A 72,089-nucleotide genomic window follows, 5' to 3' on the forward strand; every position below is an offset into this window, starting at 1 on the left:
TAGCCGAGTATAGGCTAAAGGTGTGTACGGCATCTATCCGAGAATGACTTTTTCTTGATTTCCGAGGCACGTTTTTTCCTTAGACTTTATTCATCTTATACGAAATTACATATGTCTTTACTAGAGGTAAATAAATTCAGTAACAGTCAAGTATATAAGCGTATTAAGACTTGACGACCGGTCTGGCCTAGTGGGTTAGGTGGGAATTTATTTATTTATTATTTATTAAAACTAAACCCAGTTATCAATATTGCAGTTCATCGAAAATAAGGGTTGGCAAAGATACATACCGTCAACCGGGGTGAATAGGGATGCCTGGGGTGTATATATTATGTTACTGTAAAAGCCCGAAGTACAGCAAAACCTAGGTCTTACCGGTAAATTCTAGTTTTTACCGATGCTGATCGGTAAAAGCCCGAAATGTTAAATCTTACTAGTTTACTTCGGGCTTTTACCAACACCGATATGGTAAATCCTAGGTCTTACCACGGCGACCGGTAAAGTTTGAATCATGCACTGATTTTTGAGATTATTAGATGATAATTTAAAAAAGAATAACTGACTTCTAGGGGGCCCGATGAAAGATTATGGTAGATGGTGCACTATGTAGGAAAGGAGGTAAAAACCACCCACTTTTCTAGTAGCATTTCGTTTCTGTAAGGCTCGCAGTTCTAACCTAACCTAACCTAACCCACTTTTGTTCGGTTCTGTGAGGATCGCAGTTCAAACCTAACCTAACCCTCTTAACGGCGCATGCGGTGCGGTGTACGGGGGTTTGAGCGGGAAGGGTTGAGAATCAGTGCATGATTCAAACTTTACCGGTCGCCGTGGTAAGACTAAGACCTAGGATTTACCATATCGGTGTTGGTAAAAGCCCGAAGTAAACTAGTAAGATTTAAAATTTCGGGCTTTTACCGATCGGCATCGGTAAAACCTAGGTTTTACCGGTAAATCCTAGGTTTTGCCGTACTTCGGGCTTTTACAGTGACATATACACAAACGGACAAAACTTTAAATGTCACTTACCTGACAATTTCTTAATAACCCACACAAATTGTTTCATACAAAATCTACTATTATTTTCAATCGAATGATACATATTTGAGAGTAGTTATTAAGAAATTGTAAGGTAAATCACATTTGAAGTTTTGTCCTTATTCACCCCAGCTAGTTGCAAAAAAACATTCCCACTTTTAATGTAGGGGAGCTATCATAAAAAAATCTAGTTTTTATTTTACGAGTTTGTGAGATTTTTAAATTCATGCCAAATTTCAGCTTTCTAGTACTAAATAACGATCACGGAGCAAAGCCGTGGACGGACAGACAGACGGACATGGCGAAACTATTAGGGTTCTAAGTCTACATAACTCTAAAAACTGGTCAAGTGCGAGTTCGGACTCGCGTTTCAAGGGTTCCGTACATCTCACAATTTTCAACAATTTTTTTTTGTACATTAAACGTGACGTGAGTGAAACGTCTTGAAAAACCCGAATGGGTCAATCAAAAACCAGATGTAACATGAAGTTTTCTGGCGTGGTGGCTTATATTATCTCTGCAACTATGCAAAATAGCTTAGATAGGAATATTAAATGCCGAACAGTAGTACAAGGTGTCCAAATGCGAAGACTGAAGACCGCTCCGCCTAGGGATGATAGCTCGGAGCGTCCGACGAGTCACGCTTCCTACAACTTCCGCAAGTGTTTTAAAAGGCCGAAGAGAGATAATACCTAGAGACTGGCCAAAAAATAAGTGCATTCCCGTAGCCGGGGAGGTTTTTGGATTATACTGAGCTTTACAACTTTTACTATGGGACCCCAACCCCGAAATCGCGAAAAAAAATGTATCCTCCCGTAGAAAACGGACCAGCCAAAATGTATGAAACAGCCAAATTTTTCCTCGCAATTTTGGGGTTGCACGTTGGCAACGGGAATACACTTAGTTAATTTTTGGCCACCCTGTTTAAAACACGTGCTTTTTAAAACACGTAACAATAGTAACCTAATCAATCAGTACTACACTTGTACCAATGCGGCTGTGTGCCATACAGCCTATAGTCACACCAATAAAAGTCTGCAGCGGATATGATAGCCCACGCAGTGTAAGTGTTATTAATACGTCATAATTTCATAGAAGTTTGACGTTTAATACGACACTTGCACTGCGTGGGCTATCAAAATCGCTGCAGACTTTTTAGGGTCTAACTATAGTCGCATTTTTTGTCGTCATTCCGACTCATGCTTGAAGTTAGCTTCAAGCGTGAGTCGGAATGGCACGCCTCTTCGAGACGCTTCGGGCCTTCGGCCTTATGCGGATATCGGCCTAGGCTTCGCAAATAGCTGTCTACATCACGTTTCACTTAAACCATTGCGGCTGTGTCCCTAAAAAACCTAAACCGCATTTTTGTTCTTAAATCCGACTCACGCTTGACTGCAGATTTCTAACAGGTTTTCCTGTCATCGTTAGGTAAAGGACTATTATGAGTAATTCTTTCAGAATTTTAAACCCTGTAGTTTCGGAGATAGAGGGCGGGGAATGGTCATTTTTTGTCTTATTTCTTGAATAACTTCTAAATATTTTATTGTTAATTTATAAAAAAAAATATATTTGAGATTCTCACAATGAGCTCTTTCGTTTGATATGTATCACGACATAGTTTGCAAAACTTTGTTTTTAAATTTTATCTTTTACCCCCCAAAAGTAGCCCTTATGTTTAAAATTCATTTGTTGATGTTACATATTCGTCTTTGGGTCACAGACTTACATATGTGTACCAAATTTGAACTTAATTGGTCTAGTAGTTTCGGAGCAAATTGGCTGTGACAGACGGACGGACAGATAGACGCACGAGTGATCCTATAAGGGTTCCGTTTTTTCCTTTTGAGGTACGGAACCCTAAAAATGATGGATGTTTTTATTTTACTTACTTAAAACTATTTTTACGCAGCCTTTTTTATTATTAGATCTATGGATATATATTTCTTAGAAATAACATGTTCATTTGTTTAGTGAAGGTAGCATGAGTCTCAAAATACATTGCTTTATTTTTCTTCTTAGATCAAAGACATGAATGACCTACCTTTGAACCATAAAGAACAGAATATATTATTTAAAATAAAATAGGCACTAAAGCCCTTTCAATGAGTTATTTGATACCGAACGGGACAAAACAGATTAGGGCCCAAAAATAATCTCTCTATGAAGACATTTCTATTGTGTTAATTTTATGAAAAGGTAGACAGACAGATAGAGTTACTTTCGCATGTATATGTTCTTCTTATTATTAGTACAGATATCGGTCCATATTCGTTTTTAAAGGTCACAAATTTAGTATCATAGTTATAAATATATTTTGTACTTAATTTGTCGGAAAAAATCTCAGGTATACTTACATTTTATATTTTCAGTAGGAAACAAAATGATATCATCAGACAACTAAAGTTCATAGTCAATACGATACAAATGTAATTGGCTTACTTTAGGTACCCCACTAGTTTTTGAATTGAAATTTATGAAATTGGTGTAATTTTACCATTCTATGATTGTTATTAAGTAAATATTTATACATATACCAACAATTTTAATTAAATTCCGTTTATTTAATTTTCACAGCAATACATTTATTTTCACCACACCAGCTCGGAAAGAATTACTTTGCACTTCAAAAACGAATAGCAAAGTTGCATTTTATCCACATGTGAGGCAAAGTAATCAAATGCAAATTTTGAGTTGTTTTCTTATGTTTGCTGGTAGAATTGACTTTTAAATGATGATTTTGGATGATAAATATTTAATAACATTCATTTGGATTTGATTTTGTTTGATATTTTACATTTAATATTTGCTTCGGGTTGGTGTGGTGAAAAATTTTGTGTTTCACTCGGGGGCAAATTTTGTTTAACCCTCGTGCTTTGAAACCCTCGCAACGCTCAAGATTCCATTTTTCGAACAATTTCAACAACAACTACTTTGCCCCCTTGTAAAACAAATAAGTATTTTAGGGTTCCGTACCTCAAAAGGAAAAAACGGAACCCTTATAGGATCACTCGTGCGTCTGTCTGTCTGTCCGTCTGTCACAGCCGATTTTCTCCGGAACTACTGGACCAATTAAGTTGAAATTTGGTACACTACACATCTGTAAGTTTGTGACCCAAATACGAATATGTAACGTAAACAAATTAATTTTAAACATGGGGGCCACTTTTGGGGGGTAAATGAGCAAAATTAAAAAAAAAATTTTTTTCAAACTATATCATGTTACATATGAAATGAAAGAGCTTATTGTAAGGATCTCAAATATATTATTTGTATAGTTCTCGAATAAACAGTTTAGAAGTAATTCAAGAGAATATGCAAAAAATTACCACCCCACCCCCCCCCTTTATCTCCGAAACTACTGGGTCTAAGATTTTGAAAAAAATATATCAAATAGGTCTATACCTATAGATGTCAGGAAAACCTATTAGAAATGTACAGTCAAGCGTGAGTCGGACTAAATTACTTAGTTTTTGATCTGACCCCTACGGATTTTTAATGAGATTTCACTCACGTTTTACATAAAAAAATACATTTTTAAAAATTGTGTAACGTACGGAACCCTTGGAACGCGAGTCCGACTCGCACTTGGCCGGTTCTTTCTTAGCCTGTTAGTGTGTCCCACTGCTGAGCAAAGGCCTCCCCTCTTTCCCGCCACTTGTCTCTGTCTAATGCATACTCCCGCCACTCCACACAGAATGTAGTAGTAGTAGTAGTAGTAAACTCTTTATTGTACAAAAAGACATATTAAAAATAACATACAATTAGCAAGAAGTACAAAGGCGAACTTATCCCTTTGAGGGATCTCTTCCAGTTAACCTTTGAGTAGATGAGAGGAGAGAGTGAAAAGAGGGTGACAAATGCAGCAAAATGTACAACAAGGTACCAGAAAGATAAAGGATATAAATACATACAAAATTTATAGGATAAACATACATATATTACACAAAAAGGAAAGGGGAAAATACACAAAAAATTGGAAAGAATTAGAACGATATAAGTAAATCAACTATACAATAGAAATATAGACAAATTAATCAGTCAAATCAGATAACCATAGCTTCTTTAACCTCTCCTTGAACGACGCAACCGATTGTGCCTGCCTGAGCGACACAGGCAGCTCATTCCACAGCTTCACTGGACGCACTGCGAAGGACTTGTTGTATCCTCGAGATTTGTGAGGAGGGATGGCAAGTGATAAATTCGCGCTCGAACGCAGACGGTGGCCACTGCCTTCAGCCAGAAATTGAAATTTTTGAGAGAGGTATAGAGGAGAAGAAGGTGTAAAAAGAACATTAAAGAGAAATGTATCGAGGTTGTCCCGCCATCTCCATATGGGTCTTACTCTGCCCCGAGATCCAGTCCGTGGATAATTTGGCCCAGCGTTCTGGGTGCATTCGGCAGCTGTGCCCCACCCAGTCCCATTTCAGCCTCCCATATTATATATTACTGTGAAAATTAACATCATGACCACTCACCCGCATTTGTCTGCTCATTAAATTAATGTACCTACCTACGCTTTAGATAAATCTGTTGTTTTAATTTAATATTTACTCTTCAGATAAAATATTATAATCTGAAACCACAGCTCTTTTTAAATCATTTATGCTACTCCAAAAAAGTGAAGCGCTATAGTAACGGATTTCCGTCATCAATATTAAATTTTATCCAATATACAACGTAATACTAGAACCACTTTGGCTTTTATAGAGATTAAAAACGAGTAATTAATGTAGTCCAGGGTGAAAGCTCTGTCAAGTATACAAATGAAAAGCAAATCTTTATTGGCACTGTTCGTACAAGGGCTTAAAATATGAACCATTTAATACGTAGGTAACATCAAAATGGTGAAACATATTTTACCATATTTTTTGTAGGCTTGTCACTACAAAGAGCGCTCCGCTCTCGGTCAATCGGTCAAAAGAACTAGTTCGGTCTTTTAGTTCCTTTAGTTCAGTTCGGTCTTTGAGAGCTGGGAATGTATGAATCGATTTTACAGTAGTTTTTTTTTTAATCTTTGGCAACTGAATTACGATTCAAGTTATATGATACTATATGACGATTAAACATCAAAAAGTTAGACACAATAAAATAAAATAAAAAATATGGAAAAAATATTTGATTTTTCTTCATACTTTTCAGGTGTATGACTGTTTGTCACTCTTTTATCTCGTTCGCACTCGTGCCAGTGTCATTGTGAACCATTTCGTTCAGTCTATTTTCTGTTTCACTCATGTCAAGCGCTCACTAATCCCACTGAACTAAAGGACCTAAAGACCGATTAAGAGCGTGCAAAAAGATTTAGTTCCTTTCGGTCCTTGATGGGATTTCATTCTTAACAGTTCTTAGTTCATGACCGACACAAGCCTAATTTTTTGAGCTGTGTAGGACTGTAGGTAGTAGCTTTCCAGAGACTTGTACGTACAATAATTGTAACAAAACAGGTAAGTAATTACCTAATTACTTACAGGCAGGCACTAATAACGGGTAGGTACTCAGTGCATCACCTACTCACTTTACTTGTTTTTTCTTGCCGTGTCTCCACTAGTTACCCTAAGATTGTCTGGAAGAGATCGCTCCTTAGCGGTAAGACCGTCTGTTGTCTACCATAATATAAGTTATGCTTAATTTGTATATCATGTTCTTTTTCATATTAGTGAGGAATAAAGAATATTTGTATTGTATTGTAATTCAGTGGGGATGAAATAAAATTAGCACCTTGTCACTGGAATGTTTAATGGATTACAAAATCAAGTCAAATAGCAACCTTTTTATACGGCTACATATTGTCCAAATGGTCCTTTTAATCCAAAGCGGCGGAGCTGTGCGCAAACAAACGAAAATCAGTCATGCTCCCCAATATCCAAGGTGGAATTTTTGCCCCGACGTATTTTACAGTGATATATGAAAAGTCATTTGCGCAGCGGGCCCCGTGATGTATTGTGAGCTACTGATGCACCTGTGATCCGTCAGGCACGGGGCAAAATGAAAATGTCAAAACTATGCCCCGCCGTGTTTTATCTCGAAGGCGGTTACGCCACTTTGCATAGTAGCGGTTTTAGAAAGGTAGATTTTTGGCGGATTTGTACAGTTCTTGTTTGAGTGCAGGTGACTCTTTGAACGGAGTTTAGCAAGAAAGAACGAAACCGTATAACGTGCCGTTTGAATTTAAACCTTCTCGCCCTAAATAAAAAGTCATAGTTTCAATGGTGATATTTGTGATTTTGATTATTTTTGATTTTAAGGTTACTAAATGAGACTTTTCTGTTTCATTGCCAGTATTTTTAGTTAGGTACGTATGTTTTACAGACAGACGTATGAAATCGTTTGACATCCAGTGTTGTTGAATTTTGTATTCTTACAGCAATGAACGATGTCCTTGCGCAATATAGACAGCATCAATAGCAGGTAATGATAATGAAACTACGCGTCCAAACTAACTCTCTACCATTACCTATTACAAAGAGTGTACAACAGTTTAACGGATGGGTAATTTAATTTACTTCTGAATACGTATTTAAGCAAAGAAAAGCAAACAAAAGCACTTTTCAGAGTTAACAAAGATCGCCGGCTAGCGCTACTGGCACAGGGGTGAAGCGGCGTGTAAGTACATCGCCCAATCGATCATGCTTTCCTTTCGAATAGAAAATATATAACACTGCAACATAAATTTATGGACCTATACTGGCCGACTGGCATGCAATCAATACATCTTGTATGATATCAATGTCATCAATACATATTGTACAGATTTACAGCAGAATAAAATCGGATTCGCTGCTTCGCTGAATGTTGTCCACATTCATGTTTATACTGCGTACAAATTTAAAGGCGAGTCTGAAGTCTTATTGCGTTATCGTCGGGACTTTCGGGATCGGTCAGAATTATCGTCGGGACCAAATTCGTCTTGTAGTTATAATATAATGAGGCGTTTACCCTTACCTTAATAGAGATCCTGTTGATGATAATCAAAAGTAAAAGGTAGATAGGTTCCCATATATTTCTCTATTATTTTATAACGTCTACGTCTAACTGATCATCACTAATACAGTACTTAAACTTTTAAAACATCTCGAACTATGCAACTCTTGCCTCGACTATCGTCAAAGATTATGTACGTAGCGCCGCGATGATGAAAAGCGGTAATGCCGCCACCGATCTAAAAGATAATTCACAAAGTTTTATTATTATTGTTTTAGCTTAAACCAGTATATATTTCACATCCAATCACGAAAACTGTTATGAATCATAAGGGGCCTACTGATTACCAGTCCGCCTGCAGTCTCTGGCCTTATCGGGCGGCCTGCCGTCCTTGGCCAATAACGTCCACACACATAAGCGATTATTGGCTGCCGGCAATGCAGCAATGGCCTGCTGCCACCTAATATGCGACTACAGACTAGCAGTTGAGAGTCGTTAGTTTTCAGCCGTACTGCCGCCCGCCGGCAAACAGTCTTATACAATAAATTTAACAGGGCCTTATAAATTGACAGTTCGTCGAACGATATCAGCCTGTCAGTTAAGTGCAACAGGTCACACATTATTAACAGTTATATTTCAGACCACACGGACTGTCCCGCCGATATTGATCGGCGCTGACCGGAATCGTCAAGCGGCCTGCCTGACACTATCGGTTCGTTTTAGCCGTCAGGCCAAAACCTGAACGATAACTGTTAATGTAACCTTTTGCGAATAACTGACAGGCTGATATCGTCTGGCGGACTGGTAGTTGGTGGTACCGGTTCTTTCGCTACGCTAACGGTCAGTTGGTGTTTTGTGAATAGCCACGTTGCATCGATCATGCTCCCTTCAGATTAACGCGATATAATATCGCGCCTCGATAGAAACCGATGAAACGACTTATGTTGTTTCTCATTTTGATACTCTAGTAAGTCTATGATGTATTTATTAATATGGATACTTATAAGAAAACGGGACTCATCATCATCATTTCAACCTTTATACGTCCCACTGCTGAGCACAGGCCTCCTCTCATGCGCTAGAGCGAAAACGGGACTCAACCACTTATAATTAGGTTTTAAAACTAATCTTTGTTAGTCTCAGTATTCTCCGAGATCTCGGAGACAATGCCGTGAATTAAATTATGTAAGTATGTGATGCAGTCCCGTTTTCTTAAATAATAACGTGTAAAAAAATCGTGACAGTTTAGATCGTCCCACTCTAGTCGTTGCCGTTTTAGCAATTTGTTTCCACTTTATAATTGCCTACGTCAGGGTTGTACTACAAGTATTTAATTATTAAATAAAAAATGACAGCAATAATATTTATTTTATTAATTTTTTTTCTGACTTCTGTAAATAAATACGAGATTAGAAATCCCTTGTAAGGGACATTTTTTTAATACCATGCCGGTTGCATTCAAGCCTACACGGCCCGCCTTATGGTAAGCAGTCAGCGTAGCCTATGGATGCCTGCAACTCCAGAGGTGTTACATGGGATTATTGTTGCAAAAAAATGGTTTCGTATAATTTTATATTTTTAGAATGTAAATTACGTAGAAACCTTTTCACTTAAACCCGATTGTTCGAAAAATTTAATCTAACCTAATGGATTCTATAAAAAGGACCTTTTAAAACATTAATCTATTGCAGACTATATAGTGTTATGATTTTATAATACCACGTGTGCCTTTTTTCTAATACTACGTCCGTGGCTAACAAGCTTACGGAACGTCGAATGGTAAGCGGTCACCTTAGCCTATGCACGCAAATGGCGTGTTACATGCGTTGCCGACCCTTTTAAAACCTGCAGGCGTATTATGGTACGCGTTATCCACATTTATCCCCGTGATAAAATAACTGTCACTTTCTAACACCGCAGGATAGAAAGTGACGGACACCGTTTTATCACACTGTTACAGACAAAACGACCATCATATCCTTACTGTACTCTTTTTTTAAAGAACCCCACTAGAGTTAGACCAAGAAAAGTCTGCAGCGATTTTGATAGCATACGCAGTGCAAGCGTTATTTATAGGTAGATAAGTCATAATTTCATTGAAGTTTGACGTTTAAAATAACACTCACACTGCGTGGGCTATCAAAGTCTCTGCAGACTTTTCTTGGTCTAACTCAAGTGGGGTTCTAGTGGGACTCTATAATTTGCGCAAGCATGATTAACATTAGGTAAATAAATTGGAATCTTATTTAAAAAAATGTAAATACGCCTCCACGTGCCGATATTATAATAAACGGTGAATAATCGTTTATTGCGTTATTTACGCCACTTCCCAAGTTGTTGTGGCTAATGACGCGGTGATTTGGGCGAAGAAACGAATATTTACGGCCGTCTACCCCAGCTGGTGCTAATTTGACCGTGATGAATAGTACTAATTTGCCTGTCCTGCCTGTCCGCCTCCTTCCGAAATGTGATGTGTCGTAACGCCAGTCATGCGTTTGCTACAATGCGATATTGCTTTTGGAAATGTTACAAGAATATACGTATATGGATAGTAACATTGGGAAGTAAAAGTATAAGTTGTAGTTAGCATTTTAGATTTGCTGTTTTATTTATGTAAACGAAATATTTTTTATTTTATTTTATTTTCACACTTACAACTATTTTTACAGGTAAACCTAAGACAATAGTGTAACTATTCATAAAAATCTAAAGTATGTAATTTCGTCTATAACATAATATATACAATGCTGATATTGTGAATTTATTCAAAGAACATGAGAATATGTCAATATTTTCCGCTATTATATTGAGGATCCGCACAGTGCGCGTCATATTATTGCAACGACCATAATATGTTGACACGTTGTACCTAAGGACTGTATCGTTTATTATAAATACAACTTTACTTAGCCGTTTTTTCTGGTATTATATTTTTATTAAAAAATTACACATATAGTTTAATTAGTGCTTTAATAATAAGTAACATTTCGTCCTGGGAGATCACGTAAAGCATATGGTTTGGACAATATTCACCCAATCCTCCCGAGTAACTACAACGATTTTGGACAAATACTACAAGAAAATTTACGGTTTGCGAACAAGACGAGATATTACACAAAAAAATTCGTACTATGTAAACAGCAATTACATATGATTCGTAAAGCGAAACATCTGGGCATAGTCTAATCATTTCTTTTAGTTGGAAAAAAAGGTTTGGATCTGGACTGGTCATATTTTTCATCAAAACGATTTCGACTGGCAAAGCATATTACTTTTTGGCAACCGGGTTTTTTAACCTAATTAGACCCCGCTGAATCCGAATTTGCCGGTTGCTCGATCGGAATCTTGACCGGAAGTGAGATATTTGACATTAAAGGTCCCTTTTTTTAGTTTTTCGTAAATAACTCTTAAACGGAGGCGCATAGCAAAAAATCTTTTATTACATAAGTAATCTGCATAAAATTACCTACAAGAAATATTCAGTACAATTTTTCGCTAGGATCAATATTCAAAGAGATATTAACGCGGAAAATTTAATTATAATCACTTCTAAGGTCCCTTTTTTTAGTTTTTCGTAAATAACTCATAAACGGTGGCCAATATCAAAAAATGTTGTTCAACGATAATAATTTACACAAAATTTTGAACAAAACAGATTCAGTACACTTTTCGCAGGGATCAATATTTAAAAAGATAATAAAGAGGGAAAGTTCTAGTATAATGAATTCTAAGTTTCCTTGTTTTTATTTATTCGTTAATAATTTGAAAAGTATGACTCATAGCAAACAAAATCTTACACCTAAATAATAAACATAAAATTTCCTACAAGAAACATGTAGAACACTTTTCGCTAGGATCAATATTTAAAAAGACAAAACAGCGGGTAAGTTAATTATAAATGATTTTAAAGTCCCTTTTTAGTTATTTGTAAATAACTCGTAAACGGTGTCCCATAACAAAATAGGTTTTTAAAAATAAATTATCTACATAAAATTCCCTCCAAAAAACATCTAGAACACTTTTCTCTAGGATCAATATTTAAAGCGATATTAATGGAAGAAAGTTAATTACAATCAGTTCACAGGTCACTTTTTATTAGTTTTTCGTAAATAACTCGTAAACGGTGGCCCTTTGCAAAATAATATTCTACATAAATATTAAACATAAAATTGTACACAAAAAAGGTTCTGTACACTTTTTCGCTACGATCAATATTTAAAGAGGTATTAAAGGGGGTAAGTTCAATAATCAATAATAATGAATTTACAAGTCCCTATTTTCTGATTTTCGTAAATGACTCGTAAACGGATAAAGGGGGGGGGGGGGATGGTCATTGTTTGGCTATGGGGGGGGGGGGGGCTTTATCTCCGAAACTACTGGGTTTACGTATAGATGACAGGAAAACCTATTAGAAATATGCAGTCAAGCGCGAGTCGCACATTACTTAGTTTTTGAACCGACCCCTACGGGTTTTTTAATGGCAGTTCACTCGCGTTTCACATATAAAAAATACGTTGTTGAAATTTGGGTAATGTACGGAACCCTTGCAACGCGAGTCCGACTCGCGCTTGGCCGGTTTTTTCCTTTTGAGGTACGGAACCCTAAAAACTAAAAAGAAGTGACCTGTGAATTGATCGTAATCAACTTTCTTTCTTTAATATCGTTTCAAATATTTATCCCACAGGAAAGTGTTCATTATGTTTTCGTAGAAAATTTTATGCCGATTTTTTATTTACAAGAACTTTAAGGACTTATTTTGCTATGAGCCTTATTTTACGAGTCATTTACGAAAACCTAAAAATATGGACCTGGAAATTGATTATAATTAACTTACACCCTTTAATACCTCTTTAAATATTGAACGTAGCAAAAAAGTGTACAGAACCTTTTTTGTGGACAATTTTATGTTCAATATTTATGTAGAATATTATTTTGCAAAGGGCCACCGTTTACGAGTTATTTACGAAAAACTAATGAAAAGTGACCAGTGAACTGATTGTAATTAACTTTCTTCCATTAATGTCGCATTAAATATTGATCCTAGAGAAAAGTGTTCCAGATGTTTTTTGGAGAAAAATTTATGTAGATAATTTATTTTTAAAAACCTATTTTGTTATGGGACACAGTTTACGAGTTATTTACAAATAACTAAAAAGGAACTTTAAAATTATTTATAATTAACTTACCCGCTGCTTTGTCTTTTTAAATATTGATCCTAGCGAAAAGTGTTCTACATGTTTTTTGTAGGAAATTTTATGTTTATTATTTTAGGTATAAGATCTTTTTTGCTATGAGTCATATTTTTCAAATTATTAACGAATAAATAAAAACAAGGAAACTTAGAATTCATTATACTAGAACTTTCTTTCTTTATTATCTTTTTAAATATTGATCTCTGCGAAGAGTGTACTGAATTTGTTTTGTTCAAAATTTTGTGTAAATTATTATCGTTGAACAACATTTTTTGATATTGGCCACCGTGTATGAGTTATTTACGAAAAACTAAAAAAAGGTACCTTAGAAGTGATTATAATGAAATTTCCCGCGTTAATATCTCTTTGAATATTGATCCTAGCGAAAAATTGTACTGAATCTTTCTTGTAGGCAATTTTATGCAGATTACTTATGTAATAGAACATTTTTTGCTATGCGCCTCCGTTTAAGAGTTATTTACGAAAAACTAAAAAAAGGGACTTTTAATGTCAAATATCTCACTTCCGGTCATGATTTCGATCAAGCAACCGGCAAATTCGGATTCAGCGGGGTCTAATTAGGTTAAAAAACCCGGTTGCCAAAAAGTAATATGATTTGCCAGTCGAATCAAGAAGGAGAGCGATTTTGAATTTTTATGTCTAGTCTATTGGTGGACTTTTAGAGAATATGGCATGTTACTTACGACAACCCCGACTTTGGTATACAATATAACCATCATGGAGCGTTTCTATCGACCTGTTCTAGCCATGGTTCAACGCCATGAATGTCCGTTAGGCTTTGGATTTCGGTAGATTCTTTTAGCTGTTTCCCTCATTTCGCTGGCGTCAGAAATTGACGGGAATCCAAAATGTTGCATAAAAAGTCGTTTTCATGTAAAGATAAAAAATCACCACATTAATTCTGTGGATGTTCAATTGAGCAATCATGAAAAGGACACTTAGATGGCATATTTTGGCAGCATATTAACCTTTTGTTTCTTTAAATCGTACCAAGGAATCGGTGAAATAGTCTCAAATTAAGCTCGATAGGCTTGTCCAAATTACAATTGCTAGACGGTATTAAAATCATCATAAAGTTCCTAAAATAAAATAAATGTAAAACCTTCTTATATCAGATATGGCTTAAAAATACCCCCTGATTATACCTTAAGAACATAGTAATACAAAATAATACACACGTCAACAGTTAGACCAGGTTTTATTTGTATTTATAATAAACGATACAATCCTTATGCTGATTTTCTTTCAATTATATGCGATTTTTGTCGTTTTTATACCTCTTTCAAGATTTATACGTTAAGATTTTTCAAAATTTCCTTCGTTTATTTATAACTATTAGTCGTACAAAAGTAGGAAATCTTGCTACGGTCTACGGCGTAGTGCGCGTAGGGCGCGTAGCATTTGTTAACCCCAAATAGTATTACTGAAAGCAGTATTAAAAAATTTTAAATCTATTTTTGGTGTTTACTTTAACTTATTAAAGGATGACTCATGTTAGACCGGGCCGTGTCCGGGCCGGAGCTTCAGACGCTTCGTTTTCTACGGAAGCATCACGTGATCACGGTCATCTGTCATATAAAAGTAAGCTCCGGAACACGGCCCGGGGCCCGATTTGGATTTTGAAATAGACATCTATTAGATATCTTTTAGACATCACCAAGATACGATAACGATATGCTTAAGATCTAACCTGTCAAATTTGTCATTTGCGCGTTTCTGGAAATACTCTTGAACGATTTCCACAGAATATGACTTAGAGATCCAATTCACATCTAATAGATATCTTACTCTATCTAACGTAAAAGTGACATTGGTTGGCCGAATTGCGCTGCAAAAGAGAACTAGTTGATATCTAAACTATAACGTATCTAGAATATATCTAGAACGTGTCGTCTCTTGTGAATATCTTGAAGTTCGAATACGGCAGCCGGTCTAACGTGAGTCATCCTTAACAGTACTTGCAAGAGAAGCACGCAGTGTCTTTCGAATTTTGTTTTTACTTATACTATAAGCCTAATATGTTAATTAAAGAGAAACGAGTAATCTATCTTGCCGCGAGATACTGTCGCGCCAATCATGTGCTAACCCAGCTGGTGCGAGCCAGATGCGCTGATAATAATTGATATCAAAGACAGATTTTTCAAGTGCGAGTACCGCTCCAGAGGCCTACTCTCTATCGCTCTTGCATATTATGCGAGCGATAGAGAGGCAGGTAAAGAAGTTACGTTTTCGTTATTTGCGGTTAGCCCTTCGATTTCATGTTCTGAGCACGTATTCTAATTTGAAATACAAGTGATAATTTATTTATCCCAAGACCACTTTGTCAAACAATTACACAGTGTAGAGCGTTCTTTGTATTAGTTGCTCGACTTGCTCGTTTAATTATAGAAACAATTCTCACACAATTTACTTTAGACATGCTTTAGACGCCCAAATTACCTTGAATAAAATTGTTTACAGACAAAGGAAAGAACAATGAAGTATCTTGTACTTTTTACTATTATTAATTTTATAGGCACCTACTTGAGTAGGAACGAAATATTACCTAATCTGGCGAAATGTTTACTTCTCTTTGAGCTTTAGTATCAATTAAAAAATGAATTCTTACTAATACTACCTAGGAGTCCCTTCTGTCTTGTCTATTCAAATAGTTATTAATCAAAAACCGGCTAAGTGCGAGTCGGACTCGCGCACGAAGGGTTCCGTACCAATATGCAAAAAACGGCAAAAAAATCACGTTTGATGTATGGGAGCCCCACTAAAAAAATATTTTATTCTGTTTTTAGTATTTGTTATTAAAGCAGCAACAGAAGTACATCATCTGTGAAAATTTCAACTGCCCAGTTATCACGGTTCATGAGATACAGCCTGGTGACAGACAGACAGTCAGATGGACTTGACTTAAAATAAAACACGCTAGCCCTGTAAGTAGTACCGAGCTACCAACATTGGCGATGTATGCAGCTCGGGTGCGCGTGAGCCACCCCTCGGCCCTCGCACCCCGCACGATTGCCCTGTCTAGACGGCTTCGTTGATTGACTGTATTGTTTTACAGACTGTGCCACTAATAATATTATGGCTGAACGTATGTACTGCTATTGATTTCAAACTGGCCCCGCTCTGTTTGGAGTTCGATACAAGATAATTTAATTTGGTTGTTAGCTGAACTAGCTGCTTGATTGTTCATACAATTATCTTGTTTACGCGCGACATACCTGGCCTCTATGAAAATCAGAAAAAATATATATTACATCATATTTTAAATTCAGGGATAAATACAAAAGTAGATACAGATACCGATTTCATCGTGATTTTTTTGTGGCATCAAGTGTTCCTCTTATCAACGAAAATTTCACTTTAACACATTCACGGCCAGAGCGAGCTCTGATTGTAGCCGATAACACGCCTTTCCCGGCTTGTAGTAAATGTCTATGAACTGAGAATCCGCCTAGCGAGTCGCTGGCAGTGAATGAGTTATAAAGCATAAAATGTCGCAAACGTGTCCATGGATCGAAAAAAGGCGCCCGAAGACATGGTGAGCGTCAGGATGGCGGGTGGACTTAACCGATTTCAACGAAATATTTATAAGCATATAGTACCTTCTGAGTACCTCAGTGTACCTTTAAAAGAACACGGGTTGTTCTACTCCCTAAAACGAAATATTTAAGACAGTGATAGTGAGCCCCGCCCGCACGCCCCGCACTGTAGAGTTGAAACGAAACTGGATTATAACCCTCTTTAGCCACAACAATTGTAAATCATTTGACATGCAAACAACAGTGAACAACGCAGAATATATCCACTGATTGCTACAAAATAGATGCTCGCCGCCGGTAAACTAAATTTAAAGTTAAAACTTCATTCACGCGGCACTTTACCAAACTTGCGGCCGGTGGCGGACTTAAATCGAATAAACGTCAAATGCGGTGCCGGCCGGCCGGAATACCAGGCCGCGCGGGTACGCCAAGGAACACTAAATTGTACCCACTGTTTGTTCTAGCACTTGCACTTGTACCACAGCTATTATGGTGAACAAGTTTAGTGTTCATGGTGTTTATGCTTTTTCATAATGAGGTAATACAAAATTCGAGTGGAAAAGATAAAGCGATTTTTTCTGCGTAAGGTTGTATAATTGTATATGACACCGTAAGATTATGAACCCGTCAGTTTACAATCTAACGTTGGTTAGGTTAGGTTAGATTGTAATCTCCCTGCCGTCAGTTTATAATTTAACTAGCGAGATTATAAAACTAACGAGTGTTTATAATTTTACGGTGACAGATATAATGGGTTGGCAGCTGTCAAAGGTTTGCATAGATGGCGCCATCATAGCTTGCCCCTTTTTCTAGAGTCAGACCGTAAAAAGTCTGCAGCGATTTTGATAGCCGCCGCAGTGCAAGTGTCATTTTAAACGTCAAACTTCTATGAAATTATGACGTATATTATAAATAACACTTACGCTGCGTGGGCTATCAAATCCGCTGCAGACTTTTATTGGTGCGACTATATGAGATTTGTCTCAAAGGGCAGGCATCCAGGGCATAAACTTACATTAAAAAAACTGGCCAAGTGCGAGTTCGGACTCGCGTTTCAAGGGTTCCGTACATCACACAATTTTCAACAATTTTTTTTTGTACATCAAACGTGACGTGAGTGAAACGTCTTGAAAAACCCGAATGGGTCAATCAAAAACCAGATGTAACATGAAGTTTTCTGGCGTGGTGGCTTATATTATCTCTGCAACTATGCAAAGTAGCTTAGATAGGAAGATTAAATGCCGAACAGTAGTACAAGATGTCCAAATGCGAAGACTGAAGACCGAGCTCCGCCTAGGGCTGATAGCTCGGAGCGTCCGACGAGTCACGCTTCCTACAACTTCCGCAAGTGTTTTAAAAGGCCGAAGAGAGATAATACCTACAGGGTGGCCAAAAAATAAGTGCATTCCCGTAGCCGGGGAGGTTTTCGGATTATACTGAGCTTTACAACTTTTACTATGGGACCCCAACCCCGAAATCGCGAAAAAAAATGTATCCTCCCGTAGAAAACGGACCAGCCAAAATGTATGAAACAGCCAAATTTTTCCTCGCAATTTCGGGGTTGCACGTTGGCAACGGGAATACACTTAGTTAATTTCTGGCCACCCTGTTTAGTGCTTTTTAAAACACATAACAATAGTAACCTAATCAATCAGTACTACACTTGTACCAATACGGCTGTGTGCCAGATACAGCCTATAGTCACACCAATAAAAGTCTGCAGCGGATATGATAGCCCACGCAGTGTAAGTGTTATTAATACGTCATAATTTCATAGAAGTTTGACGTTTAATATGACACTTGCACTGCGTGGGCTATCAAAATCGCTGCAGACTTTTTACGGTCTAACTATAGTCGCATTTTTTGTCGTCATTCCGACTCATGCTTGAAGTTAGCTTCAAGCGTGAGTCGGAATGGCACGCCTCTTCAGGACGCTTCGGGCCTTCAGCCTTATGCGGATATCGGTCTAGGGCCTTCGCAAATAGCTGTCTACATCACGTTTCACTTAAACCATTGCGGCTGTGTCCCTAAAAAACCTAAACCGCATTTTTGTTCTTAAATCCGACTCACGCTTGACTGTAGATTTCTAACAGGTTTTCCTGTCATCGTTAGGTAAAGGACTATAATGAGTAATTTTTTCAGAATTTTAGACCCTGTAGTTTCGGAGATAGAGGGGGGGGAATGGTAATTTTTTGTCTTTTTTCTTGAATAACTTCTAAATTTTTTATTGTTAATTTATAAAAAAAATTATTTGAGATTCTCACAATGAGCTCTTTCGTTTGATATGTAACACGACATATTTTGCAAAACTTTGTTTTTAAATTTTATCTTTTACCCCCCAAAAGTAGCCCTTATGTTTAAAATTCATTTGTTGACGTTACATATTCGTCTTTGGGTCACAGACTTACATATGTGTACCAAATTTCAACTTAATTGGTCCAGTAGTTTCGGAGCAAATTGGCTGTGACAGACGGACGGACAGACAGACGCACGAGTGATCCTATAAGGGTTCCGTTTTTTCCTTTTGAGGTACGGAACCCTAAAAAACAAAAATTTGACACAATTCTAGGGATTGACGGGGTAAGCTAATGCAGGCGCTATCTGCTAAATACTTCGGCAGGCCAACCCTATTGGCTATTACTATAGGTACTTGGCGCGGTCTGTAGCACAATTGATACTTAGGTATTTTTTGTCAAATTTGGACATATAACAAACAATCTGTAACAAAATTAGATTTGAGATAAGTCTTTCTAATTAGGGGGCCTATCGATCGCCTGCTTTTAAATTGTTTTGAATAGACATACCTCAATTAAAACTTGTTATAAAAAGTTCAAATTTTATTCAAACAAGAAATACATGTAATAAAAACAATTATAAACTAAAATTAAAACTACATAAAGCTACAACTAAAATAACTACTAAACTAAAATAACCTATAAATAAAAAACTGGCTCCAGTTCAGTGCCTTGGGGCAGGGTGCCAAGAAGGCTGGCGGCATTGCCGCGCTGGACGGCAATACCAATGCGTTGCGCAAGGTATGAGCCAGCCCTCTTGTCACCCGTCGCCTCCACGAGGCGCTTCGCCAGCTCGGCGAATATGCCGTGGGCGCCAGAGCCCCACGGCCCTAGGGTTTCCACCCCAAACGGCTCAAACATGCAGCCAGAATCAATGGCTGCATATTTGCGCCTGCACCAGCTCTGTTAGATGTTCCTGGAAGATGGGACTGCGCAAGGGTGTCCACGCATGTGGCATCCCAAACCAAAGGCCGTCCCATCTTCCAGGGAACGAGGGTCATGCCGTCCGGTCTTTTCCCGTCATCGCGGGCCAAACCAGACGGTTCCAGAACCGCCGGCACCCCAGCCGTGACAAGAGCTCGGCGGAGGATGTCGTTTAGGCTGGCGTGTCGTGAAAGACGGCCGACACTTCTCGCACAAGATAGACCTTGGACACCAAAACACGTCACGTTTGCACCGCACTGGCACAGATGAGGAGCCACACAAGCCACCCCCAAGCGCAAACACAAAGAAATCCTGAAGGTGTTCGTAGAGAGAAGTGTGCCCAGGTTCTTTGATGGCAGGGCCTGCAACCATGAGCCTGATTCCCATTTCGTCGCAGCAAGGAGACGAGCGCGCTCTGTGGTGCTGGTTGACGTTTCGTTCAGATTACCCCGTACCAGCAGACAGAGCGGCTCGTCCCATTGGTGTTGCGAATGGCGAGTGATGGGCAAGTCCGCGTTAGGGCAGGCCGTTTTCCAGCTGTCGATAGCCTCCGGCAGGAAAGGGACGTCCAAATTTATAAGAGGATCAGTTTTTAGGATTTTTCGGAACAGTTTTTCAATGTTATGCGCTGATGAAAGAAAAGCAGGAAGAGCGACAGCAGAAGTTTGTCGTATCCCAACACCACCGTGCCTAATGGGCAGGGAGGCTTGGGACCACTGAGAGTTGTCAAAGGTAATGTTAAAAATGGACGATACTGTAAGTTTTATTTCTTGGTCTAATATTTCCAAAAGGTTGGGATATTTCCAAAAATGACTACAACGCAGGACATAAGTAAATTTGGGGACAAACAAACAAAACTTAATTATTGTGTAGGCCATGTGAGGGTTAATTGTGAGCAAACGGTCCGAATAGTTTTTAAAATTTTGAAGCTGATTATTAATGTAATTCGGGAAGGCTTCGTCCAGGATCGGTGAACCTAGGAGGTAAAGTGAACTTTCATCCAAAACTTTGATGCCAGGAGCCAAGGTGCTAAATTTTGAAAGCGCTTCATCTTTATTAAACTTGTTATTAAATTCACTTCAATAATTAAATATTTCCAACAATATTGTCTGAACTGGCTGTAATGAAAACTCATTATTATGATGTTCACAATTTGCTTGTAATGAAAAAATAATCGGAAAACTCGTCAGCGCAATTTTATGATTTTCAATCAACGTTCCGAAAATTACGAAATTAACTTTATCGAAGTTTGTTCCAACTGAAATCCATTGTAATTGCTGCGATGAAAATAAATTGCGAAAGTAAATCGTTATCATAATGGAACCCGGCAATCAATAAGATTAATATGAGTCTGATTAAATTTACGTGACTGGAAAATAAGGCAACATGACTAAGTTCCTTCTAAAATTGTGTAATATGTACAGTCGCCATCAGATATATCGGAGTTGCTAAGGCGCTCACAAATATCTGAACACGCCTCTATTGTCAAGGCGTTAGAGTGCGTGTTCAGATATTGTGAACACCTTGGCCGTTCCGATATATCTGATGGCGACTGTACCTACTTTTTTTTTGTTACTAGGGGCCGTAGCCAAGCTGACAGTAAAATTGTTTATCAACAAACGTATAAATAAACATTTCATGAGTGCAAAAAACACTGACTAAACATGAAAAAAACGTCACTACTTTTGAACTTCATAGCGGCCGATAACGGCCACTTGAATGTACCAAAACGTAAGCTATATGCAGGAGACACGGTCGGTTGTATCTTGGATCATTCTGTTACAAAAGCAAAGAATTATTTCTAAGATATTCAATATCATTCCAATTTTGGTTGCCAACTTTTGATATTTGACAGGCAATCTTGTACTTTGTGACAAACAGGGAGGTGTGAGTGTGACCCCAGGGTGGCAAAAGTGACAACCATTCATAGAAAACGTCAATCAAAACTTATTAAAGCATAAAATGATGAGGTGACTTTTCGTCGCATTTGTCATCCCGACAGCTTAACTTTTCGATTAGCGTTTGAATAAATAGTATTGTCAGCTTGACTAGGCCCTCGGCAACAGAAGTGTTTAAAGAAAAACACCTTTAACAATATGGTATTTCAGTAATAAAATAAATTATTAGTAATTCTATTTTAAGTAGAAAAATGGCACATGAATCTGACATACGGCGCGATTTGGGAAATGAATTAGAGATTAACTAGATACGATTTAGTAAAGATATGTGACGTCCCATGGATAAAGGTACCTTATGGCGGTTGGCGCTTACGCTATCAGTAACGCCGCTCCAATATTATTACGGCGCTATGCGACGTAAGCGCCGGCCACCATACGGTACCTTTTTCCGCGGAACTTCACATATCTTCACTATTTCATATCTAGTGAATCTCTAATTAATTTCCCGAATCGCGGCGCCAGCCGCCATGAGGTACCTTTTGCAGTGGAACTTCACATATCTTTACTATTTCATATCTAGTGAGTCTCTAATTCATTTCCCGAATCGAGCCGATAGACACTTTTCTTTTTTTGCATGAATATTTTAGCTATACTCGGCCCGATTTACTTTAAGATAGGTACGTCAATTATTAAGTACGTCTAGATACGTTATACGACGTTTTAGTTTGAAGAAAGGGCACTTTTGACACTGACATATCTAATCCAAATAATTATATCGTTAGATTTTTCTTCTTCTTTAAACAAATATTCAAATGTTTTCCATTTTATTCGCCATTTTTCTACTGATATAATGATTAATTAGTAGAGCAAACCATTGAAAGCCAAACAAAAACCAAACCAAACGTCCTAGGTCACCTACCGAATCGCGACAATACTTAGCTCCTTTATCTTTTTATATATAAAACATACGGGGTGACACGGGCCAGTAAGTTCGGGACATTAGCACAGAAGGGAGAGCTAAACCGTAAATACCGTAACTAACCTATTACGGCCCCGACACTATCATGAATACTGACATTACTTTGAAGGAATGACGTTTTCAGTGATAGTGTAGGGATTGTCATGAAGGAATGACGGCAAGTAATGAAATTTATTTTAATAATTCCCGTCAGTATTGGAGTTATGTCAAAGTAATGATACTAGAAATGACGATAAAATTATAAGTAAACCAATACGCAATGGCAACCGTTATGAGACGAAACACTTTTATATGGATAAAGTCGAATTGAAGTCGGATGTTTCCATGAAGGTGTCATTACAAAGTGCCAAGCAAAAGGTTTTCTTAATAAGTATATTCATATAAATTTATTGTCATTCAAACTTCTTCCTTATTTCAATTACTTAATTGAAAGCAATCTATCAAAGTTATTCTCTAACTGAGCCCAACCTAACTATAATGACGAAGTCACAAGGATTTATGTAAGTAAGTAGTTAGTACGTATTAGTTCTCACACACATCTATTAATTTCTCTCCGACCTCCAGTGCAGGACAAGTTTGCGCCAACTTAGACTTTACACGGTAAGTGTGAACTGCTGATAATATTTATTAGTTTGATAAGGCAGTAAGTTGTCAGCTTGGGAATAAGTTAGTTATGGATCTGAATATTTTATGCTATACATGCAGATCTTTATTGGTAAAATGAGTACATTTTACAAGTCATCATCATCATCATCTCAGCCATAAGACGTCCACTCCTGAACATAGGCCTCCGCCTTGGACCTCCATTCGTACCGGTTGGAAGCGACCCGCATCCAGCGTCTTCCGGCGGCCTTTACAAGGTCGTCCGTCCATCTTGTGGGTGGACGTCCTACGCTGCGCTTGCTAGTCCGTGGTCTCCACTCGAGCGCTTTTCGACAAAGTCAAGTCAAGTTTTACAAGTCATTCAGTTCTTATATTTAAAAATATTATTAACAATTATTAATGAATAAAGATAATAATTAATATACCTAATGTTACAAATCAATGATCGTTTCGCATAGACTCCGTGAATTAGTCAATTAAGTAGTAAGCTTTTTCTACGAGTACCTAACAATTTTAGCTTTGTGTAAAATATTGTGTCTTTATATCAGCTGTCAAACACATGGTCGTATTTTTGGCCTAATAATCGCGTTGCATTTAATTCATAGTATCGCAAACGAAAAAAAAAACATTGTGGTAGCGATGCAGCATTTTTGCGCTAGTGTCTACATACTTTGACGGTGGTGTAATGTTGGCACACACTGTATATTATATATTTGTTGGTATATACATTTATTTATTTCGAACATCAGTTCATAAAGTGTAATTCTATTGAGCTTGCTAAATATGTAAACAAAAGTCACTAGTAAATTAATCAATCAGAGACGATTTCAATATGGCGGTTTATTTACATAGTTAACAACTTCCATATACAATATACAACAATAGATACAATCAGCTAAATTAAACTAAATCTACGACTTAAATAACTGAATTAGCCCAACCTGTACCTCTATTGTCCATGTGAATGGCGTTCCATTTAACAACTACTGCATGGACAATCTAAACTGTCAATAACTGAATTCAGAAGGCTGTTGGGGCTGTGTCTAACCCATGACCTGATTCACATGATTGTATGACCTGTGAAATATACAAATAGGTACCTTATCGTCTGTCCCGGAATCCAGGACAATTACTACTTCGATAGCTAAAATTTGGGAGCAAACGAAAAAGCTGGGCTTTCAAACAGCATTTAATGACAACTAGTGTAAAAAACAAAAGGTAAAACAAAATACCATAAAACATAGACAAAATATATAAAAAGTAAATAACATATAAAACCTTATATCAGTCCTCGACATCGTCCACGATCATTTTGTCACAAAAATCAAGCCAGTTAGAAAAGCCCTTCTGTATGTATTAATAATGTGACGCCTTACATGTCGTTAGCTCACGCTATTGTGTCGTCCTTTTACGACAACATCAGCGGACTCATTACGCAGTAATAAAAAGAAATAATGAACAAAAATGTCACCAACGCGTATAGTAATAGATGGATATATTCTGTTGATTGTTCACCTGTTAACAGATAAAATGAGTATTTGTCTGTTAGCAGACTTCTTCAAATCTTCTTCATGCGATTCTAAAGTACTGAATATTTGATGAGCTTGCGAAGTCTTAACGAGTTCATATCTTATCTATATTGCTTTTTCGTCATGGTAACATAAGATAATTTCAGCTCAACTGGATACCGGATACATTTTAAAACGGGCAATTTGTATTTTGTACCTTACAATGCAAGTTAAATGAAAGCTTGTAAAAATAGTAAGTACCTAATTCATTGTTATTGTCGTCACTACACTGCCGTCGTCGTTACCTTCCTCGTCATTTATACACCCACTGGTCAGTTTAAAGAAAACAGACACACAGAACCATTGAGTTTAAAAATGCAGCGCCGCATCCAGATTCGCGCGCAGACTGTAAACGCGCTCGAATATAAATGACGTCCTCCGTGCCACGTTCTCTAATATAAAAGGAATAGATGACCTTACGTCGTTCGATAAAATGGGAAAAGAAAATGGTGTGTAATATGTAAGAGTTTAAAATGAGCAGTGTGATATTGTATTTTAGCAATTTACACAGGATGATTATCATATCGGCCACAAAACGTTCACTGTTCACTGTGTGCGGGGGAACAGACGATTTAACTTATTTTACCTAATTTTCCCTAAGTACATATATTGAGTAAAAATCACAACGATTAAACTAAATACTAAAAGATAGACTCAGTCATGGAATACAATAATAATGTACTCATTCCTGTAGAATCAGCTACTTAAAATAATATTTGAATATCATGTTACCTTAAAAAGAGAGCCATTCGTTCTATACCTATATAATTTAAGGGTGCGTGAATCATTAAGAGAACTTTTTAAAGAAATTAATATTTTAACTGTAGCTTCCCAATACATATATGATAGTATTATTTATGTTGTTAAGAATCTAGACTCCTTCACTAAGAATTCTGATGTCCATAACTATAATACTAGAAATAAAAATAAGCTTGCTATCAGAAAGTTTCGTGTTCGTAAAGTACAGAAGTCATTCGTTGGGCAATGCATTCATTTTTATAACAAGTTACCTGAGGATGCTTTAAGATTACTCTTTCCAGCTCTTAAGAATTACTTAAAAAAGTCATTGATGTTGAAGGCTTATTACAGAGTCGAGGACTACTTGACAGACAAACATGCATGGTCCAAACCAGAAACTGTAATAACGAGAAGTAGCAATTAAAAATATTGTATTATGTGTAGAGTTAAAGGTGACTCAGCTCAGGTAAGAAAGCACATCAAATTGTATGAAAGCATCTCATAACAATCAGTCAGATTCATATAATATGTATTGTCATTTCTTTTATTGATTTGAATTTCTTTTCCTTTTGTAAGATTTGATATGTTTTCTGAAAGAGCTACGTATTTGTGATTTCATGTACATATATGTTTATTTTTTATATCAAATTCTATAAAGTTATGTACTCACTGAGTATAATTGCATGAATTCTATAGTAATTTAAATTGTATTTTTCTTAATTACTCGTAATGCATGTTAATTATAAGATGTAATAATGTTTTGAAAAGATGTGTCCCGCCGAGTTTGTTGCCGGTCCCATATTGGGATACCCTCCTCCAATTGAGGGGGGATTTAAATCTTCTCGGGGCAGAGGTGTACGGTTGGAGCCGGTAAAGATTTATTTGACGTTCATAAGCGCATTGTAATATGCCTACTTGAATAAACTGTTTTTTATCTTTATCTTTTTTTTTAAATAAAGGTACTTAACTAAGCCTCTTGAGACTAGAAATACTTTTACTACTCGTATATCCTTGATTAACAGCGCTTGGAAAAAAGACGCTTCGTTTAAACACGTAAAACAACTTCTGAATGTCTCTCTTGTTTTTTTTTCCTTGATTCAGTCTAACACCATCCTGACGCTATTAGTGCTACGCTAGGAATAATGATTAAGCACGCAAGCGGGTAACTACAACGTTACAAATAATATCGATATAAATATTCTCCATTTTTCCATGTCTGATATACGAGTACAAATATCCATAAACCTTTAACATCCCTTTAAAGCATAATCTCATGCGCCGCACACAGCAAACTCACAGACTTGTAATATTGCCCAAAATCATGCAAGAATGATTGAATATGCGGGCGTCAAACGTCAAATCGGATGATTCAACATTGAAAGCAGCAATATACCCAGATTCCGTCAGAATAACGGCACCCTGGTCAATATACAGCTTTCACGAGATGATCACTCAAAAAATGCCTTCGGAAACGAAAATTCAATACAAATCTAATATGAGTTTCAGTGCTCGCTCACTCACATGTTAGTGGGTATTGAAACGAGAATAAATACGTTTTTAAATTGATTTTGATACGTACAATGTACGAGAATAATATGTCCCGTAAAATTGCAGATTTGCCATCCCGTCGCAAGGTTGATATTCACGATACAATGAAGTAAAATAGTGCGCGTTAGGCTCTGGGGAGTAACTTGAGTTTATTCTTGAGCTTACAATGGGGCTTAGTCAATTTGTGTAAAATGTCCCGTAATATTTCGTCGGATGACAAGCAAAAGTCACTAACTAACACCATTGAAATTATTGGACAATAAACCGTGTAACAAGTGTAATAAAATGCATTGTTACTTTAATTTTTTGATAGTACTTAGTGAGTTTTGCTTGTCACCCGACGATTTATTTATTTATATTTGATGTTTTATTATATCGTCCCCTTTTCCTTTCACTATTTGTACAATTTACTTCACTAAAAGACTTCGTGACATAATCACAGCACCAACCATACAATATAAATGCTTTTAATCAACAATCCGACCTTTATAAAGACAAATAGCTGAAGGTTATTCCAGGCGTTCAGTTGAAGGGCACGCTCACGGCCGAAACTCGATATTTCTATTTGAATGGCGATGAGTTCCAGTTAAACTTTCTAGATGGGCAATTGGATTAGCATCAAGCTGCTATTACACGGTCGCCGAGTGCCTCCCTAACAATAAATATGTCGAATTTAAAAGAAGAAAATTAAATTTTTAGCTCTTACAGTTACAGTTGCGTTTCATTGTTATAGGCTGTTGAAATTCCAGTTAAGCGGCGAAGTTTAAACGGCTTTAAGGTTAGTAAATTGGACAGGTGGGTGTAAGGCTTTTAAAGTACCTAACTTTGCGGTGTCGGATTGCCAGTAAATATTCTATAATATTTAAATTATATTTATTTTATTACAGTTTCATACACAGACTTAAGTTTTAATTGGTATTTTCTGAAACTTAACAGTAATAGTTATTTTTGGTTTAAGGCGTGCTTTTTCCGTAGGAGCTAAGCGAACCAGTTTTTTGAATCCATTAGAAATATAAGAAACAATGTTTTAAAATTGTGAAAAAAATATATCTTATACTTAAGGATCTGGCAGATACGTTTTGGATCTCAAAAACATGATTAGATAAACTTTGCTCGATAGAAAAAAATTCCAAAGTTACGCCTTTTTTAAACAATAAATCCAAACCATATCTACAATACAAACTTTTTAGACTTGTTTTTTACACAAATGTATAGGTAATAAGATAATCTAGACGTTTTGGATCACTTTGTCTCGGTAACATCATTAAAATAATTTCTATGTTTCAATACCTACTAAATCCGCAAGCGCAATCACTCGCGAACGCACTTACGTCCTCTTCAGTCGCGCGGCAGCGCTTGTAGAGGACGGACCTGTGTCAGTGTGTTCCGCGCGGTCACGTGATTTTACCATTTACAAACAATGGGAAACAAAGCATATGAAACGTAAGAAAAAGTCACTAAGTGCTATAAAAAGACACTTTCTGATAACAGAAGCATCTAATACTTTACGAGGTGGTTGAAAGCGCCTAGCTTTACTACATCAACAGTTAAAATATTTCAGTATTTTCACTAGGTCAGCAACCAATTTCAATGTAGGTAAATAATATTATATTCCTAGATAATATAATTGTGAGTATGTAAGTATGATATATTTACAGTATTTCACCTTTACTGATATACCTACGTCCGATCTGCAAAATGATTATATTCCTTCGTGCTCTTTGACTCCTTTGAAAATCAGAAATTATTTATTTGGATTGACACAGTATGGGGATGTTACAATATATGTATAGTGTTACGCTTTTAGTATGAGGATGCCGAAGGCGCCCGGCTTTGGATCGCATGCAACGTGCCAGGCCCGTCAAGCGTGCAAATTCATCATCATAATCATAAATTTATATAAATATAAAATGTCAAATTGAATTAATTGAAAAAATTACCATAATAAGCATATCGCAATACAATTATTTAATAACTAAATACATATCACTAATTTTAATATTTGACCACGGTCGACATGAATTAAATATAATTGAGAGTTCCAAGTAGGCTACAGGCAGTTCATCTTGTGCTTGGTTGTATTAGTCTTGTTCGAGAAACTGAACACGGTGAAAAATAGAGATAATACTCCTAAAAATACGTGTGATACCTCATTAGATTCGTCATAATGCCTAGAAAAATGTATTCGAAGCGTGTAGTAGCACACACAAAATATCAAAAGTTATAAGCAAAAAAAGAGGGGAAAGTAGAGATCTTTAATTTCCCCAATATCTCAAAAAGTATTCATATTACGGTGCGAGATGGGTGGGGGGTGCTCGACCAAATGTCATAGAGGGCCCCAAGACAAAACAAAATACATTTAAATTTTTTCAAAATGGCCGACTTTTTTTATTTTTTTTCAAGTTGGTCCGAGCGCGCTGAGATTTGGCATGGCGGAAGATAGAGGCCCCTAAATTCCTATGAAAAAATTTTTTTGGAAAAAATCCAAGATGGCGGAAATAATGGTCATTTTAATTTTGTATGGCAACTTTTAAACGGTGCGAGATGGGTGGGGGGTGCTCGACCAAATGTCATAGAGGGCCCCAAGACAAAACAAACTGCTGTAAAAAAAATCACACAGGGCGACTTTTTTTTTTAATTTTTTTCATGTTGGTCCGAGTGCGCTGTGATTTGGCATGCGGCGAGCTTGGAGGCCCAAGATTACTATGTGAAAAAAAAATTGGAAAAATCCAAAATGGCGGCGGACACAGGCCAAATTCAAATTTCCAAGTAGGTTAGGCGAGCCCGAAGGAGGCTGAAGGCCGACCCCGCGGAGGGTCGTCAGGCCCGGAGCTTTATCTCGAATGTCCAAGCATGCTCCACCCCCAGTAATTTTGGGCGAGGCCGAAAGTCGAGCTGCGGGAATGACGAACAAAGCAAAATCCTATACAAAAGTTTATAGGATTATTAAGCGATTTGTTAACCCGCGCGAGGCCGGGGCGGGTCGATAGTAATAAATAAACATAAAGCATACGCTAGACTGAATAAGAAATCAAAAATATAAAAGTTTCACTAAAATTTACTGGATTGTACAGTCAGCAGCAGAAATAGCTACGGGGCCTAGTAATCAAAATGATGACACGGAAATGTCAAGATAATAAGGTCTGTGTCGATCATTTTGAACATGTTATTCTGCTTATCTATATCTGCTGCTGCCTGTACTGGTTTTAGAGTCTGGCTAATTTAGGTAGAACTAGAGTTTAGCAAAGAAAGGTAGAAGAAATTAATTTGACTGAACCATATCTGGTAGAAAAAGAAAATGATTGATGTTTTAAACCTGTTCAAGGACGTGGAATAGTAGATATTAATTCGGCGTCCTTGAACAGGTTTTCAACAACAATCAGTTAATTATTTAATAGATATTTGGAAGAAACAAAACATAATATTGAAAATAATTTGTTACATTACGGTATGTACGTGTGGCGTAAAGCCAGTGGACTGTAGTTTTTTAAGTTAGTTCCTTCGCTACACTATACTGCTTTACCAGATTGTAGAAGGGCTTACCGGGATTTTGTGGTCTGCAGCTGGCAGAGGCCTCGGCGGGTGGATTGCTCGCTGCTGGCTTCCTCGTTATTTCAAGGCACTGTTTTATGGTATATTTTGCGAATTCAGATATCCTTTCTGTCGCGATGTTTTGGTGACACTGACACCGTTAGTTATTACTTTTTAGACCATTGCTTGTGTGTCGCCGGCCAGTAGCCTCGCTACCTCAAGTAAATCAGTATAGCAGTAGGTATTAAGGATTAATACTAAACACCCCCCACCGAAAGCACTATGTGGCTTTCTCATAATATGAAAAAAGTTAAAAGTTAGGACAAATCAAAATCGTTGCAGACTTATCTTTGTCTAGCTCTGCCAATCAATTCAATTCCATCATCCGCTCCTCCATCTGACCTTTAACTGAGTTTTCCCTAAGCCCGATAAAAAAAAATTTAATTATTTTTTTTGTGAGTACCTCTTATAATGAAGGATATTTTTGCTGAGTATCAACATCCTACTAGTGACAGTTTTTGACTTATGATTTTATTATTATTTTTCTTTAATGTATTGTTTTTCGGGATATATTCAAGCGATTTGCTGAAATTTATTGAATAGTGTTCTTTATTTAGGTATGCCTTGATACTCAAAAACCGAATACCATTTGTCATATAAAAAAAAAATTACTCTCTACTCAACCGGTGTTTTACAATGTAGTATACAAACTCTTCGATTATGTTTGCGTTTTCTTATCAGGTTGTCGTATTTAAGAGTAAAATGCTAATCTCTCACCCCGATTGATTAAGGTTCTACCTACCTACCTACCTACCTACCTACCTACCTACCTACCTACCTACCTACCTACCTACCTACCTACCTACCTACCTACCTACCTACCTACCTACCTACCTACCTACCTACCTACCTACCTACCTACCTACCTACCTACCTACCTACCTACCTACCTACCTACCTACCTACCTACCTACCTACCTACCTACCTACCTACCTACCTACCTACCTACCTACCTACCTACCTACCTACCTACCTACCTACCTACCTACCTACCTACCTACCTACCTACCTACCTACCTACCTACCTACCTACCTACCTACCTACCTACCTACCTACCTACCTACCTACCTACCTACCTACCTACCTACCTACCTACCTACCTACCTACCTACCTACCTACCTACCTACCTACCTACCTACCTACCTACCTACCTACCTACCTACCTACCTACCTACCTACCTACCTACCTACCTACCTACCTACCTACCTACCTACCTACCTACCTACCTACCTACCTACCTACCTACCTACCTACCTACCTACCTACCTACCTACCTACCTACCTACCTACCTACCTACCTACCTACCTACCTACCTACCTACCTACCTACCTACCTACCTACCTACCTACCTACCTACCTACCTACCTACCTACCTACCTACCTACCTACCTACCTACCTACCTACCTACCTACCTACCTACCTACCTACCTACCTACCTACCTACCTACCTACCTACCTACCTACCTACCTACCTACCTACCTACCTACCTACCTACCTACCTACCTACCTACCTACCTACCTACCTACCTACCTACCTACCTACCTACCTACCTACCTACCTACCTACCTACCTACCTACCTACCTACCTACCTACCTACCTACCTACCTACCTACCTACCTACCTACCTACCTACCTACCTACCTACCTACCTACCTACCTACCTACCTACCTACCTACCTACCTACCTACCTACCTACCTACCTACCTACCTACCTACCTACCTACCTACCTACCTACCTACCTACCTACCTACCTACCTACCTACCTACCTACCTACCTACCTACCTACCTACCTACCTACCTACCTACCTACCTACCTACCTACCTACCTACCTACCTACCTACCTACCTACCTACCTACCTACCTACCTACCTACCTACCTACCTACCTACCTACCTACCTACCTACCTACCTACCTACCTACCTACCTACCTACCTACCTACCTACCTACCTACCTACCTACCTACCTACCTACCTACCTACCTACCTACCTACCTACCTACCTACCTACCTACCTACCTACCTACCTACCTACCTACCTACCTACCTACCTACCTACCTACCTACCTACCTACCTACCTACCTACCTACCTACCTACCTACCTACCTACCTACCTACCTACCTACCTACCTACCTACCTACCTACCTACCTACCTACCTACCTACCTACCTACCTACCTACCTACCTACCTACCTACCTACCTACCTACCTACCTACCTACCTACCTACCTACCTACCTACCTACCTACCTACCTACCTACCTACCTACCTACCTACCTACCTACCTACCTACCTACCTACCTACCTACCTACCTACCTACCTACCTACCTACCTACCTACCTACCTACCTACCTACCTACCTACCTACCTACCTACCTACCTACCTACCTACCTACCTACCTACCTACCTATCTACCTACCTACACCTTACCTTTATATGAACAATACCTTACCTTAATTGACCGTCACCTTAAAATGTTCATTTCCTTTCGGTACTTTAATTATTCTACTACGCTGCCATTAAATTAAAACGTTGTTACCGATCACTAAATAATAAGTACACATGGCTCTGTAAAAATAATAATTCTAAATATAATGATCAGAAACACGTAATGCAAAAAATATATACATATACAATAAAAACTATAAAAACGTGACCCTTGCACGGTATGGTTAAAATACTGCCATCATAAGATCCTTATACTGTGACCCGTTTGCTATCGCCGCCGCGCACAGCGCGCGCTCACGTGCTCGTCGAGCGGTTCGGGACGCGCGGGCGGGGCTTCACGGTTTGCCGCGCACCTCACCCCCTCAGATTCGTTGATGAGTCGAATCATATCGCCTTAAGTAATTTTGGTCAGTGTTATTTTTATAATAGACAATTTCACTTTTATACTTTGTAAAACTTACAATAAATACTTGAGCACAAAAACCGCACGCAGCGTAGCTACTATAGGTAGGTACCACCACAACCTAGTCTATCGTAAATATTTTCTTCAAAAAATGTGATAACCTAGCAATTGATTAAAAAATAAGTATATTTCATAATAAAAAAAAGTTTATTTCATAGGAAAAAGACAGTAGAAAGACAAATAAATAACTTATGAACTAAATACATCTATAAATAATACTAAATTAAAACTAACAACCCTAAATATATCTAAAATAAAACAAGAATAATTGCTATAGATACCGCTGCTAATTTAACTCACGGAACCGCCACTGATTTTCACGAGGTTTTATGATAAACCAGTGCGAATCATACTATAACAAAATTTCAAAGGATGTAAAAATGAGTAACCCAACTTTGATTTCTATTAAACTTTTTCTGCCGGGCTGATGAATAATAATTAAAATCCAACGATTAAAAAGCTAAAGTCGGTTAAGGGAAACATGGAAAAAGTTATTTATGGCAGTAAGAGGGAGATGTACAATTAAGATTGCGTTTCCCAATTCCTATTTCATTATATCCAACTCACAGTTTTTTTTTTAATATTTCTACTTACTATTGTTATATTGTTTTTTGTAAAGTAGCAAATGTTTCTCACAATCACTTTATTACTCATACCTATAATACAAACAATAAACTTGACAGTTTCACACATGTTGTGTTAAACTAATACCGTAGCCTAATTAAATATTGTCATTATTGATCCACCAACACAAAGGGTGCCAAAGTCAATCACAGAGTGATTAGGATTTAACCACCAATGATCCGCAGTTATCATTACAAAAATCGGGCTACATCATCACAGCAATTTGCAAAAATAACAAAGCATGATGCGTGATTGCTACGAATTCACCAAGTCAATGCGAAAACGCGCCAGCACCCAATTATTGTATCGTTTTGATTACCTTATGCTCCCCGGGCAAGCAATCAAAATTCGCAATTTTTACATGCTTCAGTGTATCCACTATAACTACCCATTGTACGCAACAGGTAGTTTGTTTTCGCAAGCTAATTTAAGAAGTAACCCTTGGTAATAAAGTTCAGTTTTATAAACTTCAGTTTCGTCGCTTGCGGTATGCAGGTTTGGTTGTAACCGATAAGCGAAATGGGTTTTTGAGCCTCAGGGAATAACGGTAGTCCGCCCCAGGCTATTTAACTTCATTGTATTCTACAGCACCAACAATGTTCGTACGTAATGCCATAGTTTCCTACTGTCACTAAAAATAAAGTTACATGGAACTGTGGTTACATTGAAACACAGTGTCGGCCAGTAAGCTCACAAACATGCATGGTCCAAACCAGAAACTATGAAAAAACGAGTAACAATTCAATTTCAATTATTTATTTATTTCGAATCATATATGTAGGTCCATATAGCGTTAGTAGTAAAACAAATCCTTAAATTAATTAGGGTTAGTGACATACAATTACAATTTACATAATAATTTAATATATACATGACACAAAGATAGATAACATGAAATGATTAAAATCATTGTAGGTATTATGTGTAGAATATATGACACAGTTCAGGCAAGAAAGTACATCAATTTTTTTTTTTTATGTAGGTATTTCATAACAATTGGTCCGATATAAATATTCTCATTCCTTTTATTAATTTCATTTTCCTTTCCTTATAATAATTATGTAAGAATTTTATTTTCTGAAAAAAGTACGTATTTGTAAGAAGTACCTAAGTACTTACCTAAGTAGGTACATATTTGTTTGAAGTACTTACACATTTTCCTAATTATAGATCTTACCTTATAAGCGAGGTGATAAATAATGTTACCTACCATATTATTTCATGTTGCGACGTTTCATATTTCCCTCGGCATTTTTCTGTTTTTCATTATTTATTATTACCGAGCACTTTTTATCACTGTTCAATCTCAGAGCAAACAACAATATACTATCAAATAAAAGTTCTTGTCATAGATTTCATCATCTTTGCTAGAAGCTAGGACTGTTAGCTGCCTATACCATAACAGGGACACAGCGGGAGTGGGGGATGAGAAATATCATATAATACACACTAGATCTAATATCGATATATAGTAGGGTCAGTAAGGTCATTTAGCATGCACTTTAGTCTCAGGCGATGCCGCTTGGCATGATTGTTCCTTAGGTCAAACAAAGTTGATCTGGCCCGGTAGACAGGAGATCGTACCATGCAGACCCCCCAAAAAGGGGGGGTGAAAGAGTCGGCTCCCCAGGTCCAATCTATGCTATATTCCTTCCTAGTCTTAGCAACTAGGGCAAGTTATATATCATTTGCGTATAAATTAGGGACGAGGAATTCATTTTTGAAATAATTATTATGCCTTTCCATACAAAAAAAAATATTTTTGTACAAAACATGAAAATGTTATATCATTTTTTGTGACAATTTTGGATGTTACAATCACAGTGTGGCGATTTGCACTAAATAAAAAATTTGACGATGTAGCCCATGTATTCTTTATTCTGGAAAATATCACTTTATAGTAGGCATTCATACATTTTTTTGTAAAAAAAAAAAATTATAGCGCGTGGCGGTAACGATTTCCATACAAATGGAACTATGCCCAAAGTCAAAGATTAAAAATGTTTACTAAAACACTGAATTTGACATTTTAAAAGTTTAAATATTATGTTTTAATAATTTTTCCATGCGTTTTTGCCCTTTTTTGGTACAAATTTGTTGTTTTTATTTTTCTCCATACAAACTTTCTCCCCCCTCCATTTATTTATTATTATTTTATTTATTTATTGTTCAGAACACATACAGTCATACATAAAAATATAGATATAACTTACAAAAAGATATAAGAACAGACCTGGAGGTTCATAATGTAAACATTAAAAGGTACAAAAACGTTTTGCGAAGAGAAAATAAGTAAAACATAACTGATAATACTACTACCTACTAATTATAGTCATAATTTATTAACCCCCCCTTAAGGGCCCCCCCTAGGCCCTAGGCCCTTAGGGGCTGCCCCTTAAGGGCAGATATTTTTAAATTTATTTTTATAACTAACTTATTCCTTTTGTAATTAATCGATGTTCAAACGTTCAGGTTAAAATGTTCGGTCGTTTAGGATCTACATATTGTGTTTGAGCTAAAGACATTTTATTTCATAATATCCCATACATTATAATATCTAACAAAACTCTGCTTACTTCCAGACATCATACAATCTAAACCCCTGAAGATATAAAGCTGAAATTTTCAACATCAATTAAATGCGACAGGTTTAAGTTTAAAATAAAATAAAATTTTATAAAATCAACGCTTAAGAGGGGGAAACGGGGGGGAGAAAGTTTGTGTGGAAGAAAAATAAAAACAACAAATTTGTACCAAAATAGGGCAAAATCGCATGGAAAAATTATTAAAACATTATATTTAAACTTTTAAAATGTCAATTTCAGTGTTTTAGTAAACATTTTTAATCTTTGATTTTGGGCATAGTTCCATTTGTATGGAAATTGTTACCGCCACGCGCTATAAATTATTTTTTTCTTACAAAATAATGTATGTTAGCCTACTATAAAGTGATTGGGCTACATCGTCCAATTTTTTATTTAGTGCAAATCGCCACACTGTGATTGTAACATCCAAAATTGTCACAAAAAATGACATAACATTTTCATGTTTTGTACAAAAATATTTTTTTTTGTATGGAAAGGCATAATAATTATTTCAGAAATGAATTCCTCGTCCCTAATTTATACGAAAATGATATATAACTTGCCCTAGTTGCTAAGACTAGGAAGGAATATAGCATAGATTGGACCTGGGGAGCCGACCCTTCCCCCCCCCCTTCTTGGGGGGTCTGCATGGTACGATCTCCTGGCTACCGGGCCAGATCAACTTTGTTTGACCTAAGGAACAATCGTGCCAAGTGGCATCGCCTGAGACTAAAGTGCATGCACTTCCATACATTTGTGTTCCTTACTGACCCTACTATATAACTCGGCGGCCTCTTACGGAAGCAGCTCTTTGGTCTAACAGAAGTCATTACAGAACTTACTCTTTGCAGAGGCTAGGAGCTTGTCTTCAGCCTTACGGTCCGATTCGAACTTTAGGATACGTCAAATACTCATATTAGCGCTCGATACGATCGATACGAGTACGGATTAGATATGTCAGTGTTTTTTTGTCAGATTTGTCAGTATTTGACGTATCTTAAAGTTCGAATCGGGCCGTTGCACGTTCAGCCTCATCGTAAGAGGTTTTGCCTGTGCATCCGTCACGCCGATTTGGTTTCACCTATACAATAACTATTTTAAGTATACTATGGGCCCGATTCAGATTTTGAAATAGATATCTTTTAGATATCACCAAGATACGATAACGATATGTTTAAGATCTAACCTGTCAAATTTGACATTTGCGCGATTCTGGAGATACTCTTGAACAATTTCCACAGGATATGACTTAGAGATCCAATTCACATCTAATAGATATCTTACTCTATCTAACGTAAAAGTGACATTGGTTGCCCGAATTGCGCTGCAAAAGAGAACTAGTTGATATCTAAACTATAACGTATCTAGAATGGATCTAGTACGTGTCGCCTCTTGTGAATATCTTGAAGTTCGAATACGGCAGTATAGCCGCCAAGTGACTGTTAAATTCCTGCAACACTAATAACACTTAACAAAGTGGTTTTAATGTAATCACAGTGTTCCAGCCAGTCATTAATATGACTGTTCCAAATTTTTGTTGTCTACATAAAAATAGTCTAAAAAAAAACACTTGTAACCGATTTGCAATAACGAAGTGATGCCATAAGTACTTTAGTACTAGTTTTGTACGAAGCACTTAAAACGTATTACTTAAACTTTCCCTTCTACTAACTATAATTTTGGCGAGCTTAATAATATGAGACTGTCTCTATTGGTTCTATCAATGACTGTTTTGCTGAGTAATTACCTAGAGATGAATGAATATCCGATGAGAAATAGTTCTGCTTGCGTCACGTCGACCGCAAATATAGTGTCATCTTTAAAATATCTATTAATAAGTTTATTATAGGCACTTATTTAACTTATAGTTTTGTTCACGATATATAGATGGTGCGGATATTATACAGGGCGTCCCACAGCTATGCTACATGGAGGGAAAGTACCCTGAATATTGTAGATTGAACATTTTACTGAAAGAAGACATTATTTTAATTTAAAAAAACAATTTAAGCTACATTCATAGATTTTTAAATAATTTCACATCTAATGTAAAATTTTATTTCTGACACTATTATATTATTTAGCAAAAAATAATCCTTATTATGCAGCATTTCGATCGGTATGATAAAGCTACAGGATGATTTTATTTTCGTGTAGCGGGTTCGATTCCCGGTTCAACCATGTAATTAATGTAATTATTTAGAAATCTATGAATGCAGTTTAAATTAAAATGTCTTCTTTTAGTAAAATGTTCCATCTACAATATTCAGGGTATTTTCCCTCCATGTGGCATAGCCGTGGGACGCCCTGTATAACACTATTGACAGTTTATTTCAAGAACGTATCGATGCAGGTTACACTGATCGTGGCCGTGGTTAACTAATGGCCCAGAAAAAATTCAAAACAGGGATAGGTATGTGTAGCTACCGGACAATAGTACATTGTGCAACGAGGGGGGTAAGCGAGATTTTGTAAACGAGGTCTATAACTCCCGACAGCCGCAGGTTGGAGGGAGTTAAAAACTCGAGTTTACAATATGCGAGGGAGTTAAAAACTCGAGTTTACAATATGCTCACCTACCCCCGGAGTTACATACAATGTTTTTCATCACACTTGCGAAGAAAAAACTTAATTTTAAGCGAAATCATTCTTAAATACGGTGACATACGGTCTTGTTTTGGCAGGTTTGGATTCGAAGGCACAGACCCACTCTGATTCAGCCATAATCGAAAATTGTGTAAAAATTAATTTAAACGGCTATTAAATTAATCAAATTAAATATTTTTAAATCTACACATAAAAAATAATTTATAAACGTCAGTATTTTCAATGTAAAACTCATTTTTTCGTATGAATTAGTGACATAAATAAAAAAAAGTCATAACTCACTTGAGTTATAGCTTTTTTTTTCAGAATCTATAACTCTCGCGGAAACAATATAGGCCTTTATTCTTCAGTACACCTGCATGAAATAAGATCTTTTTCGAGCAAGTGTGATGAAAAATATATTTAATTTAAAGGGGCTCACTGATTATCAGTCCGCCGGACGGTATCGGCCTGCCAGTTGTTCGAAACTGTCAAAATTGTATTCTAACTGACAGGCCGATACCGTCTGGCGGACTGTTAATCAATGGGCCCCTTAATACATGTTTAAAACGCGTAATGTTATTCGATACATTGCAGATCCCGCGCCAGCTCTTATCAGCCATATACTTCTACTAGCGACCCGCCCCGGCTTCACAAGGGTTACTGTAGATGGTAGGCACTAGCACGAGGAATGAAAATGCGAAGTTACACTTAACATTGAACTTTAATTAGATTTTTGGGGATACAGTCGAGTGACATAGATCGCGTCTAGCAGCGGACTGCCGCCGGCACATCTAAATCAATATGGCAAAGTTTCCTTAAAATAAAACTTAACTAGTTACATAGGTAAACATAGGTATAAGTAGGTACTTGTATAGTGGGCGCATCGCTAACACTCCCCACCCCAGTGCTGGCTCAGCACTCTAAACTTACGGGAATAGGAGCGATGCGAGCCGCGGATCGCCGGTAAGTCCCGGTAGTCGTCCTTACCTCCACTAAACGGATGCGGCCGTCTCCGCCAGGAATTACCTGGGTGATCAACCCCTTCGGCCACATATTACGGGGAGAGTTGGGATCCACGACCAGAACGAGATCTCCTACCTTTAACGGATTCCGCTCCTCCAGCCATTTTGTCCTAGGCACGAGAGTGGGTAAGATTTCTCTTAGCCACCTCTGCCAGAACATGTCAGCGAGCCTCTGCGCCTTCCGCCACAGTTTCCTCAGGCTGAGATCAGAATCATCGAACTCTCCTACAAGAGGGAGTCGCGATGATGATCCTAAAAGGAAATGATTAGGCGTAAAAGACTCACCGTCAGCAGGATCGACAGACACGTGCACCAATGGACGACCGTTGACCATGTTCTCAACTTCTGCCATGAATGTGGTCAAAACTTCGTCCCTTGGTGCTCGTTCTTTTAAAACGACTTTGAGAGCCGTTTTTACTGAGCGTATTAATCGCTCCCACGCCCCACCCCAATGGGGGCTGGCGGGGGGGATAAAAGTCCAGTCCATGTTGTTATTAACCCCCTCAGCTTTTAGCACGTCCATATCTAGCGCCTCCATCGACCGGCGCAGCTCTGTGTCGGCGCCCCTCAGATTAGTTCCATTGTCCGAGTACAGATGGCGCGGCCAGCCACGCCGCGCCGCCATTCGTCGCAACGCCATGATGAGCGAGTCAGTTGTAAGGGAGGCAACTAACTCGATATGAATCGCCCGTACTGTGAGGCATGTGAATAGAACACCATACCTTTTCTCTCTGCGGCGACCCACCGCGACCTCCATTGGCCCAAAAAGGTCCAACCCACAGTGAAAAAAGGGTCGCTGATGGTGTTCTATTCTGGCTCCTGGCAGATCTCCCATGCGAGGTACCTGAGGTCTGCTCTTCATGATCCTGCACAACATGCACCTTGACGTCACGAGTTTAACAGTAGGTCTAAGTTTAATTACCCAATACCTTTGCTTTATTTCGTTAACCACCATCTCCTGACTTCCATGGGCCGCTTTCACATGGTAATGTCGGACGATTAGTCGTGCTACCTGATGACGGCCGTCCAGGATTACGGGTCTCTTGACGTCCAGAGGCACATCTGATGCGGCGTCAATGCGCCCGCCCACGCGAAGTAGGTCATGTTCATCTAAAATGGGTGATAATTTTAATAGCTTACTTGCGCGATGTAAAGCCCCGTGCACCTTAATTCTGGCTAAGTCTTCCCCAAAAGACTCGTTTTGCGCGTGTTTTAGTAAAAATATCTCGGCACGCTCCATCATAGCACAGTCGATCTCGGCCGCTTGACCTTTGCACCTGGCGATGAACTTTAGCACTGTGGCCGTGGCGCGGGTGAGACGAAGCCACGAAGAGAAGCGCTGTGGGTCCGGCACTGGAATGCATGCAGGTTCCTCGCGCACCTGGACGACTGCTACGCATTCCCCTGTCTCCTCGTTACTTGTAGGTATAATATCTTTAGGCCATTCACTTTCGTCAGCGTATAAAAAAGAAGGACCTTTGAACCACTCATTTTGTAGGGCTAGATCAAACGAGTCCCGCGTGGCTAAATCGGCAACATTTAGTTTCGTAGAAATGTACCGCCACTCGTCAACGCGGGTAAGGTCGTCAATCTCCCCCAAACGATTTGCTTCAAAGGCCTTATACGTACGATTTTTATTGCGAATCCAATGTATCACAGTTGAGGAGTCACACCAGAAGTAACGCCTTATAGGCGTCAGTTTGTGCTCCTTTCCAATTGCATTGGCTAGTCTTGCCGACAACAATGCAGCTTGCAGCTCAGCCTTCGGTATAGTCAGCTGTTTTACCGGCATAACTCTGCTTTTGCTTGCAATAAATGCAACATAAATAGTACCGTTATCCTCCCAGCGCCAATAGCCCACAGCTGACATCGCCTGAGTAGATGCATCGCTAAAAAAATGCATCTGTAAATTATTATAGTATGAGTACTTACTACTCGATGCGGTCGTAGCACATGTAGATGCCGCTACGCCGTCGTAGCCTTTCGTAGCACTGTGCGTAGGCGCGTGGGTCGCGGGGGGCGAGGTAGGTACCTCTGCCTTGATATCCACACAATCTTGCATCTCGCCCGCACGCGCTGTCGCCAATTGGCTGTCCCTTACCGCATTGCGCGCGGCTGTGCAGTACCACCTAGGTATACGGATATCTTTAATTACCTTTAGAAGGTCAACCCACTTTCGCCACTTTAGATATATCTGGTCTGGAATGTAATCCTCCCAATCCACCTGTAAGCGCCAAGCCTCTTGAAGCATGATTCGGCCTTGAATCGTGAAGGGTGCTAAGAAACCTAGTACATCAAATATAGACATAATTACTCTTAGCATTAAACGCTTTGTAGGCCTATTCTCACCTTCAAGGACGTCGCTCGGTATACGTTTTAATGACAAATCGAAGCCCAATATGTCATCCGCCGGGTACCAAATGAGACCCAAGGTACGCTCGCTTTCATGTTGCTGGCCGACTTTGAACCTTACAGCAGCGGTACCTAAGGTCTCCTTTGGCACGCTGTTTAAAACTGCGACGCTGTTGCTCGTCCAATTTCTTACTTCAAAGCCGCCCGCCCTGTGGATGTCACTGACATTCCTTACCATGTCGATCGCTGTCGCCTCGTCGGGCAGGCTGTCGATGTAGTCGTCCATGTAGTGCGAGTTGACGATGGCATCGACGGCGGCGGGAAACGACGATTCAAATCGCTGGGCGTTTGAATTTTTAATAAATTGCGCGATGAATGGAGCACAATTTGCGCCGAAAATGAGTGACGTCATCGCGTACGTCCTTATATTTTCTGTGGGGTTATTTCTCCACAGAAACCTCAGTGCGTCCTGGTCGTCTTGCTGGATCTTAACCCTCAAGAACATGTCCCTAATGTCACCTGTTACTGCAATTGGGTGTTCCCGAAAGCGCAGCATTATACCTAAAAGTGATGACAATAGGTCAGGTCCCGTGAGCAAATAATCGTTCAGCGAGCTACCACTTACCTGACTTGCAGCATCAAAGACCAGACGAAGTTTTTGCTTGTTGGGGTTGTCCACGCCGAAATGAGGTAAGTAATAAGTCTTCGGCGTGACCTCGGTGTTATTCAATTCCCTGGCGTAATCATTTTTTAACAAATGACTGACCCTTTCACGATAACTGTCGGCGAATCCTGGATCCTTACCCATTTTGCGCTCAATACCCTTCATCCTGGTAAGCGCGTTTGGGCGGGAGTCGGGCATGGGGCGGTGTTCGTCCTTCCACGGAAGGCCGACGTACCAGCGCCCATCGACGAGCTCGGCGGAGCGCTCCAGCTGCGCGGCGGCGCGGGCGTCGTCGGCCTTTTGGCGCGCGTGCGCCGTCACGCCCATGGAATCTAGCAGAAACGAGCGCCTAACATCTTCGTGGATTTCCCTTAGGAGGCACTCATCTGATGTGGTATCGTGATCTGCTCCGCTATCTGTAATAAAAAGGTTAGTATGGACAGCGACAGATGGCGAGCGCCTGGACGGACGGACAGTCCGCGGCACGCACACTTTCCCATGGACGCTCCAGCCGAGGCGGGTGAGCGTAGCTGATGGCTCATTATCTTTGCCCTCCCTAACTTGAATAGGTATCACAACATGTAAGTTATCCTGACCTATCAATAGTTCAGGTTCTGAATCAGTGGTACAAAATTTGTGTTTTATATCGGCTAGGTGAGAATAATTAACTAATTTTAAAACAGACAATGTTTGTATTGGCACACTTAATTCTTCAACACAACGCAATTTAACATTATAAACCTTATCGTCCATACCTTTAATGTCGACATTCACTTTGGTCGATTTGTACTCAAGCCCGTCATCTTTAAACGCACCGTGAACGCGCAATGTCTGTGAGTTACCACGTAGACCGACGCGTCGCGCGAGATTGGCACTTATTAACGAGACGGTAGATCCATCGTCCAATAGCGCGGTGCTATTTACCATACCGTTAGGTCCCTGAACACGCACTCGTACTACTTTTAACAACACTCTGGTGTCGGTCGCATTTATATGAGTTAAAGTTTCCGTCACTGGCTTGAACGCGGGTTCGCGCGGCTCGGGTCCATTTATCGCGGTACTATTATTCGGTACACTTGCACTCGGCAGCGGCGCGGGCGCCTCCGTGACGTCACGCGCACTGTTGTTTACCCGATAATGTAGTAGGCGATGATGTGGAGCTCCGCAGCCGTCCTTGTCGCACGCGGGGGACTTGCAGGTGTCGCGTTCATGCTTGGAGATAATGCATTTGTAGCATAAGCCGTTTTTCTTCACGTGTTGCCATCGTACTTTGCGTAACGCTTTCTTAAATGGTTTGCATTCCGTTAACTTATGCACAGCTGTTCGGCAAAATAAACATTTTAAATCGCCTTCTTCAGTTTGTAGTAAAACAGTGTGTGTACGGGAAGATGAATGATCGCTTGACTTGTTTTTAAAGGTATCGCTGCGCGTAGTTGATAAAAAACTTGCTGTTGTAGAAATCTTCAATGCTTCGTCATTAAGAAAATCCGATAGAATGACTAACCTCGATTTCTGCGCATCTTGGAGAAGTTTAAAACTGTAGTCTGACCATTTGGAGATGAGCACAGTGGGCAGCTTGGACAGGATGATGGAGACGATATTCATGCCATGTAGGTACTCCTCGCGTCCTACTGCTCGCACAGCTTCTACGAAATTTTGAACCTTCACTGCGAACATAACTATATCTTTATGATATTCTAGTTGCAAAGGCTGTAGCTTCTTGATGTCTAGTAGAATACGAGAAATGATGCTGTCAGGGTTTCCAAAACGTAGCTCCAATGTCGACATTACCCGGTCGGGCGACGTGGCGCTTATAAACAATGCAGCGACAGCATCTCGTGCGGCTCCTTTAAGACATTTACGAAGTCGCCATAAATTTTCTTTATCTGTAAATTTACAGACCTCGGTAGACTCCTGGTAGGCCTGTTTGAACTGAAGCCATTCTAACTGGTCACCTGAAAATTCAGGTAGGTCCTTAGGCGTGCTAATTCGGCTGAGCAGGCTAGCGTTAGGCACTTGATTGCTAGTGGTCGATAGGTCTTTAAGTGCGCCGGCTAATAATTGCACTGTTTGGTTGAGCGCGCTGACGGTACCTTCGGGCGCAGGCGGCGCTGCCGGCATGAAGCCATCGGCGGCGGCGCGCGGTGCTAAGCTAGACGCTGGCCTCGGCTGCGCTTGCTCGATGAATGCTGGGGGTATGACAGGTGCAGGCATCCGTGCTGGAACTGGAATGTGCAGCGTGCCCGTGGTGACTCCATTGTCGGGGGCTGGCTGCTCGTCTGGTAGTTCCGTGTGGTTGCTTTGGTGATCAACCCACGCATTTATATCGTTGCGAAGAGGTACGTTACCATCGAATTGTGAACTGTATTCCTCTAGGTCCGCTTCGTCACTATTAAGCGCTGCAAGTTGCGCGTCTAAGGTTTTATTAATTAGGTCCATTTGAATCGCAGCCTTTTCCTTCGCGGCGTCCAAAATTAATTGTTTTCGCCTGGCTTCTTTAGAGGCTGTCGATCTTCGTGAGCCCTTGCTACTAGGGACGGCACCCACATGTGACGCGGCAGGCTTCGTGTCGGTAATTTGCTTAAATTGCATCAACGGCTCCGACTTTATGCTGCTTGTCGCGTATAATTTGTGTTGTAGAAACTTCTTGACCATCGGATCTAAAGGTTTCTCGACTTTATCGGGCGCAGATTCATTGCACGGCGGTATAACCTCACTTTTTCTTTGCTCTCGCTCGCGCGCCATGTGTTCCTCGTGCTCCCGACGTGCCTTTGCACTGCGCGTTTCCATTTTTATAGGCGTTCGGTCCATCATATCTGGTTCGAAGACCACTTTGTAGATGGTAGGCACTAGCACGAGGAATGAAAATGCGAAGTTACACTTAACATTGAACTTTAATTAGATTTTTGGGGATACAGTCGAGTGACATAGATCGCGTCTAGCAGCGGACTGCCGCCGGCGCATGGCAACGTAGTGCACATTACTTGCATAACATATGACATACTAATTTGAACCTTAAGTATTAGAGATTAACATCTAAATCAATATGGCAAAGTTTCCTTAAAATAAAACTTAACTAGTTACATAGGTAAACATAGGTATAAGTAGGTACTTGTATAGTGGGCGCATCGCTAACAGTTACAAAAAAACCTTAATAAATTGTATACTTAAACCTTCCTCAAAAATCTACTTGACGGGTGAAAACCACAGGAAAATTAATTCTGTAGTTTATGAGTTTATCGCGAACATACAAACATACAGATGCGGCGGGGGACTTTGTTTTATAATGGCAGTATTACCTAGTTCAAATTTGAGTTACTTTTCAATGTTTATTACAGGCAGGTATAGCTTCAGTAACCTCTAATAATGAATGTTTTAATTACACCTTCTATGGGACGTCCCGTGGCAGCACTGCATTGCGGCGCTGGGCCGACCGACTCCACCGCAACCTGCGATATTCAGGAAGGCCAAGCTTAGAGCTCTCAGATAGTTAATCCCACCTAGGTAATATTCACGTCTAGACTTTAGATTGCTAAAACTTTGACTAAATAGGAACAATTGTGAATCCGTTCACAATTGTTTTTGAAATGTTTTTAATCCTTATCGATTCTAGTGAAAACAAAACAGTGATTCTCTATCCAACAGCTCTCTATAATCCAATTGCGAATAGTGGGAAAATTTATAGGAGTATTAATTTAATGTGACCACAAACATAACTATTATAATACTTTTATAATCTTATCTGCGCCCAAAAGAATTATAACATGCTATATAAAAATTTTCAAAAAGGAGTTCTAACACGGTGCTGGATTATTAAGGTCATAATATTACATATTAAAGTAACATCACGTATCTTCTTAAATTATTTTTATGGCCAGTCATGTATAAAAACTTTGGCATCTAAGTGCGAAAGTCAGTCTCATACTAAATAGAATTAAAGCACCCTCCGAGCCTGCCGAAGTGCACACATAAAAACACATCTGAACAATTTCACGGAACAAATAGCCAAAAAGTCCGACTACGTCATAAAAGTCACATCATTGTGAATAACGAGATAAGTTACAAAAAAGAAGTTTGCTCCGCTTTTTTGCTCGGCTTCACTTTCCATATATTTTATGGTAATTTTATTTGAGCTTACATGAACATAAACGTTTTTCTCAAATCTGGAATATTAAGCAAAAGACCTACCTCCTTCGAGCGTACATTCCAAGGAACAGCAATAAAGTGTTGTTTCATTTGATCTTTATCGCAGCACTCGGTCGGAGATACTGAATAGTATTGGAAGTTACTTAAATATATTGTTCGGCGCAGGATTTTACACACTCCACTGTCCGGTAAACGCAACATTACGTAAACTATCAACATTATCACAATGGGCTTCAAATCAGAGAGACTTTCTGTTTGAGGTAAACAATCAATTGTCAAATGACCGAGAGTACACTGCTTCGAGTAAACAGACCGTGGATAGTAAACACCGGTCAAACATTTTCGTCGCACCGATTATATAAAAGGCTCTTTACCTCTAAGCACTGCATTTCTGTTGTGAATCCCAATGCGATACACAACAAGCGCGCGTTTGAATCTGGATAACAATTTACAAGGAAGATGTAATTTGTTTACTAGAGCGAGAGTCACAGTGAACTAAACTGAACAACACTTGAGAACGTTTAATAGCAGCAGGCGACATCGCGGCAGTTTTGTTCAGCGCTGTAACGAAGCTTGTTAGCGTACTTTTATAAGAAGATTGTCTGCAGCGGGTAGGACACCTTGAGCGGGGGCTTGGAAATGGAACTAATGAGTCCTCTTTTGTTATGTGCGCTTGCAGCGCTGTTGCCACAAGCCTTAGGTGAGATCTATTAACGCTGATTTTCTTTGCAAAACGCTTGCTTTGGCAGATTTCGTTGGATTTCTCAAACTCTCCTTTTGTGACTTGTGCTTTGTTACGGTTTATTTCAAACTGGTAAATACATTCTGGTACTGAATATGTGAGAAAAATAGTAATAAATTACGTTCATGTATATTAAGTTTATTGCCTGTTGTTTACTTCTGCTTGTATTTCTGTTCTCTTTTGTATTGTTTTCTTTTATTGAGGTGTTCAAAAAAGAGTATTTGTATTGTTAAAGTTTTCTTTATATTCAAAAAACTAACATAACTAAGTGTTGGTGTTTGTTGGTGAAGTTTTAAAATTGATAAGTATTGGCCTGGGGATTTGGCTTTGATTAAACTTTTTTTTAATTTGTTACAGGTGTTAAAGCTGCTTTTATATCTAAGGTCAAACCAGACACACCCAAATTTTTGGAAATGCCTTCGATCCAAAAAAAGATTTGGTTAACACGAAAAACACCACCGGAGTCCCCATTAGACATGGTACTGAATTACTTGCACGAAACTGAAAAGTGTTCCTTGTGCATAGATTGCATAAAAAAAGCACTGTTTTTCCTTAGCATCAGTAAAAAATCTATCACAGCACCATCAACCCATGTGCAAACTAAAAACTTTACACCAAATAATTTTATTGAGAACTATCATCATAACAAAGTAGTAAGAAACAAAAGAGATACAGAATTACCAACAAAAACAAAAAAAAGTCATGTGAGCAAAAGCAAAAACGTGACAGTAACTAAGTATAACATCGACGGCCAAATTTACGCCATCAAATTGAGAGAAAAAAACTCAACACAGGCAGAAAATCAGCAAGGAGATGATAGGTCATGCCAAGTATTCAGTGTAAGGAAGTATTACCCCTGTGAGTCGCCAAAGGCAGAATCTATCTTTACAAACGCGAAAAGAAAAGCAAACAAAGCAAACAGGCGAAGCAAGAAACAAACAATAAGTACATTGACCACGGACAAGCCTCAATTTCAATCGCTTGTCTTTCGAGATAAACTTTCAGCTGAACCGATCATGACGTCCATCGAAGAACTTTACAACTAAATTTAATATTTTCCTAACTAATAACCTACTCACACTTTTTTTATTTTTTGTCGATTTAATTTTTTTTGTCAGAATCCCTTACTAATGAAACCTTTGTACCATTATTTCTATAAATATAGATTTTGTAAGGTTTCCATTAAGAGCCCTTCAACGTGCACACTAGCGCCACTGCTAAATAATCGTGATTATTTAAATTTAACGACAGGTATTTAAAAATGGGGGCCGCTACGGACTGTATTGTGTATTTAAGTACCTTTTGAATACATCAAACTAGTTTTTATGTTGCTGGATTCGTCGATCTAGGAACTCAAAACAAAAACGGCCGTTTTTACTTTGGACGCATAGATTGACAAATCCAGCAAAATAAAAACTAGTTTGATGTATTCAAAAGGTACTTAAATACACAATACAGTCCGTAGCGGCCTCCTTTTTTAAATATCTTTCGTGAAATTTAAATAATCACGATAATTTAGTAGTGGCTAGTGTGCACGTTGAAGGGCTCTTAATTTTTTTTAGATATTTTTGTTTCTATAGAAAAACCCGAAAACACCTTTGATAAGGGCGAAATTTGAAAATATTGCTTTGTCACTCCAGGGGTTAACTTGATTAAAACATTTTAATATTATACTTAATCTTATAAAGACGGCTGAAATCGAACACTGACTGTTGTACTCATGTTACAGTAAAATTGTTGTCGTCTACAAATATTTTCAACTAGGAATCGGAACCGGTTTTTAGCAATAACTTTGCAAAAATCATATATTTTGAATTATTTTATACTCGTTAATTGTAGGACTTAGTTGTGGTTTTGGTAACGACTTCGTATTATTAGATTGACCAATTAGAAATGATTAATGACATTATTAACTAAAATCGAATAAATACCGGTTTTTACACAACAGAAAAACATACACAAAACACACAAAAACACACACACACAAAACACACAACAAAAAAAATCAAAAAAAATAAAAGAAAATATATATATTTTTCTGTATAAGGTTTATAAAGAAGAATATCGGTGTCCCTGTTTCCAACTCATACCTCATCGTGTTATAAAATGGTGAGGTTGAATTTCGTGGTATAGCTTAGCTTTTTTATTTTCAATTTTATATTCGGTGGCACAAAGGTGGTTTTGCGATGACATAGGTACTCGGAGCAAATACTCAAGGTAAGAGCGTAAGGTAAGAATTGGAGACGGAATCGTAATCGCTCTCAAGCGTCTAAAAATAACGCTTTGTTGTAGAATGTAGAAGATTGTATTTGTATACTTGTTAAATAATATTTTATTTCTAGGTGTCACAGCAAACGCGGATTATATTATTAATATGCATGATATTGTTAATATTAAGAGAGAATTCAAGGAAAAAGCAACTAAAAAGCCAGATGAATATTACAAGAATACTTTTAAGACCACTAAAAATTTACTCATTATTCTCATCAAAATGCCAAAATGACAATCATTTATCGACAAACTTCAATCAAAAAAAGTAAATTAAAAAAAAACAACGGGTTGCACTCCGGGAGTGCCGACAAAAGTGAAAACTCAATGACTAGTCCAAAATGTCTGCAGCACTATGTATAATTGACCCATCCTCCTTTCTAGTTATTGAAAAACTTTAGTTCCGACATTGCTGGCCAGTGAGCTTGTTGTTGTAAATTTGTAGCGTTAATTGTTTAAAATTCGAATAGAAATTGTAAAGTTACCATGCAGACCTCGCATCTAAATATATTTTGAGTTTTATTCACCAGTACTAGAGTTCACTTTTATTAGCGATTTCATCAAGATGTAGCTTTATTGAATTAAATTGGAGTGATATAAAGTTAGAATGTAACTGTGAGATCCTCGTATTTCAGCCCGTACAAGATTAAAACATTGAGCTTTATTGCTTAATATAAAAGTCCAGTTTTAAATAATTGACCTGATTATGATATGTATGATATGACTAAGTTCTTTGGTGAATAACATTGTCCGTGACACATGACGTCAGCGTTACGTTACGCGTTACGCGTTACGCTGTATCGAGTTTATGATTTTTTCCCCACCTCAAAAAGTGCTCAGCGCCGCTAAAGAAGTTTGCACTTCAAAAAGGTTAAGGTTCGAAGGTTAGCTGGAAGAGATAGAAGGAGCTGAGAGAGAGAAGAGAATGTCTTCTTTCAGTAAAATGTTCCGTCCACAATATTCAGGGTACTTTCCCTCCATGTGGCATAGCCGTGGGACGCCCTCTATATAGATATAAATATACAAGAATGGCTCGTTTTAAGGTATAAGATATATTATTTATTATTATTTTATATTAAACGTAAAATTTAGACAAATATTAAATTGAAAACGTATATTATTATTTCTTGGTAACTCTAAATACATTTTTGGTACCTAAGAGATGTTTTAAAGGGTCAATCTAAAAGTTGATTAGCTCCCAACATTCAACGTGAAGATAAACTTATATCAAAGACATAAATATATAACTTCGTATAAGATGAATAAAGTCTAAGAAAAAAACGTGCCTCGGAAATCAAGAAAAACTCATTCTCGAATAGATGGCGCAGTGGCGCACACACCTTTGGCCTATTCTCGGAAAGATGGCGTTGACGAGAACATGGGTCAGTATGGAACAATAAAAATTAAAAAAATCATTTATCCGTAAACATATTTTGATTAATTTACACATTTTCAATTTTATTTTAAGTTTTTATCGTGTGTCGATAGATGGCAGTAAATGTACCGTGCATACAAAATTTACTTTGGCAATAGCCCTGTATGTACTATCTACCTATTGCTCTTTGCTTCGTATAAGCACCTAAAAGCCTATTAGGTACTTAACCTAATCAAATTAAACCATGTCGTCGAAATAAATAAAGTAAGTAGGAAGTGACTTGAGAAGGATGCTAAAGTCGAAAATTATTTTATATAGGTTTATTTATTTTTTTATGTTAGGAGAACGTGTCCATAAGTATACATTACCTAGTGGACTGGATCCGCACGCCACTCTGGTGTGTGAGCGAGACAGTATAGAGGAAACGTAGTCAATTTGAAGACAGAAGATCGCTAAATCCGTATAAGCCCGGGCGCAGTTGTCGTCTTCAGTTAGTGGTGTAATTAACCAACCGCAAGCGGACCGCAGCCCGCAGTGATCTATTATTCAATGATAATATTACGTGGTCATGATGTGATATAAGGATGTACCTATGAAGTGATATTAGGACATTGAGACATGTATAGAATATTTAGGCAAAGTATAGGTCTCTTTTGGTGAAAGATCAAATTATGAAGACGTCACTTTGGATGTTCTTCACTTTCGAAGTTAAATCTTGTAAGATAAATTTCCGAAACCACTTCCTGCCGTCCGATACATAAATCTGAAGGCATGCTACCTCATTTATAAGAAAAACTGCAATATACTTAAGCCCAATATTGATTTAATAATGCCAAAGAAACGCAAAAACGTAACTACCTCGAATTTTGGCTCGTTATAAAATCTTTCAGGAGATATTGGTTTATACATTGGTAATTATATAGTCAGCAATAAAACTGACATATATCTTGTGATGATATTTTCTGAGGAGATACAACAAAAAGTAGATACTTTTCATTAATCTTCTCGGGGCAGATGTGTACGGTTGGAGCCGGTAAAGGTTTATTTGACGTTCATAAGCGCATTGTAATATGCCTACTTGAATAAACTATTTTTTATCTTTTTTTATCTTTTTATGGTTCCGTACCCAAAGGGTAAAACGGGACCCTATTACTAAGACTTCGCTGTCCGTCCGTCCGTCCGTCCGTCTGTCACCAGGCTGTATCTCACGAACCGTGATAGCTAGACAGTTGAAATTTTCACAGATGATTTCTGTTGCCGCTATAACAACAAATACTAAAAACAGAATAAAATAAAGATTTAAATGGGGCTCCCATACAACAAACGTGATTTTTGACCAAAGTTAAGCAACGTCGGGAGGGGTCAGTACTTGGATGGGTGACCGTTTTTTTTTTTTGCTTTTTTTTGTTTTTTTTTTTGCTTTATGGTACGGAACTCTTCGTGCGCGAGTCAGACTCGCACTTGCCCGGTTTTTTTTTAATGTCTAATTAAAAACTCCAATGTGTTTTTTCTAAAATCGAAATGAAAGGTGATAAATGAACGCTAAGTCACAATGAGCGCCCGATTCAAAGGGCTCACGTAGCCGGCCAAGTTTTTCCTTATCAGCATTTCGGCTGCCCACATTCAGTTCTCAGCTCGGAAAAACTTTACTTTCGATAAAGACTCGTTAACGAGTTCGGGCTCAGGCGTATGTTGGCAGTAGGATACTTTGGATGACGTTAAAACTAGTTACTAAAGTTTTTTTAAAGTTGGCCTTAGTTGGCCTTATTTTAGAATCAAAACTTAGTTTGTATCTAATGATTTGTGTTGCAACGCTACTCACTACCTATCTAATGAAATGAAAAAACACAGATCAATATCATTTTAATCTAAGTGCGTCCGTCCGTTGTCCGTCAGTCCATCATCCGTCTCTCCGTAAATCACAGCCGTTTTACTGGAAAACTATAAGCTACGAGTATATATTGATGGAATGTAAAACATAGGCGTAGTTTGTGAGCCGCTACTTAACTAGTATATAAGTCAATTTTACTCTTATTTTACAATACTCTACTATGTAACTGAAATGTATGTTTTTTTTTTGTAAAAATCAACGGGTGGAAAATCATGCGATAGGTATTTAAAAGCAACTTAAAGGTTTCTAACAAGCTGGGAAAGTCCAAAAGTATGTTCGAAAATGTGGTTTCAATGTCTCAACATGTGCAACTATTTCTCCTTCCTCATCTCTTGCACATTTAGTAAACTATGTTGCTTGATTTGGTGAGATGATAGTGTTTTATCGCGATGATCAAAATAATATGTTTAAAAAACAGTAATCAAACATAGCAAATTTTACTATCTATTTGACGTTTCTTCAAAACTTTACAGTTGTAGGTACTAAAAACTTAACTTACCAAGTATACAAAGTACTTAATATTGGGAAATTCCACATGCGTACATACATGTCTTAAGTTTTTGATTCGTTACGGGTCCAACTATTAACGGCTAGTCCCAACTATGTCATTGCGTTTCTGTAAACGTTGCCGCTTAATATGCGAAAGTTATCGGAATCCGGCAAAAACATCGACTATTTTGTATGCGAGACCCAGCCCAAGTATCTAACCTATTTCGTAATTACCAAAGTTCGGAGCAAGTACAACTTTGCGGTAGATATATTCAACCTATAATATGATGGGGAATGTAATGTTCTTGTTGGGGGTGACGCAACAATTATGACCCTTAGGGTCTTTGTATCAAATAAACTAGTTACAGCTATCAATAATCCTTTAGGTTAGTAGACACCATAGACGGCTACCTACATTAAAGAGAAGATACAAAATAGAGAGTAACTGTCATGGTAAATTATGTAGGTAGATACATTACTGCCATCTTTCGACAGACGATTAAAACTGTTAGAACGCCATTTGACTTTGATCATTATTCTTTCCCTGATATGAGTTATATGTGTTAACTTGTTAAATATTAATATTAACGCCATCTACTCGAGAGTAGGCTGAAGGTTATGGAGTCATCGCTCGAAAAGATTGCTCCATACCTTTGGCCTATAGTCGAGTAGATGGCGTTAATATTAATATTTAATACGTTAACACATCGTCGTCTGAGAATACGTTTGTGCCATATCCATTTTTGCCAAAATCGTTTTTAAATGATTCCTAAAATAACAACAAAATTGCTATAATTGTCAGTTATCGGTTTTTGAAAAAAACTATTTTTGAAAAATGTTGTGCCATATGCGGATTTTGCTATTGGATAATAACACTCTTTCAACAGAAAATTACCACAAAAGTGTGACATATCCAAAACGTTTCTGTCTTGTCATAAATTGTGCGTTTAACATTTACCCATCAAAAACGGATATGGCAATATTATAAATGCTTTTATTTTATGATTACCACTATATTTACAATATTTGTATGGTACTATAAATAGTAAACATAATATGTGCCTAAATGATAAATAAGACCAATATTTTCTAAATGTAAAACTTTTCGAAAAAAAAATTTTTTTTGCTTCTTTTCGCTCTCCTGTAAACCAAACGTATGGCACAAACGTATTCTCACCCGACGACATATCAGTGAAAGAATAAGGATCAAAGTCAAACGGCGTTCTAACAGTTTTATGTTCTGTCGAAAGATGGCAGTAAATTTACAGTGGCTACACAATTTACTTTGACAATCCGTCTCTATACACTCTATTTTCTTTGCCTATATGCTCAATTCGATATGGAGCTACATTCAAATAAATAAAAAATAAGCCTTTATTGCTGCTATTCAGGGATAACAATATGTAGTATTTCTTTCTCTAATCTAATTGACAGGCGACTGTAATATCACTTTTAATGAAGATATCACGTCCGCTGTTTCAAATTTTTTCTTACAACTTTATTGGATAAAACCGATGGTGAGTAAGGTTGCATGAAACCAAGAGAAAACAAGAGATACTGTGTTTACAAAAGGTAGGTTACCCCAGGACTTGCTCCGAACAGGACTTGTCCCTTAATCTGCCGACACAGTTATTTGCATATACGAGTAGGTAATTATGCCTAAAGAGTCGGCAACGCGTATGCGAAAACTTTACAGTAGTAGAAACTTCCGTGATAAATTGCAATCGACAATTTCAATTGTTTGTTATGGTTTTGAACTGGATTTGATATGACTTTGCAGATCGTCTTGGCAATTGGCGAGCATCTCACACATGACTTTCACTTTAATTCGCTTGCGCGAATAATTGTGAGAAATCTTCAAGGTCATATTATTTAAAATTAGATCAAAACCGTAACAAATTGTTAATTCTGAGCCGGGCACCGTGGCAGCTTACTTTCCGTCAGGCAATACGCCATCTACCATCATTCATTGTGGTTTAAAACAATCTCACACAGACAAACAACCAAAGTACGCCAATTACAAAATTAAATTATCTTTAAACTCGTATAATGTAAGAACCGAGGATTAGGATTCAAATTGTGTCGTGAGCAGGCCCTTTACGGCCCCCTACGGCGCAGGTGCTCCACACCCAAGGACGCTAATTGTCTGTTGTTTATGCAAACAAATTGATGGTACGCATAAGTTACCGGGGCTTAACGACTGGCGGGAGGCTTCTAAACCTTAAGGGAATATACGTCGGTCACAAGTACCAGATATGATAACATGCTTATGTAAGATCTTATGATTTTTAACTTGAAATCAGTAACTTCAAGTCCAGTTTAAAGGTTTGTTTATCAGATTTTCTGATAATTTTCAACCTATATTTGTGTTAAATCAGTTGTATTTAGGTAAGTAGGCGACTATTTACTCTGCTTATCATCATCAACAGCTTCCATTTCCCTTGGACCTAAATCTTTACAGCTTAGCGCAGACAAAAAAGTTTGGGTACCTACTCGTAATTGATGTTTCAACATAGCAGAGTTTCCTCGGGATTTTGTCTCCGTAGAGATCTTGGTCACCTATCAAATAATATTTTGCACATAAGTTCAAACCATCGCATCTGTTTAAAAGTCGAACGATGTGGATCAAAATAAATTTTTAATACACCTCAACACGTAACAAAATAAACATTTATTAGAGTGGCAAGAAAGAAACGTGTATGTACGTGATCCAATTAGGAAGAATGCTGAGATAACGTAATCCGTGTTGGGATTGTGTCTCAATCTTTGATAAACATAAGCAAAAGTAAATATTGGGTTGTTGCATAATTATTTTCCTACTTTGAAATAAAACAATTGTTTTTGTAATATTTATTTATTGAAACAATTAATTGACAATATAATCGCCATCATTATCTAGAACATGTAACCATCTGCTAGGCAAAGTTTCAATACCCTTAGCCCAGAATGAAAGTGGCTGAGAGGCAAAGAAGTTGGCAATGTAATTTTTTAGGTCGCCGGAATTTTTGAATTTCTTTTCACGAAGATGCTGTTTCTAAGCCCGAAAAAGATGATAGTCGGAAGGTGCTAGATCAGAGCTATAAGGTGGGTGAGGTATTGTTGTCCAACCGAGCTCCTCTAGAAATTTACAGGTCATTTTCGCCGTATGTGGTCTTGCATTATCATGAAGTAATGATACTTCGAGACGTTTTGGCCTTTTTTCTTTAACAGCGTTCGCCAACTTCTGTAATTGATTCACTTAGGTTTCGGCATTGATAGTCTGATGGTCGTCCAGTAACTCCCAAAACAATATTCCTTGCGAATCCCAGAAAACTGACAGGAGAAGTTTCTGGCCATGCGGACTGCTTTTAGACTGTGTTGGTGGCCGTTTATCGGAAGGCAACCAAAAGGCTTTTCGTGCAACGTTCTCATAGAAGACCCAGGACTCGTCTCCAGTGATGATCGACTCCAGGAAGCTCTTTCTTTGGGGGCGCAACAGCAGACTTTCACAAATGTTGACACGTAATGCACGTTGAGCATCGGTCAATGCATGAGGCGTCCATCTTGACAAAACTTTACGGTAACCCATCGACTGCAGAAGGCGATGGTACTGTAGTGATATTTAAGAGTTTTCTCTAAATCCCTGGTGGTGGAATCCGGATGCAACTCAAGCTCACGCCACAATGCTTCTTCATCATCTTCTTATTTGCTGTTTCCCTCGAACTGGTTCCCAATTTGTGTTCGTATAAGTAAATCGATCGAAGATGTTTTTGGTTCATTTTTTAGATTTTAACTAAATCCCTGTAATAAACCCGCACTTATATTCCCTACGTGAAAGATTCGAGAACATACTACTATATACTAGATTTATTCTAGAATATTCCCGAGTCTACTGAAAATATCAAGAAAATTTAGAAGTGGGAAAAATGTTATGCAACAACCTAATAATTATTCATTAGTAAACAGCAATCTCGGTCAAAGGCAAAATTACAATATTTAAGCGACCTAAACCGCTAGTAGGACACTTCGCGCTTCACAAATTCTAGTAGTTGGCATCCTGTCTATCATCTTTATAGCTAAGAATTAACATAAGGTAATTCCCTCTTAACCTTTAATCTAGATATACAGGCTGGGAAGATAAGCCGGGCCCCATCGGCCATCTTCACTGCCATTGCGCGCAGAGAAGATGGCCGATAAAAGTGCTCGTGTGGAGACCACAGACTAGTAATCGCAGCGTAGGACGTCCACCCACAATATGGACAGACGACCTTGTTAAGGCCGCCGGAAGACGCTGGATGCGGGTCGCTTCCAACCGGTACGAATGGAGGTCCAAGGGGGAGGCCTATGTTCAACAGTGGACGTCTTATACTGAGATGATGATGATGATGATGACTTTGAATGCGGTTGTGTTTCTTTTTAAAAATAAAGGAATGTAACTCCTTTAAGTAAAATGAGCCAGCTTGAGGATTTAAGGTAGTTTCCCTCCAGGGCCCGACTTATCTTTCCACCCTGTATTTAGAGCTAGATTTATGGTATAGAATATTCACTGTCAAACAAACGCTGGAGATCACAAAATTATCTCATTCATAGTTAACGCATAAGGCGATATCTTTCAGCTGTGTGCGTAGACAAGATGCCAATCGTTAACGTTCCGTAATTATAAGTGATCAAACGAACTTACCTTAAGTGATGTTCGATCATTATTATATGAAGTGCTTCGTTCGAAGATATATAATTTACCATGTAGTATCTTTATGTTACTAGGCAACGAAACGCATTTTTAGAGCTAGATTTTAAAGCTGAAACAATAAAAAAGTTATTCCTTGTCTATGCATATTCTAGCTCCACAGACAATCTCACTTTTATGTCATTCTTTCAGAGATAAAGCATCACAACTCCCAAGGGTAACCAGTAAAGGCCCTAGCCTTAATTGGTCTGGGTTGGGTGGGTATATATCTTCGAACGAAGCACTTCATATAATAATGATCGAACATCACTTAAGGTAAGTTCGTTTGATCACTTATTATACTACAGTGCTTCGTTCTCGATATATAATTTACCATGTAGATGTTTAAAGCAAATGGGAGTTGTGATTTGTGACTATTCCTGTAATATTAATGTATTAATTATTCTTACTATAATTAAACATATTATTAGAACAAATCAGCCTTTTTATTTTCTTCACTTACTGATGTAGGTATATTTAAACATCTCAATGTTTAACAATTAGTAACAAAATAAAATATACTGCTCTCATGCAGCTAAACTTAAAATTAACCAATATTAATTCTAGGTACTTGTACCTCAGACAAGTATTTATAATGTTTAACAATAGGTAACAAAATATACTGCTCTCTTGCAGTTAAGTATAAATTATGAACAAAGATAGTTATTTTCTAAAAACCTTAATATATAGCTATTGCTAGGTAGGTAGATGCCTGCCTATTAAATACCTTATACAATTAATATAATTGCTACAACGATAAGATAGTATTTGCAAAATTGTTTGGGTCACTAACAATGGGTCTATTGTAAAATTTTGCAAATGTCTGTGATGACCCTGTCCAGCCCGCTGTACTTCTAATAGTATCTATAGATACACCTTTAATGCTGGCTGAAGATGTAGAAGCATGCCGAACAGAGTGACCTTTAAAAATATTAGTATCTATTCCCGAGTTTGCTAGCGTGGTTTTAATCCAGTGACTTAATGTTGATGGGGTGGCTGCTTTATAAGGTCTTTTTGTTGTTATAAACAGATTATCAATAGTGTTCCTAATACTTTTAGTATAATTAATGTAATACTGTAACGTAAGAGCTGGGCAAATTTCAGTTTCACTATAAAAAGGTAAAGCTAATATAGGCTGAGGGCGATCTGGAGCAGATGTTTTTATTATATCTGTAATGTTTATGTGTATTCCGGATTCAAGGCAAGTAATATTACTTAGTTTAATTAATGAAAGCGTTTGAACTCTTTGGGCTGTACATAGTGCAATTAAAGTAACGACTTTTTTGGTCAAAGTTTCTAAATTTAACGAGGAGCATGGGTGCCAAGTCTTTAAAGTATTTAAAACAATACATGGATTCCAAGTGATTTTATATCTAGCCGATGGTGGGTTTGTCTTGTAAAACCCTTTAAGAAGTCTTTTTATCCGTTCATCTTTACCAATACGAGCACCTATGATTAACGAGAGAGCAGATTTGTGTGAATTAAGCGTTCCGTAAGATGCGCCTTTATTGAACTGAATTGACAGAAATTGCATTATTTTTGGAACTGATGCGCACAATGGATCCATTTGGTTTTTCTGACAATAATTCCACCAAATTTTGAAAGTGACCTCATATTGCTTCAAAGTGTTTTTTGATAATGATGCTAGCATAGTATCTAAAGAGACTGTGGGAACGGCTTGTCTCATCATGGCTTGCCTGATAAGATTCCTGCCACCAGGATAAGCTGTTGATGCAAGGGGTGACAGCTCCTGAAAGGGGAGAATAGAAGATATTTATCTGGTCCAAAAAACAACAACTCCGATATGAGCATTTGTTGCATTATTGGGAACCATGGTTGAGATGGCCAGTATGGCATGACCATGATGCCAGTGGCTTTTTCATGATTAATTTTTTGTAAGCTTTTTAATATCAAACTGAACGGTGGAAAAGCATTAAAAAAATGGTTAGACCATTTTATTGTGAATGCATCTATATTTGTTGCATCTGGGTCTGGTTTCCATGCTATATATATAGGGCACTTAGCATTGGCCCGGCATGCGAAAAGGTCAATATCCGGAACTCCTAGTTGCTCTTTGATAGTTTCAAAGACATTATTATTTAATTCCCACTCAGTATCAGTATTGGTTTTTCTAGACTCTATATCAGCCTCTACATTTTCTGAGGATTTTATGTAAGAAGCAAATAACCATAGATTCCGCTCTTCACACCATTCCCAGATATTTCTAGAAAGCTTATTTAAATGTGGGAACTGAACTCCGCCCATACGATTAATGTAAGAAATAGCAGTTTTATTGTCCACTCTTAGTAAAATATGTAAATGGTGTCCATTTTTTACAAAAGCTTTCAAAGCTAAAAAAATGGCTAATAACTCCAAGTAGTTAATATGGAAGTTTAGTTCTTCTTGCTTCCATGCTCCATTCACTCTGATATTATTTGTCACCGCTCCCCAGCCCGTCCGGGAGGCGTCTGTATATATTTCTAGGTCATACATATGGGACTGAAAAGATCTAGATGTTTTAAAAATATTTTCTGCCCACCATTTAAGATCTAACTTTGTATCTGGATGTAAGGTTGTACTATTGTCATAATTATTATTTTGTTGCAACAAAGCTAAGTATTTTTGTCTTTCTAAATATTTAGTGTGTATCCATCCATACTGAGTAGCTGGACAAGCCGACACAAGCAATCCCAACAGCTGAGCCAAATCCCTTATCACACATCTGTTTAAGTTAAGAAATCTTTTAATTTGTTTACTAATATGGTTCCTTTTTTCCATAGGTAATTCCATTCTCATACTGCCTGTATTGTACACAAATCCTAAAAAACTACATGTTTTTGAGGGTTCTAAATTTCTTTTATCAAAATTTATTACAAACCCCAAACATTGTAGAAGTGATACAGTTTGTTTGACATTGTCTAAACATTCTTTATAATTTGAGCCTATGCACAGTATATCATCTAGATAAATTACATTTTTATAACCTTTCTCTCGTAAGTGTGCTACAACAACTCTCATAATTTTTGTAAAAATGTAAGGGGCTACAGAAAGCCCATATGGCAATGCTACAAATTCATACAATTGGCTATTGTATAAGAAACGTAAGTATTTTCTATCATTTTTCTTAATAGGCACAAGTAAATAAGATTCCTTAAGGTCTATTTTAGCCAAGTAATTATTCTTATTTATCATTGCCGCAGCTGTCCTATGGTCTTCCATTTTAAAATGGGCTATTGACACAAACTTATTTAAATTCTTTAAATTCAATATGAACCTTTTACTGCCATTAGGTTTTGGGATGAGGAAAATTGAGGATAGAAACTGATCCTGCACTGGTTCACAAACTGATATGGCTCCTAAGTCCAGAAGTTTATCAATTGCGGATTCCATATCTTGACTCTCAAGCTCTGAACTAGGTTGATATGCTGTTGGAAGGCAAGTTTGAAATGGTAAGCATTCAAAAGGTATATGATAGCCATTTTTAACATGTGATAGTATAGACTTATCATTAGTAATGAGATTCCAACATTTTGAAAAATGTGTTAATCTACCACCATGACATACCGTTACTTCCGTGCAGGTGGCTTCCCTTCCGGTTTGGCTTTCTTCGTCTGATTGTATGAGTGGTTCTTGTAGTGGGAGCTCCTGTATGACTGGCGTTTTTGCCCGCTCCGGTTGTATGGCTTCTGGCTTTGATATTGGTAACGAGGCGGGCCCCTGTAGTTTTCCTGATTATATGCAGGTTTCTTATAGGTTTTCTTGATAGAATGGGAACTTTTTTGGGCATACTTTAAAGCCTTAATTTTTTCTGACAAGTCACTTCCATATAGATAATCGTCACGTTCAGCCTCTTTTATTAAATCTAAGAATTTTTTATCTAATATTGGCGTGATTAACTTCTTCCTTGATTGTGTCTGGTTATGATGTAGATCGCTGAGGATTTGAGAAGCCTCGCTGAGCATATTTATGATGGTGGCTCGCTCTCCTGTATTGGTAGCTAGAAGCGATAGTGCCCTGTTCAAGGCTGTTATGCCATGCCCCAATTGCTGTTGCTCTTCTCCTATCTTTTTATCTCGGTTTTTCTGTTTTTCTGAAATTGTGGCTATAATTTCAGGATTTAATTTTGGTGCTTGTAGAAGCTGACAGTTGTTTGGTACCATATATTTTTCCAGCAATTGCTGTCTTTCCTTATAATCCCCTAAGCCATTTTTTAAAATGGGTGACCATAGTTTTGCTAAGTCCCCATTTATATTCGGTCCATACTTAAGTTTTTCTTTTAGGGGTTTTCCCAATGCTTGTAACGTTGCATTGTCCAGTGTGACTTCTGATAGGTCAATTTCTGTTGGAATATCAACACCAGGTTCTTGTTCTTGTAAACCATCGCCAAGATTAGAGTTCATATCTGGTTGTTGCTCCCCACTTTTGCTAGGAGTCGTATCGGCATCTGAAAGACGTATCGATACGGTATTATGTCATCTCTTGGTTAACCATCATGTGTGTATATCTCGTATACACCCCAGGATGAAATAAAAACACGTCAGTGTATCACGTACACCACCCGTATTTACTAAAACACGTCAATACGTCTTGCGTACCACCCGTGTAAACAAGTTTTGCTTGGTAACCGCCATTTTTAGGTTAAGTACTGTTTTGACAAAGTAAACACTCTCCACTCATTTTCCATCCATTTTCTGTAAGAAATATCAATTAGCAAGGCATGAACGATAATTCGCATCCGAAACGTATAAGTCGTCAATATATGACGGCGATCTTGAACGACGTCCCCGCCGGTGTTTTTTTTCTTTTAAACGTTGTATTTTTCTCAAATACTTGTTAATTTTGTCATCCTCTCTCTTCCTTTTTGGCATATTTTAAGTCTTGTTATGTATTTTTCACTGGTATTTTTCACAAAATTTCCAATGACAGCGTTCGTCGCCGCGCAAACGTAAAGAATGACATAAAAGTGAGATTGTCTGTGGAGCTAGAATATGCATAGACAAGGAATAACTTTTTTATTGTTTCAGCTTTAAAATCTAGCTCTAAAAATGCGTTTCGTTGCCTAGTAACATAAAGATACTACATGGTAAATTATATATCGAGAACGAAGCACTGTAGTATAATTATTATTATATTCCCTACGTGATGACGTGTCATTTACATAATCTCGGGACCATGGGGTCCCGGACTTTTGGTAGGCGTGCGTGGGGCCGAAGCCAACACGTAGAGACCCCTTGTAAATTGACAATTTACTCTAAGTGTGATGTGACACTAACCGACGATTACCCCTGTTTGCGCTATAGTAGTGCACCCAAGGACAAGCCCCGGTTAGTGTAGGACTATTGCAAGAAAAAGGAACAAAAAGAACTGATGGGCTATTGGGTTGAGATGCTAATGGACTGGTAACTGTGACTATGGAAGAAACTATGGCACCTGCCTTGATCATATGTTATAAAAACACGAAAAATAGGCAGGTGGTGACTCGCCAACTCACAATATGGGTCCCCGAAAACGGCCGCTCGCACGGAGCGACAAGGGGACAACATCGCGTGAGCGGCTCAGGGTGTGGAGAGGTGTGCACCGCTTTCTACCCAGTGGCTGTAAGCAGCCACTGTGCCAACTCGCGTCTTAGGCATGTTTCACTTCCACCCTGCGAGCATATAGCTCTGACACCCCACTCTGGACGGCCGGTTAAGGCAAGCCAGAGGTGAGAGTCCTGCGGCCCCTGCTCAGTGTTCACTCCAGCCGGCCAATGAAGGCAAGCCGGAGAGAGGGGCCTGACCGACTCTCGGGGGTATGGGACCCAAGGGACGTCACTTCCCATTCAGCTCGCCACATATTATTATTTATTTATTCATGAACAATGTGACAATTATATTTGAATATAACTACATACTAAGCCATACATAATAGCCGTAGAGTCTCTGTCGCACTAATAAGGAAGAGTGATAGAGAGAGACTACACTACATGCGCTACGGCATCTTGTCAACGCACCCTTTAGTGTCGGATTGTCGAGTTTGCTTGCTCGATATACTCGTCGTTCAGTGCAGTCAATACACTGGAGAGTATTTAGGCAGTGATAGCGATTCACTCGGCGCGCATAAAGGTACCGTTCGGATTCAGACTAAACCAGTGTCACTGACTCGCAAATCGAGCAAGTCTTGTTCGAGCAAGACTTATAATTTAAGTTTTAAGGTTTACCTTCGACGTTTCGAGGACGGGGCGGCGTTGTCCCCGTGATCTCGGAGAAGACTGGCTAAAGTTGACATCAACAACTTCTAGCCGCACGAGTTTTTAAAACTACCCGCACTAAAAAAATTAAAATCTGCGCTGTGTAAAAATCGTGAAAGTTTAAATCAGTGTTTAGGTTTTGTATATTTTTGTGCGATAAGGACTTACAGATATGCATGCTGACAATTTCCCTCGGTAATGCAGCACTAACCAAAGCAAGCCTCGTTAGCAACCCGCTTATTCCCACTAACCACCGTTCGGTACCGCGGATACTTTGCAAAGGACCACAGGCTGTGTTCCCATTGCATACCCAATCAAACGCTCTAAAGACCTACGATGGCATCCAGATTTGCTCTTGATTGATATAAACTTTATATCTATAAAAAAATCAGCAACTAAAGCCACATTAAAGGATATTTGGGCCCAAGATTGAGTGGCTTGGAGTGCGTTGATGAAAAGTGTTCACAGTCATGAACTACGACCAAGAAAAAGCTATTACCTGTCTCGCCTTTGTACTCACATTTCTAATGAGTGTGTATAATTAAATGCTCTTACAACTATTACTTTTATAAGGAAATCCGCACAAAAACCAAAGTTGTCGACAATCGACATAGCTCAGAGAATATTTTGCCAGACTTAAATGGCAGTGGGCGGGCTACATTGCTCGCAAAACCGATGACCGATGGGGCAGAAAGGTTCTCGAGTGTCGACCACCGAGATGGACCGATGATCTGGTTAAAGTCGCGGGAAACCGTTGGTTGAGCAGCGAATGACTGTTCTTGTAGAGATCCTTGAGGTAGGCCTTTCTCCAGCAGTGGACGTCTTAAGATGATGATGATGATGGCTACTTTTACTACAATCAAAACCTGCCCGAGCTCGGCCAGAGATCGGAATAAGACTCCAGATCTCGTTGCAAATGCAGTGGCTGAAATTTCCGTCGCACAAAGGAGTCGTCCTAAGGGAACATTCCTAGTTCTGTGAGACGCGGTTTTGAGGGTATCTAACCTAGATTTTTTTTTAATGGCTACTGGCAACTAATTTGCAGCCAGGCTACCAAAAAGGTACTACAATTTCATTATGTTACGGCACCTGTTAGTTTATTAGCATTTCCTAGAATATACAATGTTTTTGTTATTATTGTTATTGTGAATTAAACATTAACCCCCTTATACATAAAACTTTACGGGCGCCATTTAAATAAATTATATTTTTTACCTTGTTCTTACAAATACATATGTCAAAATGACAGATAAAGATAAACGATTATTAGCTAATTCAGATTGTAACGCGTTTATAAACAACGTCTTAAGTACACGGGAAGATGATTGAAGATGCTCCATGTCTCAGGTGTATAAATTTAAAACATTGTAATGAAACATCCTTATTCTAATTGAATAATTAGAATAAGAATTCGAAACTTAAACATTTAGATTGATAAATACTAGAACAAGATAAAGGTACTTTAGGAAATGGGCCCAAATTAAATTGGTAAGGTAAATATAATACAGTAAAATGCTACCGCCATAACCGAGCGCATAAGTATCCCAATCGGCATAATCAAGAATAATAAAAGATGAGTAAGAATAAGTATCTAGTAATATTTAGTATCAAAAAGTAGAAAGTCAGAAAAAAAACATCTAACTTTAATTATTTCCATTTTAAATATTCAATAAAATGGGACATTTATATGTTTGTCCTGACGTCTCAAACTTAACGTTACGTAGGTACTTCATCGCAGGAAGAAAAGTCTCTAAATTTAGGACCAGCTTTTTTTTTTAAAGAAATAGACTATTGCTAGGTATAATTTAAAAAGAATACGATTTTTAATTTTCATATGCTTGAACGTTGTGCTGCTGTTCGTGATTTTCCGTAAATGCAGCCAGTTTTCCAGCCTAACTGAAAGATAAATAGAAATCAACTGCCGAGTTGAGTTTGGAAGAACGAAATCCGATACAAAATCTAGCAAACGTCAATAACCAGCGGTCATCGCTACAACAAAAACATGAAATTTCGCCGTGGCTATACAATCTCCACTTATCGTTCCGATAGTGAGACGGTGCGGGAAGCCGAACGAGTTTTCACGAAGATTGAACGTGGCCGGTTCGCAGTTTAGATTAGAAAAGTTCGCGGCAAGCGGCCCCGCGACAAATTGCTTTACTAATACAACAGATTTCGGACTTTTGCCCCGGCAAAAGCGTCTGCAATTTTGATTTTTCAACTTTCAATTGGTTACGCGTTATTGTTACCAAAGTGACTGAAATTAAAATGGGATTACCTATCTAATTTATTACTTATTTTCATTATCAAGATTTAAGTAAGTAAAGACTTTATTGTACGGAAAGAAAGGAATATTGGTTACATTAAAGATAAAACATAAATGTATAGTACAAAGACGAACCTATCCCTAAGAGGGTTCGCTTTCAGTTAACCTACCTAAAGTAGTAAATATACCTAAAGGAGTTTTATATATTTAGGATAGAAATGCAACTATTTTACCTAAAGCAGTAGGCTTGTCCGGAATTGATGTGTTGTTTAATATATTTAAACTATATTTCACAACCAAAAAGAACAAATAGCGCGCGTAGGCCAATCAAATTGCATCCGAAAAATCTTTTTCACCAGTATCTGATCCACAGAACCTTGCTGTTAGTGCCATTGTAATGACGGTGGGGTCGTGCATCGAGTGATTCAGCAATCCAAGAAAAAATGTATCTTTCAAAGCTCCCAAAAATTCTACACATCCTAGGATTACGCTAACTCGTTAAACGCATTTATAGGAACAAATTAAGGTACCTATTCAAAACAATTTCCAGCATGCTGGGAAATAATTCCTTAAAACGCTTTTTTATCTAATTTGATTAGCTATATATTTAAAAATTACAAGTGGGTGAAAAACAAAATCAAATTAGTATGCAACTATTGATGTAAGTTCTACGCCAAATAAGTACCTACACACAATATTTTGCATATCATCACTATTATCAGTAGAAATATAATAATACTCGTATGTGGCATATCACTATTAAAATCTATCTAATGTCATGTGTAAATACCAGTACATTTCGCTTTCCCGTAACGTACCTAAATCGAGTCGAGTCTTGAAATTCGAAACATGTATATCTTGAAAAGTTTTAAATCACTGGTGTTTCGGAAACTGTTGTCGGTACGTCTGGAATGCTGCCAGGTACTATCGATTAGAAGGCGCCAATGGAACTCGATTTGTCTTTAAAATTCAACTGTACATTCTGATTTATTATTCGCCGCTTTCAATCGTTTCCGGTAGATAATAGAGTTATTATTTCTGGTGGTGTGATTCGTGGTTATTGTGAACGTTACTCGCAAAATTTGAGAGTATTCAGATATTCACAGATTCATATTATAATGGAGTCACAAACCGGCACGTTTGCTTCAATAATAATAATAGCGAGCGTTTGGAAATAATAGCGTTACCGTTAAATAGAACTGGAATTTCTAAATTAACATAGCTATTCGTTCATTCAGTTTGCGGGTAGAGGAAATTTAATCAAGCTGAGAAAAGTAGCCAAAGGACTGGGCACGTGGCACTTGGGTAGAGCAGTTGGCTGGGTTAGATCACGTACAATAGTTTACCCTCATTGATAAAATAACGCGCCGCAATTACCATTCCGCTAAAGTTCTTTAATACAAGAGTTAGCCTTTGGAGTTTGGCTTTGTCTTGTAACTTTGTACCTTGGCATAAGTATGGAGGGAAATATAGGTATGTACACATAGACTAAAGAGTAAACAAGTAACAGGTAAACGTGTTGTTACTTGTAATCCTGACCTGCGACTAAGCGCGTACATTTTCCATAATTATACCTACATTGGGGCTTGACTACCGCTACCGTTTTAATAAGCTACTTCATCGAAGACTTATGAACGTGGCAGAATTAATCATTCCTTGAATTCGTCACCGCTACAGTACTTCTTCCTTCTTCCTCGCGTTATCCCGGCATTTTGCCATGGCTCATGGGAGCCTGGGGTCCGCTTGACAACTAATCCCAAAAATTGACGTAGGCACTAGTTACAGCTACAGCACTATACCAAGTAATTTGATTGTTAATTTCCGGAACACTAATGTATATTAAAATAGCGTCCCTTTGTCTCTAGAGAAAGGTAAATATTAATATTTAATTATTTATACATTTATGACTTAGTTACATACCGGGTGTGGCCTGAACCATGAGCAAATAATTAAAACATAGATTGTACTCCTCAAATGATGACACTTTTGTTCAACAACTTTCAAAAATTATAAAGTATTTAGACTCCCTATTTTTCATACAAAATAAATAAGTATTATCTTCAATGGACGCCATCGCCACGCCATATCATTGTGATTGACGTTGCTTGTCACGCCTTAAACATAACAAAATTCGCAATACATTGCGTCTTAGAATAAACTTTAAAGTGTATTAAAAATCAAACCACAAGTTATTTTTAAAGGTTGCTGAACAAATGTTGGTCAGTATGAGGAGTACAGCCTACAGTTAAGTATGGGAGCTACAATTCATTACCTATGACCGCAAGATGTCATACTCTATCTAGGTAGATAGAGAAGAATGGAAGTAGGTAAGTACTTACAGTAACTGAATTTTCTTTAAAGAAAGTTCTACGTTTACGGCGAAATAGGGCTCTACAGCGATTGGCTTTTTAACCGTAGCCTCCCGGCGAGTTACGCAATTCGTTTCAATTTCTCAGTAACGAGATAATAGACCGCAGTCTGAGAATAAACATCCATTTTCATCATGTGCCCGAACTATCAGGTCGATTAGCTCTTGACCACCATTTTAACAAATAACTGGAATGTTTAGTTGTAAAGTAGATTTTATTAGAAGAAGACAAAGCTGGCTATAATGGTAGGTGTATAAAAAATAGTATTTCTTGTAAAATCAGCAATGTACATGTAATGTGTTTTATGATTAAACGCTTTTTTACTTTTACATGCGTGACAGGCAAATTAGGTATATGAAGTGGGAGCGCAAATTATATGTTGAACCTATCTAAAGGCTAACCTAACCTAACAACGTAGATACATTAAAACGGCTTCCTTAAATTGGTAGTGTTTCAATACATTTGTACTGGTAGTGTTTGTAGCAAAAATGTATGTGTTCTAAATACTAGTGTAGGTACCTACTAAATGAAAACGGTGTTAAGCCTGAGGATTAAACCGACCCTTGCCTTTGTATACCCACCCCAGGGCCATATAATAAAAACCAAAAGAAATTGTACCGTTTTACAAGATTTCGTCATTCAATTCGTACCTTAGTAATTTATATCCCCGATCCCCGTGAGCCGTCCGATCTCAAAATTTAATTTTGGATGTGAGAATAAACGCCCGGCCAAATCTTAGTGAACTTCAGAGAGGCTTTGCTCAATTCAAACCAAAGTGTAGGTACCTACAGTGTGTTGTGTTTCAGAGCTGTTCAAATACGGACTTAGGACGGACTTCCAAAGAGATTATTTCGTATATTTTCCTAGTATCCCGTCGGGTTTTTGTAGGAATTAATCACCCTTATTTATAAGCCAAGTTGAAGAACAGAGATTACGTGGGCCTTGACAATGTCTAATGTCATTTGTATGGGCAAAGATTCCGAGAACGGGATGTTTCTTTTATGGATTAAAAAGCATCAGCGAAAATGGAAGGTCACTCAGGTCTTGTTTGCGAAGACTAATCAAGAATGTACGCGTAGGAAGCCACTGTCACGTAGATTGCGTTATCAAAACCATTTTAATTACTATGATCCAATTTTTCATCATTAATGTTGGTTGTATTAGTAAAGAAATATTGAGGAAACCAAAGCATATTTTGTATCATAAAATTAAATAGGTACTTAACTGGAGTGAACTTAAGTGAAAAAGTAGATTAACAATTTGAACAAGATCAAAGAAAGTATAAAGCCTTGTTCTTAAGTAAACGCGCGCGCGGGCCCCGGTTATGAAACTTAAAATGTTATCGAGAGCTCGTCAATATAAAGAGCTTCCAAATTACAAGCCACGCCAAGGAGCTATTGGCGTAATACGGCGTTTACGTATTTTCATCAAACTTCGGAATAACTGGCGTCTCCACACGCGAACAGAAACGTTTCCTATTATTTCACAAATGTCATCAGAATATCAAACACCCATTCGTGTGATCAGCACGTTCAGAGCAAAATCGCCTCTCAGATATTGTTATAACGAATGTAATCGTGTGTCGGTAATGGCAACGCTCTCGGCCGGCTGCAGAGGTGTCATTTGAATCTCTTACCGAGTTGAACGTTCAAGAAAACCAATATAAGTATGTTCTCCCACTGAGCAATAGCTGTAATGGATCTCGAGGTCTGCGTAAGTCTGGTTGGTATTAGGTGTCAACTTGCCCAAGCTCAGTGAGTGCTAACAATAACCCCGCCAGAAGTGCGATGCGAGGAGTTGTGAGGAGCGAGTGTTTTTCACAGTCTCATTATGTGACAATTCGTATTCGAGGCCAGGCGGGAGCCCCCAGTAAGGGAAAGGTTGGAGGGTATCACCCTCTAGAAACGTCCTACTTGATCGTGCTTTTACGAACTTCGTAAACGATATTGATTTTCTCGCCTTTTAGTCTGAAAATACCTTTGAGTATGCTTGTCTGTCTTGATGA

At 38.1% G+C, this 72,089-nt stretch overlaps 2 protein-coding genes across 2 annotated transcripts; one reads left to right on the top strand and one right to left on the bottom strand.

Moving 5' to 3' along the window:
* Positions 1–19,826: 19,826 nt before the first annotated feature.
* Positions 19,827–43,267, bottom strand: LOC134669394 (uncharacterized). Its single transcript, XM_063526915.1, has 2 exons — positions 40,557–43,267; positions 19,827–20,636 (listed from the first exon to the last, which is right to left on the bottom strand). The coding sequence occupies exons 1-2, from the start codon at positions 43,227–43,229 to the stop codon at positions 19,827–19,829; spliced, it is 3,483 nt and encodes a 1,160-aa protein (XP_063382985.1). The 5' UTR covers positions 43,230–43,267.
* A 4,795-nt stretch (positions 43,268–48,062) lies between these two features.
* LOC134669395 (uncharacterized) lies at positions 48,063–49,613 on the top strand. The gene is made up of 2 exons (XM_063526916.1): positions 48,063–48,453; positions 48,853–49,613. The coding sequence occupies exons 1-2, from the start codon at positions 48,393–48,395 to the stop codon at positions 49,539–49,541; spliced, it is 750 nt and encodes a 249-aa protein (XP_063382986.1). The 5' UTR covers positions 48,063–48,392; the 3' UTR covers positions 49,542–49,613.
* Positions 49,614–72,089: the final 22,476 nt, after the last annotated feature.

Source organism: Cydia fagiglandana, chromosome 12 (genome assembly GCF_963556715.1).
Source record: "Cydia fagiglandana chromosome 12, ilCydFagi1.1, whole genome shotgun sequence".
Lineage (NCBI taxonomy): Eukaryota > Metazoa > Arthropoda > Insecta > Lepidoptera > Tortricidae > Cydia > Cydia fagiglandana.

Bases quoted from the DNA above. Each gene is read 5' to 3' on its own strand.
- LOC134669395 (XM_063526916.1), top strand. From the start codon at position 48,393: ATGGAACTAATGAGTCCTCTTTTGTTATGTGCGCTTGCAGCGCTGTTG. The intron at 48,454-48,852 runs GTGAGATCTATT...AATTTGTTACAG, and splicing joins GCTGTTGCCACAAGCCTTAG to GTGTTAAAGCTGCTTTTATA.
- LOC134669394 (XM_063526915.1), bottom strand. From the start codon at position 43,229: ATGGACGACTACATCGACAGCCTGCCCGACGAGGCGACAGCGATCGAC. The intron at 20,637-40,556 runs GTAAGGACGACT...GACAACTCTCAG, and splicing joins GCCGCATCCGTTTAGTGGAG to TGGTCCCAAGCCTCCCTGCC.